The sequence below is a fragment of the Camellia sinensis genome, chromosome 2, assembly GCF_055761805.1.
Source record: "Camellia sinensis isolate YWXY chromosome 2, ASM5576180v1, whole genome shotgun sequence".
In the NCBI taxonomy this organism is placed as follows: domain Eukaryota; kingdom Viridiplantae; phylum Streptophyta; class Magnoliopsida; order Ericales; family Theaceae; genus Camellia; species Camellia sinensis.
Window position 1 is genome coordinate 119917750 of NC_138962.1, and position 60948 is coordinate 119978697.

A 60948-nucleotide genomic window follows, 5' to 3' on the forward strand; every position below is an offset into this window, starting at 1 on the left:
ACATGACAGATACACTGGTGCGATTGATGCATGCCAGAGGGTAATATCAATGTTCATCCCGTTATATTAAAACGAAAATATGTACGCCATTACATGTTTACATGGCCTCTAAACAAGGTCTGCCCTTGTGTTTACATGTAGATTTACATGCCTTTCAATTACAGAGGAGTGCATTGGTTGTGCGTTAAAATTGATATGGTGGATCGTGTAGCCTACCTATTTGACTCGGTCCCATCCAACCGACCGAACAAAAGGAAGCTAAATGCGGCTAAAATTTTGGTATGTCCTTCTGGTGCATTTCTGAACACTACAACAAACTTGAACATCCTTTACATAAACCAACTTCAACCTTGTGGAACAGGTTCAAAATTTGCACGACTTGCTGCAACTACACTTTCGAAATGATTATGTTACAGACGTGTGCAGCTTCCGCCTCTGCATGTTAGATGAGTGGCCAGTACAACAACTGGACGAGTAATCCATAATCCCTCCCTCACATTAATGTGTATGCTGTATGATTGATTTAATGAACCTACAGACATTGACGACAACTTTAATGTGAAATTATTTTTGTAACACGTTTGACTGTGGGATGTTCGTTATCAAATTCATGCAGCAACCTGATTTAAGCCTCGGTCCACACAAGGTACATTCTACCGCTTCATTTCCATTTGTCAATCAAATCCTTCCTTGTATGTCCTGCAATTTTAACTGATTTGTCTTATGATCTTTCTATACAAAGTTTGCTCCCTCTGTGCGTCATAAGTTGTTAGTTGACATCGTTATGGATGTCAATAATGCAAAGATCGCAGAGTACCGGGAGTGCCTTCATATGAGCAATGCTGCAAGCTAGGCCAGTGATGGGAATGGGCTGCCAGTACGGCAGTAATTTGGGTGCCAACAGGACTTCACTAATTTTTTATTCTTTGATTTCAATATGGATGTTAATTATGCCTCCCCAGTATTGTTTTTGGTGGACGATGTAAAGATGGACTAACTGCAAAGTGCAAGTCAAATGTAAACATGGATCGAACATGTCGATGTGGTTGCTGTCTTAGTTCGGATTTTGTTTATGCATGTTTCTTGTTCGGATGAATGCGACTGAAACAAATATAATTTACGGCTGCTTGTTTTACTCATATTTGGAATGTACTTACTGCCCAATTTGTCAGCATTACTTCGATGTCGCAACTGTAATAAAAAAGCAATTTGAACTTTTTAAAAATAAATAAAAACTAATATAATTACAAAATGAATTTATAATGAAATTGTTTTTATTGGCTGCTGTCGTAGTTGTATTTTTTGTTTGTTACCGAAATGAATTTATAATTTAATTACAAAAAAGGGAAAATTAATTTTCAGAAATGAAACCAACCACATTCTGAATGAAAACTCAATACTCTTTGTAGGTAAGTTATATATCAGCCCATTAGCACATATGACTCCAGCCAAAACAAAACTTTCATGGCTTACAGGAAAGGTTAAAAAAAAATAAATAAATCTACATATCTGTTGCATTATCAGCAACGTCTTTTGAGGAGTTGTCCGTACGGTCTGATTGATTGTCCTCATCCATTGTCTTATCAGACTTCGCTTCATCCGCCGCCAATTTGTCATCGGTCAGCCAATCAACGTTCTGCTTCATAGCGCCGACTTGCCGCTCCAAACTTGACAACCGTGTGTCCACTTCATTCAGCCTTTCGTAGATATCTTGCAACTGCTGCAATACAGGAGCAACATGAGCTTCAACAATAGCTTCAATCTTGTTCGAATCAGACATTTTGTAGGAATATGTGTATGGTTTATTTTACTGACTACTTTTTAAAAGGAATGTACAGATTCATAATATTACACAACACTATGCTATAAGTATTTGTAAGATATGGTACATGACTTGTATATTTTCAGAAGACCTCATGCATTGTGACATACATTGTATTAATATCTCAATCTGGCCGAATTCATCTTGCAAAAATTTGTTCCTTCTTGCATGCACCAAGTCATCCATTAAGTACCCCTGATCGTCCATTATTCGGCATTTCCAACACACATGCATTGTACCTTCCATGAGTACTATCCCACTGTCATTGATTTCCACACCCACAGTTTAGCATACATTCACATTCGTCATTTGTATTTGTGCCCCAACACAATTACATGTCTACTCATCCATAAAGTTTAGCAAAATTCCTCTTGTCAGATACATATGCCTTTCCAACTGCACCGAACCTATTAAATAAAATACCCGTAGTCATTAATTTGCTTTTACTCAGTTTGGGTAGATGTTGCCACCAAACAACAATGAGTGTGTTCACATCTTTAAACCTACCACCAACGTATTAATGACTTCGGGTTTAAGGTAATTTAACATTTACAACCAACCACAAAAAGTTTGCAACCAGTGTTGTTTCCTTTGCATTTGGGTTTGTTTTTGCGTCCATATATTGTTCGTGAACCTGCGAAAACAAAGTTGGGCTCAATAGAGAACCTTCACACCTATGGATGCACACCACGGTAATCGCGGTCGTGGACAATCAGTTGCAAGGGATGACAGCTCCCGACCGAAGTCACCAGAATTGGATTATGCAGGTGGGTATATCGATTCCTTCGGTGATCGACGTTTCTTTGAAACAGGGTTCCCACTGTGGAGTTTTCAACCTCTATGGGATTACAATTGCACCCTAATACAAGATGCAAGCCTGGAGAAGTATTTTGGAATTCCAGTTTCACTGTTTGCCAAACAAGTTCAGTGTGAACACCACTGTCGATGTGTTTTTGTCAAGGTTACTAAAGCCCGATCGGTTGAAATGCAGCGGCAATTCCCTCATGTTAGCGAGTCCCAAGTTAGGCGTCGTTTGCAAAGTGAGATTGATCAAATGACTCGTCGACTCATTAGGCACTCACGCATAGAGGACGCAAAGGCAGAGTCGAAGATACATGGATCGAACCCGGCATCTGCGATCAAGGCTATAATGGAGGATCCTGCACTGGTGTCGGACCCTGACCTTTCAGATTACTCAGACTCCGAGGTTGTTGATTTGAGCGAGGATTAGGAGACCTGGGCATGTGTATGACATAGTAAGCGTAGTGTTGTAAGATGCCATCGTGGTGCGAAAAAATACGACGTAGAAACTAACAAACCGTCATACTCTGCTAACCATTTCAACGGTGCATGCGTTAATGTCTTCATCATTTCGACTTTGTTGAAGGTATTTTTTTGGGTCACCGTCATCGATTGAAAGCTGTCTTATGATTTAGAATCAAAGTACGATGACAAGATCATTTTTCTGTCATGTCAATGACCGATATCAGAAACTATCATTAACCTATGTTTTGTTGATTACTTCATGTTTTGTGAATCGTTGAATATGGACAATAAGGTTTAAGTGTCAGAATCATTCAATGGAATCACAAGCTGTAATTGTAAAAAAAAAAAATTGTGCACAACCGGCCAACGGTCTCATACACTCTAACATCAATATGGGCACAAATGTTTTGTTTTTTCAAACACAACAGTTGTGTGAAAGCATACGCCATGGGGTCAACCTGTGCACTAGCAATTTGTCTCTCATTGCGCATTGTTATGAACTAATCAACTCCCCTTGAAACAACAAAATATGCAATAGACCATTCAGAAACAGAGTATTGATATTCATTAATGAAGAAGTCAGCACGATGGTGAAGAAATGTACCACACATTCTATATCTTCTTTCAACTTGCTAACAGATAATAGTTGAGGCGACAGATAAGTGACAAACAGATACTAGTTGACAGATAACAGATCTGCCAAATCTGTTCATTATAACCAAACCTGTAACAGATAACAGAAGTTGTTCATTACAACCAAAATTCATGCACCCAGATAACAGAACCTGCAACAGATAACAGGTCACAGATAAGTGACAAAGCACTCACAAAATTCAGTCATCCACAAAGCATCCACAAAATTCATCCACATAGCATCCACAAAAATGAATCGACATAGCATCCACAAAATTCATCCACAGATCTGCCAAATAGCATCCACAAAGCTCTTACAATGACACCAACATTTCCCAAAATTCATTACATAATAAAATTACAAGTTACATCATAATAACTTATAAAATTCATTCCGTACATTCATTCCATACTAAAATTCATTCCACAAAGCTATTAAGTAAGTTATATAAGTTACATCATAATAAAATTCATTCTATAAACATTAGTTACATCATGAAGTACAATACAACCAAAGCTGTTCCATTCAATTTCCCAAAATACAATAAAGTACACAAGTTACATGATCAAGTACAAAAGGATTGAAAATATAATGAAATACACCATCGCTTTGATAATATTTTCTATCCTTTCAAGCCTTCGACCATGGACATTTTCCAAGTCATCAAGCCTCGTCCTTACATCGTTCAAGTGTTCTACTGTGAAAGCATCACAAGCTCTAGTGTTGGAAGGGATTCTGGACGTAACGTCTTCATCATCGTTATCTACGAACTTGAAGTAATTGCAATGGGGAGTAGGAGTGGTACTCTACAATGCATGACAATCAGTTAGTTGAATACGACAAATATTAATGTGACTACTAAAGGATTAAAATTTGCAATACATACTTATATATTTTGATGGGCAAACAAAGAACAAACGCCCTTCATTTCCATTTTCATTGGTTCTTACAATACGTATGGCAGCTGTTCTTCCACAATTGCACAGCCTCGTTTGTAATCTTATGTTGCTAATGTTAGAAGAAGAAGCCATTTTTTAATTATGCAAACATGAGAAATTTGTAGTGCTCTGCTATGCTTCTGTTTGATGGGGCTAATAGCAGTTTTATTTGAATTTGAGGGAGAGAGTGTGTCTTTACTGAAAACATCTATTTGTTCAAACTGCCATGTTTAATAGCATTTGAGCAGAGGTTACACAGAGTAAACTGTTAATAGCATTTGAACAAACATCGCAGCTCAATATACACACATATCATTTTCAAACTGAACAAATACAGCAGTTTCAAACATAGCATTTGTGATTAATTACACACATGTTACACACATAGCATTTTCAATCTGAACAAACATGGCAGTTTTACAAACATATGAGTTCAATGTCAATTCAATTATCAATCACACATGTTAAACAATTATTATCAACAAATCATACTGAAGTGAAATGATTATGGCCAGATTGTTGGAGAGTGTGATTTAGTAGTTATCAAACTGAAATAGTTATCAACAAATCACACATGTGAATTTCAACAAAGCACACTGAAATACTTATGACCAAATCAGTAATAGTTATGAACATTTAAGTTCAGTTTGATAATAGTTATCAATGTTCATAATAGTTATTTCAATTCACGCAGCTAACATATTAGTTGATAGCAGTTCATTATAACAAATCATGCGTGATTGACAACAAATACACCAAAACCACATTATCAATCACACATTGAAAATTACATAACTATATGCATTTGTTCAACTAATTATCAATCTGCATAATCATACTATGTTCTGCAAAGATGTGATCCTTTCATTTATGTTCGATCACTTTCTGCATAATCATACTACGTTCTGCAAAAATTTATACTTTAACTCTACAAGGTAAATGCATATATGTTCCGGACAATATGTGCCACATTTTTCAATCATATCATTTATCGATCTGCATAACAGTAATTTTCAAAGCCCTAATTTTCAAAGCCCTAACTTCCAAATTTCAAATCTACTTTGTCAAGCACAACCCTAACTTTTTTGATTTCAGTGTTTGGAGGACGAACCTGGTTCATCTATGGCCTGAAAGCCCACGTTCTCGTCAACAAATTCCTTCGCTACAGCCGATGGTGGTCGCTGTGGAGCTATGGTTCACGAAACAGAGAAAATGAGGGCTACAACGGTGGGTTGGGTTTACGAGTGGGTCGCCGTCGGGAGTGGTCGCCGGTCAGGCTGGGTTCGGTGGAGGAGGAGTGAGTGTGAGAGTGAGGGGGAGTGACAGTGAGATTGAGGTGTATATACTCTGTATGACCTGTATAGCAGAGCGGGAAAATGAAAATTTTTATTTCTTTATTTTAATTTTTAGTGAAAAAGCCAAAAATTTACTGAAAAAATGAAAAAGGCAACAACACATCGAAAAATTAAAAAAATTTATTTTGTCTCTACTTTTTGCACATCTTTTTGTAAAAAACTATAAATTCGTCTCAAACATACTGGGTATGTTTGGTTTGAATTTTACAGATGAGTTTTAGGGGAAAAAAATCCACAAATTGTTTAGTTTGACATTTTTCTCAAAAAATTTCGAAAATCAATTTCTCTGTTACACATCAATCAAGCACTTTTTCTCTCTCCTCTGTCCTTCTCAATCACTTTTTCTCTCACACACATCTACTCAATTCTCCCAAAATATCAAATCATCTCAAACTCCCAAAAAAAATTTGTCACTCAAAATATACAACCAAACTAACCAAAAACATTTGTAAACTCTGTCCCCAAATTTTTTTTCAAAAAGAACTCTCCCAAAAACAAACCAAACAAACCACTAGTTTTTTCTAGCTCATATGTTACCCAAATAGCCAAAAATTGCAAGAATCAGGCTGTTCCCAAACGAGGCCAGTCTCCACTTTAGTCATGACGCAGGCAGCGAGAGAACATTGAACCGACAACAAATGTAGTTGTGAGATGGCAATAATAGTACTGGTAACTATAAGGGGTGGGATTGTTACTGAGGGAATTAGTAGTCAGGGGACTGACATGATGGGACTACAAGTAATATTGTCATGGTTTAGTGCTGGTTTGGCATGTCTTCAAGAAGACAAAAAGTAAAAAAACTTACTGAACAAGTTAAAAAGTTACCGCTACACACAAATTAAAAAATTTAAAAACATAAATTGCTTGATGCAAATTACAAGTAATAATGGAAGACACAGTGATTGGTCTGTCCCGGTACAAATTACACATGGGTGCACAACAAAATTACACAGGATAGTGTTGTTCGGTTTGTGGGAGCTTATCACAGGTCCCGTTTTCACAATCTAAACCGTTCAATGTATACAACTCATCCAGTACTATATGTTTATTAAAAATCATGCTCATCGGATATCGCTAACTATATGATCAAATAAGTTTTGTATAAAAATAAGGGATGGTGTTATAGTTAACGGTTGAAAGAAAACTACTCCGATCAGATACCTATCGATATTCGATCAACGTGATTTTCCATAGGCATGTAGTACTTGACGAACTGTACACATATAATGATTCAGATTATCAAAATGGGTCCCCTGATGGCCTCCACGGGCTGAACAGCACTGTCCAATGCAATGCCAAATATTTGTGTATTCAGAATACGTTGGGATTATGATACCCTCGATATATACGTAGATTTACTAGTTTGGCCCCTGTTATCCTATGTAATGTACTTACTGTGCTTCCTTAGAGCATCTCCAACGGTGAATTTCTTTTTTCATCAAATCTGATGAAAAAAAGATGTTTTCCTCAATTTGATACCACTGGCTCCAACGCTTCACCTTTTATCAAATTTGCTCCGGGGACAACCGGTTGGTCGATCGGTAAGAAGATTTTTTTTTTTTTTTTTGAAATGTTTGAACCAATTTTTTTGAACAGTTTGAACCTTTTAGTGGTCGACCGGTTGGTTGACCGGCCGACCGGTAAGTTAAATTTTTTTTTTTTAACTGTTTGAACCCTTTTTTGGGAACTGTTTGAACCATTTGGTGGTTGACCAGCCGGTCAATCGGCTGGTCGACCAGTTGGTCTCCCCCAACGGTTATGCACAGTGTTTTGGTTAAATGCGGAGCCTGTCCTCGATTTGGTGAAACGTTTGGTGAATTCTCGATTTGATATCAATTTGCTGAAACCGTTGGAGCTCCAAACAGTGCTTTTTTCACCAAATTTCAAATTTGATGCTAGGTTTGGTGAAGCGTTGAAGATGGTCTTAGTAATTAAGTTGCTGTCTCAGTTTGTTTGTACTTATGCATTCGATATGTCCAGTCCTGAACGAAAATAATTTATGCCTCATTTTGCATGTAACAGTTTTACCTTTAGAAGCCAACAAGCACTACCAAACAGCAACAACCCTAATTGTAACTCCTATCTGTGAAAACAAAATTAACTATTAGTAATCCACTACTTATTACTGTGAATAAGTAGTTTGTTATAATTCTATCGCTAACATTCCAGTTACATCCACAATGGATGTGTTACTTTATTTGTTACTGTCAGCTGTTAAATTTTTCCCAACAAAGTTTCTTGTTTGTTGATTCTGTGCAGCGGTAAGGGCAACGTTACTGATCATAATTACTGTGCAATGGTAGATTGCCTGTTAACAGTAGCTATCGTTTTTACCGTGGGAGAGGAGGCAGGGAAATGCTGGGAGAAAGCCCTTCCGAACATCCGACCGAGAGTCACACCGGACGTCTACTACGACAATATCTGTACCTGTCGCTGAACTTTATGTTTTTATAATGTTGGGGTTTTTTGTACTTGTTTGCAAATTTTTGCCGCCTCCAATTTTTTTGAAACTGAAATTAATTATACACATTTGTTTATTACATATATATGTATACATATACATATATATATATATATATATATTAAAAAGTCATATTTCACAACCCAAACGGAACCCATATTTCACAAAAAGTCAAAAAGTACATTTATTTATATTAAAAAATTGAGGAAAAACAATTGGACTAAAAAAGTGCAATTTTTTTCTTTTTGGACTAAAAAATTTAGTAAAAATATATGGATGATTGAGTTAACTTTTTGACTGTTTATGGAAAAATATGTACTAAAAAGTTGTATTAAAAAGTTTGTGTAAGGGAAAATTAGAATTCGGAATTGTGTAGCCATAATTTTTGACTTTTGGTGAATAGTGATAACTTTTTAAGTTTCTGAGTAACTTTTTGACGTTTTAATTTTTTTCCAACTTCCCAAACTTGGCTTTAATGTGTAGTGTCACGTACGTTTCCGTTTCCCTCCCAAATTTGGAACAAAAACCAAAGTCAGCAGACAACGCCCATGAAATCCCACAGATACAGTACTTTTCATGATGACCCACATGGCGTAGCCTTTCTAATCTCACCAACTTATTTCCATTTCCTACATATAATTTTGACAACTTTGTTGTCCCTCCTTCTCTCTCCATTTTGGTTTTGCTGTCCACCTCCAGTAACACACTCTCTCTCTGTCTCTCCATTTCGACTGCGCAAGCTCGCCGACGGTAACACTGGTCATTTTATCGGGCATGTGTGAGTCTATCTATTTTTTCTTGATTAAGCACATTATTATTATGACCTACTGTGTTCCCCTCGCACGACATTACCATTTCTCAACTATTAAACTGTTCCTCCTTATGTCATTGAAACCATATGTACGATTAGGTATACAAAGTACACGGGTGACAAACTGATATTGCCATTGAGGAGTTCCACAGTGACAATCGGTCTTGGTTGAGCAGTGTACCCGATTTTTTATTTCTCTGCATGATTGTTAGTTGCGTATGTGTGCTCCTGGGTTGAATGTCCGATGTGACCCTGTTTGAAGTGTGCGTATTGGTTGTTGTTTCTAGCTTGAAGTCATGAATACTATAAAACGAGCACAAAATATGGGCAATTAATTTTCGTAAAATAGTGGCATGCCATACGTGTATAAATTAACGACAACATATCGTACTTGAACAATAAACGAAAAGTACCACTCGTATAATGTACGTACGACTGAATGGTCCGTTCATTGCAAGTTATTAACAGTCAATTTCGTTTTGTTACAATTTGGGAGTAACGTTGTTTCTGCATCCTTATCAATCTTGCATGAAATTCTTTGCAGGAATTATCGTAATTGGATATGGGCGACATGTCAGACGATGCGAAGCAACAGTGAGTTTATGTCGTTCACTATTTGATACAGTTAGTTTTGCAAGGATATGTTTTGTGTACGTACTGAATTCCACGGTCTGTTCGTGTATGATATATTGTGGTGGTATGTACTGTCATCAGGAGGTTGTGCGATTTGTGTTTCACACATTTGCGATAGCCTCAAATTGCACCATGAATTTCGTGTAATGGATTAAAACTGTCCATTTCTTAGCAGAATATGTGCACATACGGCACATGTCGCGTATTCTGTGGAGAGAATTTGTGAAATCCCTAATTGATTGAGTAATACTAAACCACTTCAGTTAATAATTTTTGGTGACAACGGAAAACGACATTACCAATTTCACGAAAATGGCACAACTTTGGAAATGACAAGGCAAGATTGACTGCCTTTAAAGTTAACCGACGAAGATGATAGAATGCACAAAACGTACATACCTTCGATGTAATTTGGCCTTCAATAAAATTTCATTTACGCTGACATTTGTTACAAGCAAAGTAAAACATTGAACCCAAGTGGCAAAGGTTCACGAATCAAAACGGTTGACATTACCGAGCCCCCTCGTCGAAAGCAGCCAGTTGGACCATTTATTTTTTACAAGATCGATCTGTGTCCTTCAAAGCGGCTCACAGTACGAACACTCTCGTCATAAACGTCTGACAGTATTTTTGCACAATTGTGCATTACATATCTTCAACTCATAGTTTGCCCCTGTGCAAATTTCACTTTGTACTCGCAAGAAATTAGGAATTTAGAGACCAAAAGTAAGGGCCAAAATAATTTGGACCATTTATAATTGTTGTTGCAGAAATCATGTGGTTATTATATTTTTAGCAACGAAAATTGGACATTACAGATGCATTATTATGTAGTTGGGACCAAATTTGTTTGTGTCACAAATTGGTCCGTAAATGTCAATGGTTGCGATTTGTGTACATAAATATATATATATCCATCCATATCTAACATATACTTACGCCGAAATTGACAATGGTTGCAGCCAGCAACAATTCAAGGAAAGAGGAGAAGCAGACAACCCCGGACCGAATATGGTTAGTGTGCAGACATGTAGTAAGTAGAGTACAGTGATGGAAACATGTGACTGCTGTCATAGCAAAGTATGGATTTTTATTCCATACGCACACCAGTCATGTGCTTCTATTGTGTCGCATTCAGCGATTTCCAGCAGTCATAGACGCCATATTGCATGTTCTTATAAACTCTGATTATTTGTAAAATTCCATGTCCGTTTTTTATTTCAAATGTGTGTGAAATAGTAATTTGTATGTGCAATCATACGTAAATACCACAAAATGTGCACACATTGCGAGTGATACAACTTGTGGTGACAATTATTTTGGACTTACAGTTCTTATTTGTCCTGTATGTGCGTCACGTTGGTGTAACACTTACAGAGCTGAAAGGATATTGGGGAAAGGTGGAAGGAACTCCCCTGTGATAAGAAGAAGAGGTTTCAGGACATGGCTAAGGCAAGTGCCAAGGAACTGGACGAAGAAGTTGCAAAGAAAGCTGCAAAGGTACTTATGCGCTTAATGTTTTCGTAATTGCATTTGGGGAAGACCTGCTATCGACACAATGCTGGTTAAATTTTTGTATTAATGTTCACGTTAATAACATTGCAGAGTAAAATGCAAGTTCACATATCGTTGAAGGCAATTATTGATATCATGAACCGGTGTAACGAAGCACAGAAGTAGGCAGTCATTGATATTGGGTTTGGTGGCCTCCTCGGGTTAAAGTGTACCCATATAGATCACAACTTGTGCCAATGGTTGGTACAGAACTTCAATCCTGACACGTGTTCGTTGAGTGTTCATGGCCGTCACGTGAGGCTCACCTGTGAGGAAGTGCATGTCTTATTGGGTATACAGTCAGAAGGCAATGACGTGCAGTTCACCGGTTCAATAGACGCATATCCCAATATCTACGAAGAGGTTGGAGCTGTTAAGGGAATCATTCATTTGAACCAGTTGAGAGTTTATCTGACTGAGAGTGATGCTGCGGATGACGAGTTTCGGCGAAAGTTTGCGCTGTACGTGTTGGGGGCCATGTTGTGTCCTACCACAATGACCGCCTTGAGCCTGCCGTTCGTTCATGCCGTGAAGGACGTGACCGGTATGCGGGCATGTAATTGGGCAAAGTTGACACTGCAATTCCTTGTCAAAGGTGTTCAGAAGTATAAGATGAAAGGTCAGCGCGAGGCAACTGGATGTGTTTTCCTTTTAATGGTAACGTGATCGACCGTTGTTTGTTTGTACCATGCCGATTACATATTTCATCCATTGCTGTGCATATGGTTCAATAAAATGGCAGTCGTTGCGAAATACAAACTTACCTGTTATTGAACAGCATGACAAATATATTTGTACGGGCCACATTTTCTGTAACCGTAAAGAGCTTATCTGTTTAACCGGAAAGCTGCATGGGGATTCTGCCATCGAGACACATAAACACATAGATATGATTGTGTTGTAAGTTGTATGCATTGTTAACAAATACGGATTATTTTGCTCGAAACTGTATACTAAATATCTTTTCTCTCTTATAATGCAGCTATTTTACTTGGATCGTTTTGCCCCTCCCTGTAAGAATACGTCGGCTACTACACGCTTCATCCCTCGGCTAAATGATTGGGGTGATGTCGAAATACGGGAGACGCGGCGACGTATGGGAAGGAAGTAAATGTTAGAGCAACATGAGGTAATCAACCCATTCGTGCACATTCGACAGCATTGCCCCACCTGTGCTATGGAAATAGTGACAGACTGAATTTGTGTTCCTATGACTAGGTGACAAGCAGTGACAAACAGTGACCCATTCCTTAGCGTATGTAATATTTTCAATTTGTCCCTCCCTATTTACTCTCAAATACTCGAACTTTTGGGGGGAAAACATGAAGTTTCCATGTGGACAATATTGTAGCCCTACAAATTCAATTTTATGTAGTACTTCCGTTACGAAATGAATTTTGGTTAAGCCCTGAAGTCAGATTTTTGGAAAAGCTTGAAGATTTTGGTTTTTTAACCTTGTACAAATGTCAAAACATTGTCGTTCAGTTATTGTTAGTTAGTTTGTAATTGAAAGTTTCTCTTTGTTTATGTAAATGGAAAAAGGTAAAGTGGTAAACATGGGATTGACTGTGAAGTTTTTATCTACATCAGATGAGCATCATTTACAACAAATTTTTTGTTCATTTCAGACAAATAGAGTGATTAATTTTTATTAGATATATTTAATATGTAAAGTGTGTACACATACGTTGTGTGCAACTTAAGAAAGCAGATCGAAACTTTATGATTTACAGTTGAGATCGATTAACGATTTAGTACATTACCATTTGCATTCATGATTTGAATCCTGATTTGACAACTATTTTAGGTGGAGTTTCATCCAACAATAGCGGAAAGCAACGACATTGATGACGCAATCGACACACACCATGTCAATAACAAACAGAAACCACGGATTGATGAAGTTCATTTGAGCAAGGTTGAGTCCGACATTGGTGAACTGAAGGAAACCATGAAGCAAGTGCTTCACAGCAATGCGGAAATAAGGGACATGTTGGTCAATTTTCGAGGGAAGGAAGCTGTTGACAATGCAAAGGTAAGCAAAAGCAATCAGTACACATGCTTCACACAGTTCACAGAGGTTACTTGAAGATGAAATATCGTAGTAAGTTAATGTATGTGTTTGTGTGATTAGGTGGAGTCGACTCAAAGAAATTGTAACATTAACATATCCTCCAGCATTGGTGAACTCAAAGGAATGCTGAACGAACTGGTTGCAACTATATTGTCTGGGAAACAACCGTTTAATGAATAGACACATATTGCTGAAATGAAGCAAATGATGCAACAAGTGCTGGAAGGTTTATCGGAAACAGCACAATTGCCTCGCGCAGAGGAAAAGGGTGTTGACCCTATCATGGGAGCCGAGTTGCATGATGGCGGCGTGGTCTTTCCAACTTACTATGGTAGCCCAAATGAGGGTAATGTTCAAGATTTACAGGGGGTGGATTGGGAGGACAATAATGTGAATGGAATGTTGTCCAATGAGATAATTGATATGCACGTTGGACAGTTGTGTACCGTCCAAGAAGTTGGGGACACGCACAACAACCTTAGCCTTACCTTGGAGGAAACATACGCAAGCGAAGAAATCAAATCTCTTTCGGTTCAGTTTCTGGCCATGAAGAACGTTGCAAAAGAGAGTTTATCTTCCTTTGATGATTTGCAAACCCTGCCACCAATGCGAGGAGAAGCAGCCAATGTGCATCTTTCTGCCGGTAAGCTTGCCCAAACATTGGGAGCGAGACAAATTGTAACAGGTACACGAAAGGGAAGAGGAAGAGGAAGAGGAAGAGGAAGAGGACGAGGACGAGGAAGAGGAAGAGGTGTTGGAGCGACAGACGTAGGGGATAGGCATTCATGCAACGATAGCAAAATAAGTACTCGACTTACTGCAGAAAAATTCCCAAGTCGCCACATCACTTCACCTTTCGTATGTTTCATTACCAATTGATGCCGACATCATTACTGATCATAATTGAACCATTATTTGTGTTGTATTTTAATAGTTGTCATTTTAGTGCAAGTTTGCAGTAACAAATGTTGTACAATTGTCTTACAGATTTCGGACAAAGTCCTGTCCAAACTGCACAGGTTGGAGAAGCGATTCCGTTCAGAGGTTAGACATCGCTTCACCAATTTTAGATGCATAAGGATGTGTTATGTATGTTGTAAATTACTTTTCTGAACAATGTTCAGTTAGTTAACTGTTTATATTAATAGAAGGAGTTGATATTACTTGATTGTTTATATTGATAGAAGGACTTGATGACACTGGAGAGCAGAGAGGTTTCATCAGCGGCCGAACAGAAAGTTGTTGACTTTGTACTTGACGACAGAAAAAATGAAAGGTACGGATGAGTTTAGTACTCGCAATTAACCTGTTCCATAGTATTTGTGAAATAAGTTTGAATTCCACAATATTCATTTGTCATGCTATGTTTATTTGATTTTTGTAGCTGTCAGTGCTTTAATTTTTCATTCTACATGATTTTGATGGGTTTATCCATGTCGTATGTAGGATTTTCTTTGAATTTAATGCAGTGGCTTAGGGAAAGATCACTGGCTAAATTTCCTGTCTGAAGTTTTCTTCTGTTGGTTTTATCCTGCACACATGTAGCTATTGGAAAAATTGCAAATCACTGATATTTTCACAAAATATTTACAAATTCTTGGAAAACTTTATAATTTTAATTATGAAACTTAATAAAATTTACCAATGATTTGCAAAATTTTTTGAAAACTTATAATGAAGTGCAATTTTCCGTAGCTATTTTCTTCTAGTCTGCTTACATTTTCCATTTTGATCATTTTGGGATATTGTTGGCTCCAGTTTGTAAAAAACATGTATTTTTTTTTTTAACTTGCTCACCTGTAAATGAGCATTTCAATTTTCACATATTATTTTAGCAAATACTATTGGACATGTCATAAGTTATAATATGTAAAACTTTTTCCTTTTACTTTTGTTTTTTCAAAACTTAAAACTAATCTTAATTGGATTGGAGCCTAGTAGAATCAGGAATATCTGGCGTAGTTGTACAACAGAAAAAACTAATCTTATGTTGTCGAGTTAAGCCAGATACGTTTAAGTTGTACTAGGCTGTAGGTTGCTTCTTACTGGTTCATGTATACATTTAATATAAGGACATTGTTGTGGCTTTGAATCTTCATGAAATGCCTTGCGAATGTGCTACGCGACGTGACATGCGCACGCTTAAACCAGGGGCATGGCTATCCGACACGGTAAGTCCTGGCATCTGACAATGTTATTTCCACTATATTTGCATGATGGACATTTCCATGTACGGACATTGTTATTTCATATTACATTTAAACAAATTGCAAACCTTATTTCGCAAGTTGCCTCGTGTGTTACAATGTTCCAGTCAATCAACTTGGTCGCGATTCAATTGACTAACAAACAGCGGCAAGTATGCAAAGACGGGAGGCATACTGCGTGGTTCTTTCCAGTATATCTGTCGATAAGTAAGTGTTTTAGGTCGGTTGTGTATTATAGAAGACATATTTTCAAAAAACTTTGGCTGACTGAACTTTACACACCAAACATGCAGACTTTGATACTAAATAAAAAAACTCAACCTCTGAACCATGAAAATATTGTCCAATCATATTTTGGACATGACAGATATACTGGGGTGCTTGATGCATATCAGAAGGTAATATGAATGTCCATCCCATTGAAGCGAGTAGATTTAATATGAACGTCGATAACATGAATGTCGATCCCATTTACATGAATGTCAATGTAAATATGAAAGTGCGTACATGTTCGCATGCCCTCTAAATAATGTCTTCACTTGTGTTTGTGTGTAGATTTATATGCCTTTCAATTATAGAGGAGTACATTGGTTGTGCCTAAAAATAGATATGGTAGACCGTGTGGCGTACCTATTTGACTCATTGGCATCCGCCACACTGGACACCAACAAGCTGAACACGGCAAAAATGTTGGTATGTCGTGCTGAATTTCACAAATCTACTTCCACACTGTCACATCCTGCACATAAACTAACCGTCTCATTCTGCAACAGGTTCAAACAATGCAAGACTTACTGCAACTACAGTTTGCAAATGAATATGTTGTACACGTGCGTACCTTTGATGTCCGTATGTTAGTACAAAGGCCATTACAATAGCTAGACGAGTAATCCACAAACCTTACGTCACATTGACTTGACTCCTGAATCACTCATTTAATGAACCTGCTAATATTTTACGAGAAACTGAATGTTACATTTCATTTGTAGCACTTTCGACTGTGGGATGTTTGTGATCAAGTACATGCAGCGGCCTGATATACCCAACGGTCCACACAAGGTACATTCTACGGCTTAATTTCCAATTGCGAAATAAATCCATTTATTTCCTACAGCTATAACTGTACCTGATTTGTGTTATTCGCTTTCTGTACATAGTTTCATCTTTCTGTGCGTCGGAAGTTGGTGCTTGACTTCGTTATGGATGTGAACAATACAAAGATCGGCGAGTATCCTTCGTGCATGTGATTGATTGCAATTACAACAAATATGGCAGCGATTTTATCATGACCTGTCAGTACGAGAGTAGTTTCGATGCCCAACCACAACTGGATTACTGCATCAGCTTGTCGTGACAACTCTTTAGGTCGCAGTTGTGATAATACTAATTTCCCACGCGTATTGATTGTACACATAATTGCAATGTTTGGGACTGGAACAAACAAGGGAAAATAGTAATGTTTGTTTGCTTTTATCGTGGCCTATACGTAATGTGATACACATAATTCCAATGTTATGGGTACAGAACAAATAATGCAATGTGATATTTTCCCAAATGAATATAGTAATGTTTGTCCAATGCAATGTGATATTTGTCCAACAAACAATGCAACTTGAAAGTACTAATGTTTGTTCGCTTTTACCACATGAATTATGTTTGTTCGATTTTTTTGAATGCCATGATTTTGTCCAAAACAAAGCAAAAAAAATCCCACGGAACAAACAAATAGCAGTGACTATAATGCACCAACAGGGGTCCACCTGTCCACAGGGGTCCACCTATCTTCAGGTTAACCACTGTAGTCTGCTAATGACCGTTTCTGTAATCCACCCAGTTAGTCCATGCAATATCCTCCTAACTACTGCACCATGTGGGCCCTCACGTGCAGTTAAACTAAACCCCTTTCATATGTGTAACTAATGGACTCTGACGTTGACTTTCACACACGTCATGTTGTGGTTGATCCACGTGTGAACAGGCACAAGCAAGTACAAATTTTAAACAGAAAACATGCCACAAATGTTAAACTGCAATCAATGTCATGTTGCATACTGCCTAGTTGTTTCCAGTGTATCGGTCGGTAAGTAAGTGTTTTACGACAGTTGTGTATTGTAGATGACATATTTTCAGAAATATTTGGCTGACTGACTTTACACACTAAACATGCAGAGTTTGATACTAAATAAAAACTACTAAACATCTATACATGACAGATATACTGGTGTGAAGAAGTATAACATCCTTTACATAAACGAATCCTTGGAAGGGCAACCAACCACATAGGAGATATATAAACAGAAGATATGTGAAGAAGAATTATCCAACCATGTGGGAAACTTTGAAGGGGAGTTGATTACTTCATAACAATGCACAAACGGAGAAAAATTGCACAAAAAATAAAAAAACCATACAACATACCATTAAAAAATAGAGTAATGACATTCATTTTTTATTTTATCGGCAAAAGAAAAAACTTTATTGATGAAAAAGAACATACAAGGTGTGAATGATACATTAATAAAGAGGAGCTTGGAGCTAAAAAAGCTCTAACCTCCTAGTTGGTGAGAGACCAACGAAGAGAAACAAAACCAGAAGGAAAACAATAAGAATGTAACTCGAAGTCCATCCTCACAAAAACACATAACAGGACAACCAAATGAAACTCCAAAGCAGCATGAACAAACTTGAGACCATACAGCCAGGCTTCAGACGAAGAGCACAATGCAGCCACAAACACCATGGCCAACTTCAGACCATGAACAAGATACCAACAGCCACATAACCGAAACAAGCCCACAGAGGTGAAACGACAGACCAAATATGCTACTTAGCAGCAACCACCAAAAGACATACAGCAGCAGTTTGGATTTAAATTTGCAGTTAACATCACAAATCTGCAGTTTACAGCAGCAGTTTGAACCATAGACAGCAGCTCCAGATCAGTGAACTGTTGTTTGACCTCCAGACAGTAGCCCACCAATACCAGAGCTGCAGCAGAGAAGAACCATGACATGCACTGCAGCCCTACAACTCAAGTTACATAACCCAGATCCTGCACTTCTGCACTGAATGGATATAACCAAACCAGGAAATCACCTAAAGACATACTACTGCATCACACTACCAAGTAGGACCCCATTTCAGTCTGAATTCACACAGATCACAGCAGACACCAGCTACGAGCCTGATCCATTAGACCTGATCCAAACCTCACAGCAGCAACCACCATTGAGACTTGAGCCTGATCCTTCAACCTCCAAAACTAAAAAATAACTACAGCAGCAGACCAACAATTAGAAGAAGGCAAGCAGCAGACCTCCAATAACTTTCCCCAATCCAGCAACAGACTTCCAATATAGCACACCAAAACATCATTCCAACAATTGCAAAAAGGCCAATATGCAGTAGCAGACTTAAGCCTATTCCTTGATCCCATATAGCAGTAGCAGAGTACATATATAGCAGAGTAGAGTTGAAGCACAGCAAAGCAGCAACCAGAAATAAGCATGCTTGATCCCATAAACTAAGGCAGAGCAACAACCCAAAAATAAGGCAAAGCATAGCAAAATTGAAGCACAGCAGAGCAAAATTAGCCACCAAGAAAATCTGTTAATACCAGGTATACACCCACTTCCTCTTGCTTCCATCAGCATAGCACAGATTGACCAAAATACTGCACCCTATTTGCAAAAAACACCAAACACCACCCCCTCAATCAAACTTTGATCCTATCCAGATTATTGACAATGTCCTCCATTGAATACTGTAGGCCTCTATAACTTTGCTTACACCAAAGTGCAACCCTCACTTTCACCATCTCAGCCAATTCAGGGCCATCAGCAATCTTCTCATTAAAAAGGGAATCATTCCTAGCTTTCCAAATCATTCCTAGCTGTGCAATACAAAAGAATACATATATAAAGTAGCCTAGGATTTGGGGAACAGAATGGCTAGAACACCCCATTCTGATTGAGCATCTGCCAGCATGGCTTAGGCTTGGTCTAACTCAACTTTAGTTGTCTGAATTGATGCAGAACAATGTGTAATTTGGGAGAGCATCATCCTTGCTTCTTGATTAAGCTGGTCATGTTGCTGCTGCAGATGAGCCTTTCTTTGCCGAACAGAGGCAAGTTCTGCCATGAGTTTGGTTTCCTCAAGTTCAAGTGTTGAGTGTTGCTCAATAATGGCTGCAGAGGTTTGCTGGCTGAGTTTCAGTGAAGTAGATATGGTGTGGGCTTCGTTTAGGAAATCTTTTTTGGTTTGAATATCCTTCGAGCAAGTCCGAACCATCTCTGAAAGGGTTGGCCATTCCGTGATGATCTTGGCCAATTGCTTCAGTTGAATGGGGTTGAAAGGATTAGGGGAGAGGTTTAGAACAGCAGTAAGACAGGCCAAGGTTTCATCAAGTTTGTGGAGAATGATTTCTTCAACAGGGGTGTTAATGAGGTTCATGAAGGTGGTTAAGGTTTGTTGAGTTTCAGCATGAAAAAGATGTAGCCTTTGAGGCAATGGGGATATTTCATGTAGATGTTGTTGAAGAATAGAAAGTTTGCCCCAAATATCCTGACATGGACCGATGGCCTGTGAACATAAATAGTTTGGTGAGAATATATGCTTGCAAGTAATAAAGAGTAAATAAGATGAGGTTGGAAATGGTAGTACCTGTCCTGATAACGTCCGCGCAGATGGTTGGCCTTGTTCGGCTGCGGTTGTGGCAGCAAGAGGGGTTGTTTCTGGTACTGATGAAATGGCAGCATCAGCGCCTTCAGGCTCTTTTTCTGGTTTTGCTAACAAGGAAAAGTGATGAGGACCTTCAAGTTCTGTCTCAGACATTGGATGTAGAGATGAGTCGTGTATTATGTCCATCCCTATAATTAGAGAACAATACCAGTTACTTAAAGAGAAGTTTTTTTTTTTTTTTCAAATGAATAGTCACATTTGTATTTCTATTTACCTTGGTTGTTGTGAACTTCTGGTTCAGGGGATTTTGTATTGTCATCTGTTAGAGAGGATTGGCTATTGATTGAAATGTCAAATTCAATCCTCTCTAATTCTTTGTTTGAAGTTTGGGAATTGGAGGGGTTGAATGGTGATGGTTGGGGGCTAAAGATAGAAGGGACAATGTGTTGAGGAGAAGTGGAAGGATGTTGTGATGCAGATTGTGTAGATTGCTGTGGCGAAGACTGTGAAGTAGGTTGTAAGGAAGTTTGTTGCGATGCTTCAGGTGGTGGTGGAGTTGGTTGTACAGTGGGTTCTCTGGGTACATTGCTGATGGGACTGGGAATTGGATGAATGTGTTGAGGAGAAGTGGAAGAATCCTTATCATCAGCAGCAGTAAGGAGTAATCTCCTTCTTTTTCTCTGCACAAAAGTAAGTGATCAGTCGGGCGTGAATAGAAATTGAGATGATGTAAATATGTAAAGTAAAGGCATACTTGGTAGAGCTGCCCTGAAGGATTTGATGTTGTTTGGCCAACCATTTGGCTGAGAGGGATATCCCAATCACTTAGGTCTGTAGTTAGAGCAGGAGTAGTGGAAGGCTCTTCTCTCTTCTTTGCCGTGACCTCTGTCTCGGCAGGGGTATGGGTAGTAGTTCCTCTCTGTGCTTCTGTTTGCGCGGCTGTGAAAGAGTATGCCATTAATTTCGGAATTGAGGGGGTGTTTGTCTGAGTAGTTGTATCCATTGGAGCCTTGCCTTTATGTTGGTCCCTAACTAAAGGTTCAGCAGCAGGCCTAATTTTGGCTGTCAAAGGCTAAACAAGTTAGTGTTGTAGAGAAAAAAAATAAAATTTGCATGACATAGTCAGGGATATGAAGTATATGAATGAAGAATACCTGCAGTCTTAAGCTTGGAAGGCGAGGATATGGGGCCCTGATTATGAATACAAGTGTCGTGAAGGCAGGTTTCAAGTGGCTTGCAGAAAATAATGGCAGACATAAGTCCTCACCAATGGTCAAAAGCAGTTGAGCAGTCCGCAGTAGGTTTGAAGAAGAAGGGGCCAAAATCTTGGAAAAGTTTGGTGTTCTCTGTCAAAATGGATTCAACTTGCGTAGGATCTTTGAAGAAGATTCTGGAGCCAATCTCCTTATGGATGGTTGGGTGGAAATAAGGATAAAGGATACATTGGGAAAGACCTAATTGCCTGGACCATTGATTGGGACAGTATGTCTCAAAACTGCAGTTGGACATCTTGGCGGAGGATATGGAACAGCCAACCAACACATGTCTAGAGGTGAGAATGTGTCTCCAAGTCTCATTTTGTTCTTGGACTTGCTCATTGTGTAAATCAGAAGGGTCTATGAAGAGGAAGCGAAGTCTGCTGGAGGAGAATTCAAAGTTTTGAAATGGCATGTATAGGTTGGAAGGTCTCTTCGAAGGAAGGTTGTAAAACATGGTAAGCTAATTTCTAAAAGTGAGGATGGGTTGGCTGTTATAAGTGAGCAGTTGCTCAGCATAGAAGTAGAAAACAAGTTTCAAGGTGTTAGCTGGTGGGGGTCGTGCCTCAGGGAAATAGGCATACAACCAGGCCTGGAAGAGCCCAGAAGGGGCCACCACAGTTGCCAGAAATCTTCTTGTGGACAAAGGAAAATAGGGCCTTGTAAAGGGTGGCAAGAAGATAAGGGGCTAAAGCCATAAGTTGGCCATCTTGCATACACAAGGCAAGGGGGGGTACTCTTTCGTGACCTTGTACCCAGGGACACAAAAAAGAAACTCACAAAGCCAAAGTAAGTGAAAAGCGGTTCTTTCTTTGTCGTGGACAGGGGAACTAGGCTTGCCTTTGTATTTTTTGGCGAAATCTGTATAGCACATGTCAGTGTTTAAAGTAAAGCTCACTTTTGGAGGCTCAAGGAGAGCATGAATTGGATTGCCCAAGATTGGGAGACCAGTCAAGTGAGCTACATCTAAGATGGTAGGGGAAATCATACCAAAATTGAGGAGTAGGGAGTTACAAGATTGCGACCAAAAGCATGCAGCAGCAGCAATCAGCCCTTTGTCCATGTCATAATTTTTAGTCGACAGTCTAATTGCTTCACTAATGCCCTGGTGCTTCCATACTTCACCGTCGTGACCTTCAATTCTCCTGGCCCAGCTTCGCCAAACAGAGTTTGGTAACCTCCACGATCTGAGTGGGTTTTTTGCTGACATTCCAGTTAGTCCACTTAAGTCCAGGTTGGTTGAGAAGAAGGTTCTCACAATTACCAAGGGGATAGTATGGAGCTAGCTCGTCTGGGAAGTAAGACACGAAGGTAGGGCCTAGAGTAGCCTTAGCGACAGAGCTTGTGCTGGGCAATAGGGTTGCACCAGATTTTAGAGGATCCATACGTGCTCTGATAGGGTCTGAGAAGCAGAGTAGGTCTTCATTGTTCTCCTCAGATGGTGATGATTGAGATTTTTTCGGCGCCATGGCTTAGGGTTTTGTGGTGCTCGGGTTTTGAACGACAATGCTTGAGAAGAAGGAGTACAGTCTGGGGAGTTCAAATAAGAGGGAAATGAAGTGGTTTGAAGTTGAAAGGGTGGGTCTTTTATAGCTTATAATGGGGCCCGTACTAATAAATTTGCTATTGAGCCCAAACAATGGCCCACTTGTTGAAGTTAAATATCATATGACTTGGACCCCCCCAAGGGGGCACCTCCATGACCCCTCTCTCTCTGATTGGCCAGTTTTTTTAAAAAAAAAAATTCTTTTTTTTTTCTCCTCCAATCACCAGCCCCTACATGTGTGTGTGTGTGGGGAGGGGGGGTGTAGGTGGTGATTGGAGGGGGTCCCAATCACTTCCGCAAGGTTAATTCATATGATATTTAACTTGAACAAGGGGGCCATGCTTTGCACCAAGTTTTGCTAGTCTCTATCGACAGATGGTCCACTTAATCGAGGACACGTGGCCAAGTCTGAAGGAATGTACACCACTTCAAAGTGGGCTTTCTGCATGTGGGTCACCTAGAAGTGATGGGGGAAGTTTTTAGCACCAGTCATGGAGTTAGTGGGCACACTTTCAGGAGGAAGCATGAGACAAAGCAGGAGCCTTGCTCTGTCGACAGAAGTTTAAAACAGCTTCTGGCCATGAAATAAACACAAGAAAAGGGAGATCGACAGATAGAAGTGGAGGTTTAGTATACTTGGAAAGCTTAGAAGGGAGATCGTTGGTTTCGATATCCGTATACTGTTTTTGTGGCCCATCATTGCATGATCCCACACGTCTACACCATAACTACCACTGTAACTGCCCCTGACTTCGAATCTTCAAGTCCCCTCTGCCAAATATTGACTCTTCCCCGTCGACCTTCCTTTTCACCATTGTGGGGGCATGTCCCTCATCATTATGAGTTAGTGGGCACACTTTCAGGAGGAAGCATGAGACAAAGTAGGAGCCTTGCTCTATCGACAGAAGTTTCAAACAGTTGGTGGCCATGAAATAAACACAAGAAAAGGGGGATCGACAGATAGAAGTGGAGGTTTAGTATACTTGGAAAGCCTAGAAGGGAGATCATTCGTTTCGATATCTGTATACTATTTTTGTGGCCCATCATTGCATGATCCCACACGTTTACACCATAACTGCCACTGTAACTGCTCCCTGACTTCGAATTTCAAGTCCACTCTGCCAAATATTGACTCTTCCCTGTCGACCTTCCTTTTCACCATTGTGGGGCATGTCCCTCATCATTATAAGACAAAAATCGATAGAATATTGTCCACTAAACACAACCACAATCCTTGCAAACTGGGCCACTGAACCATAACACTTGGCCACTCACTGTTACTACCCTGACTTTGAATCATCAGACTCTGCCAAATATTAATTTCCCCTGTAATTTAATCAAAATATATTCAATGTCGGTAAACTTGAAATTATGTTTGAAATAACCTTTTTTCTGTATTGTAATGACTTAAATACAATTGTTGTCCTACATTTTACGTAACGAAAATACACAACTTATTTACATCAAAAACAAAATATACATCTCGGGTTTGTAATCAAAAAAACCGAAACTACTTTTTTTTTAAAAAAATTTCACTCATATTTTCAGCTAAATTATTATTGGATATTAGATTAAAAATTCCTCTTTGCACCTATTTTTCCCACATCCTCCCAACAACTGCTCCATTCAACTAACATTGAATCTTGCATGCCACCTGACTTACACGCTGGAGCAGTTACTGGCAGTGCTCATGGATTTAGTGGCCAGCCTCCAAGAGGAAACATGAACGAATTGGGAGTCTATATCTGTCGAGGAAAGGCTAAAAGGACTTGGGCACAGGTGGCAACTTCAATTATATGCACTTCAACAGGTACAAGTGAAGGTTTTATGTGGTTTGAAGACACGGAAATGACCATGCAGTTACAGAAGTTGCACAGAAGCAGTTACAGAATCGGCAGATCATGGGGTCGTGGGAAATAATAGCTATAAAGGGTAGAATATTTGCAGAGAGAGAGGACATGAACAACAACACAACTTACTTTCTACATTGCAACTTCTGAGTAGTTTTTTCCCTTCTACTTTCTACTTTGTTACAAACAACACAACAACACAACAACTTACTTTGTACTTTCTACTTTGTTACCATCAGTTCATCGAAAGAAGTCTTCATCCTTTTCAGGCATTCGAACCAATACCACAATTGCTTGATTTTCTTCTTCAACTTGTCAACTTTAAATTACTGCTTCGTTGCTGTCGATATAGGCCTACCATAATTTTACTAACAATAAACCCATACTTTCATAGTTAACATGAAATAATTTCACAACTCCTGTTCGTAACTCGTAATTCATATAGCAATCGGCATGGAGATAAAGTAACGAGTTCGTTGGGTTACTTTCTCCAAATAACAGTCAAAATTAACTGCCACTTGGATTATATACAAAATGCATGTGCTGGTATGTAATTTTGCAAACCCACATGGACAAAATTCATATTTTACTCGAAATATAATACTAATTTACCGAAACAAGTCATACCAAATCAATACGAAGCCAAGCACATCGTTAGTTGATAAACCACACCGCAAAAAATCCTTCAGTTAGATCCAACCAAATATGGAACACAAACAAGTAACCCGCAATAGGAATCTTGGAATACAGACATAAGCCAATTTCCCACCCAAAACAATACAGACAACCCATATATATCTCACCTTCAATTAGTTTTCAAAATGACAAGTCACTGCAAACACAAATGACAACATCATTCTAAACAATATGGGATATTTACAACTCGTGGCCTTGTACATAGGTAACGTTGTGCCATTTCCTGGCATTGTACGTAACCAATGATTTACACGTTACGTACAGCAATCCGTGCAAAATGAAAACTACATACATTATTTCCATGTGTTTTCAATAGCTAGTACTGTCTACCTAATAAATTAAGGGAACAAGTAAATCATACAAATTATACAATTACCTGATTCACCTCATCAATTGTGGTCGAATCATTTTTTCACACTGCTGCTTCAACACTACCGTATTGGCCCGCAAGCTGCTTGGAATCAGGAGAAGCATCGAAAAATAGTCGCCGCTGCTTAATGTGCGGTGTACTTGGATCCACCAACCTAGTTTTGCAACGAACGGGCAATGACTCTGCATTGTACTCATGGTTAGTTATGTGGAGTGTATCTGCATCTGAGTTAGTACCCACTGTTCGGCTAAACCGAACCTTAGGACATGTTTGCTTTGTGTGCCCAATGCATTTGCAATTCCCACATTTTTTTGGTCTTCGATAGTTGGACGAGGCCCATCCTGGGTTCCCTTTTGTCTTCACAACATCAGGATCTTCTACTCCAAATTGTCGAGGGAATGAATGTTTCCCTTTGTCTCCATTCCCATCGTTCAGATTCCTCTCATATAACTCCTTCATCCGGCTCTTCATCGGAAGACATGCATCCCTAGCCTCTTTGAAACCTTCTGTTGATTGTGAGGCATAGAAACGCATTTCGTTATAGGAAGAACTCAATATCCCATACCGGGCCGTCTGTGTTGTAGTGCTATCAATTGAGGGTTGAGGCCATTGCTGGCCATCCTTGCTTGTAGCCCTTGTCCATCTATGCAGCACACAAGTTGGGGGAATTTGCGTTAAATTTTCGGCTTTCATAACACATATCATGTGACAGCAAGGTAGCCCCAACGACTCAAACTTCATGCAAGAACATCTCATTGCAGCATCCACTGGACTGTGTGTTACTATCCATGATCTGTCCTTCACTTTGTACTTATGAATATAGTAGCATTTCTGACCATCCGGCAAAGGGAACACGTCCTTGACATTCAATTTCCCCTCTTCTAAGATTTCATCACGGAACACTCTAAATATATTTCGGGTGAATAGCTCAGCTCCATGTCTCTCTATATCTTGTAATGGAGTAATCAATACCGGAAAAGTGTTATTTGTTTCAGCATCATCTCCAGCCTCGTTATACCTTATCCTTGCAAGAGCCCGATCATAGTGCCTACCAAATTCATATAGCTTCAATTTGTGTTGGAGGAAGGGATTGAAATAAGCATTCATACACTCCGAGCGCTGAGTGCTCTTCATCCCAGTAAAGAAATGTCCACGCATATATGCCTCAGCCCACATATGACGCTTCTCATATGTCTCTAACACCCAACTGTTGGTTTGAAGTCCAAATTTTTCGACCATTGTCGTCCAACCATGCTCAAACTTTGTCTCATCCGTTTCCATGTCCATGCACTGCTTGAAAGCATGTGCAAAGCCACTTATGTGAACATTTGAAACAGCATTTTTCCCAAGATGCCAATTATATAATCGATGTCTTGCGTCTGGAAATACTCTTCTGATTGCCTCTCGTATCGCCTTATCCCCATCTGTCAGTACGGACACAGGTGCTTTATTGCCCATCGCCTCCACAAATGTTTCCAAAACCCATGTGTATGTCTCAATTGTCTCATTAGCTAGCAAAACACATGCAAATATCGTGGTCCTAAAGTGGCTAATCACACCAGCCAACATGACAAAAGGCTTCTTGTATGCATTGGTTCTGTAAGTTGAGTCAAATATCAATATATCACCAAACTTTGTGTAGTCGGCCCACGATTTCGAATCTGCCCAGAATAGATTTTGTAACTTGTTATCGTTACACACATCATACTTGTAAAAAAAACGTGCATCAACATCAAGTTTTGCACATAGGAACACCAATGCACCCTGCGCATCACCATCCTCAACTTCTGCTCTACGTTCGGCTTGAATATGGTTGTGCAGATCCGTACGGACGAAACCAACATTCTCATAAGACCCAGATTGATTTACCATATAGTCCATGATTTGGCTAGTCTTCACACCGACGTTGCGCATAGTCATTGCTTGAGCTTTGTTAACGCTGTTTAAACTGCGATGTGACCTCAGATACATCACACAGTGTTGTTCCGCCAATTGATGGTTGTGGTCTGCGACGAAGTGAGTCACAACATACTTTCCCCCTTCACCAGCATCTGCATCGTACCGTATGCGAAATTAGGCTTTGCAACCTACTCTTGTTAGTGCCTTGGGAGCTCTACTCTTCTTAGCAACACGGTCCAAGTATATTGGTAATCTCTGACCTTCCCTTGAACACAACCACAGCCTACTAACGACCTTTCCCTCTTTATTTGTGTTAAATCTGGATTTTCGTATACTAAATCCCTTGGCTTTAGCATACGCATTGTAGAAAGCTTCTCCATCTTCGACCGAATCAAATTTCTGTTCCAGAATAGCACGTTCAACATCACCAACCATGTCATTGCCATGAGCATCGTCAACCATTTCTTTTTTCACATCGGCTCCGCCATCTTCAACGTTCATGTTGGTTGCTTCTTCATTGCTCAGACCAGCTTCACAACCATGATAAGGTTTCGCCCGACTTTCATTCATCAAACAAATGTCATCTGCTTCATTTGGAATGTCATAATCATCACCTTCCCTTTTAACTTCCGCTCGGGCCATACTGCACATGACATTAGTACAAACAATTACTTGATAACCGAAAAATGTTAACACAAACACAAACATGACATTTTCACATGGTTTAGTTGTTTGTGCAAACACAAACACTTGCTTGAGAAGGAGAAAGGTTAGTTGCCAATGGAGGGGTTTCCGTTTGAGCGAAGCGTAGAGCGGTTGAAGTTAGGATGGGGGTTTAGTTGACGGAAAATAGCTGAAGTGAAGAGGCCAGAGAGACAGAGAGGGAGACAGCTCCATACCTCATATCTAGTTGGAGAGAAGGGCTTCACTTCAGCAATGGAACCAACACAGGCTTGTAGTTACGTTGTTGTTGGAAATCGCCCGTTATACTGTTCCTTACAGAGCTTCGTCAATGGAACGAACCCGGCAGGGGCTTCTCGCTGTTAATGGAAATCAACAGTTACACTGACCCAACCTTACACAGAGAGGAGAACAGAGAGAGATGGGGACGAAATACAGAGAGTGAGTGGGATGCAATCATGCAAATACAAGCATTAACCGGTTGCCCCGGTTTCAACTTTTTCACAATTAAACAATTCAATGGTCTTGATCAATTATTGTAATCTAACGGCTAACAATTGGGTTGCATATGGTGTGCAACCTTAAGGGGGTTGCACACTTAAACAGAACCCTACTTTAATATAGTATAATTTGTTAATATATATATACACGATGATGGTATTCCATGGGACAACTTTGTTATCTGAAAAATGAAGGTATTTTTGTCCATATATAAAAAGATTAGTTTTTGAAAAACATTAAATTTATATTCACTTGTGTTTTACATTCCCCATACAAGTGGAGATAGTTAAATTCATTAACTATTTTATTAACATGTTCCATAAGAGTGTATGTTAACAAAAAACATATAAACTAGTGTTTTTTTTTTTTAAATTGTGATGATATATACCCAAAAAAAAAAAAGAAGGTGTGAGCTACATTTTGACAGATTGAATTGAAAATCTGATGATGTTGCGAATCTGGGGCTATTCTTCATTTTCTATCTTAATTTTTGAGGTAGAGATTTTCTTAACATTGTATATGTATTTTAGTTTCATTTTGTGTTATTTTGATAGTTAAATACATTTGAGAAATTAGGGCTTCGATTATATGTATATAAATGCTCAAATTAGGGGAAACTCTCAATTTTTTTTATTTTTTTTATATCAAATTTCAAATTGATCCTCTTGCGAGTAACCTATGATTTTGAATTTGTGAAAATTGTGTTTTGAGAGAGAGATCCCCATTTTTTTTTCCTTAAACCCTAGAAAGTGCAAATGTTGAAATTGGGATTTTGTTGATGAAATTCATGAAATTTGTAGAGAGTTTTGAATATTGGACACATGTATTGAAAATGATGAGATTTTGAGAAACATTGAGTTATTGAGAAATGTTGGGGGATGATATCCTATTTGAGATTGTTGGGAATTATTGAATTATCTTCTACATATATATATATATATATATATATATATATATATTGTCTATTTTAAAATATTGAATTAGAGAGAATTAATTTGGCAACCGGTGGAGGGTTGTACTGACATGTTGTAGAAATATGCATATGAATTAGGAAAAATTGAAACAATTGCAAATGCATGCATATCATTGAACATTTCATGTATACATGTTTTGAATTCCGTGCCACATTTGAGAAATGCATTGAGATTACTTTTGTTGAGAACAAAATGATTGTTCTGGAAATGTGATAAATATCCTGGTGAATCCGGTTAGGGAATATAGTTTGTTGAGAATTAATTAACATTACCCCATCCCATATTAGTGCTATAATTGATCAATAATCTTATAACTTCTATTAGTTATATCTTTGATCATTACAAAAGATAACATATGTAATATATATTCCCCAATCCTAGATTTTGAATTTACAGCATATAGCATAGATACAAGAGTAAAAGAGAAATAAAACCAAGTAATGAAACGCCTTATTGGCTACAACTTTCCAAAACGATACTTGGTTACAACAAAATGATTTTAAACTCAATATGAGTGAAGCCCTGGGCTTAAATAAAATAATTACATCAAGAAACCAAAAATGAAGCTTTAAGCTCCAAGTCCTCCCAAGCTATGTCCTTGGTGAAGGCATATTGTAGACACCCCATTTTTGACCGCCCTTAAGACTTGAACACTACTGATTGTTTACTTGGTGATGAAAGTTGTGCAGTACAAAGGTTCGATTTCTTTGGCAAGGAGAGCGTCAAATCCCAACCTTACACCCCATTTTCGAACTAAAACTATTTTTACTAAAGATTTTAGACCTTAAAACCCTCTCTTTCAAAACATTTTTGAAACAAAGTTCCTACGATGTTCTGAGGTTTGCATTTCGTTAAATGTTGCGCTTTTCGGTAAATCGAGCAAGGACAAAGTGGAAATGAATAAAAGAGAGGTGAACTCTTTGAAAAAAATCTTTAAAACATCTTGTTTAGGGGTTTGGAGTTGAAGAAAAGAAGATGAGAGGGAAGAAACCAAGTTGGGGAAGAAGATGAGAATGAATCGTTAAGAGAGAGTCGAGCAACCCTCGCTAAATCAGACCTATCGATTTGTACACTTGTATTTCAGCTATGAGGCCACCATCGTTGGAAAGAAGACTTCCAGGGCTTCATTTTACACTCAAGAATCTCCTAAAGCCGAGGCTAGATGAGGGAGATATGGCTGGTTGAAGTTAGGCATCAATCCGATTGGATTGAAACTGAGCAGTCTTCACTAAAAGAATCTTTAAAACATCCTGTTTAGGGGTTTGGAGTTCAAGAAAAGAAGAAGAGAGGGAAGAAACCAAGTTGGGGAAGAAGATGAGAATGAATCGTTAAGAGAGAATCGAGCAACCCTCGCTAAATCAGGCCTATCCATTTGTACACTTGTATTTCAACTATGAGGCCACCACCGTTGGAAAGAAGACTTTCGAGGCTTCATTTTGCACTCAAGAATCTCCTAAAGTCGAGGCCAGATGAGGGAGATATGGTTGGTTGAAGTTAAGCATCAATCCGGTTGGACTGAAACTGAGCAGTCTTCACTAAAAGAGAGATATCTCTTAGCACACTTAGAATTTTGATGTGCCACCATTGGAAAGCTTACTTCTGGGGCTTCAATTTAGACACAAGAATGACCTGCAAAGGAGTTCAGATGAAGGAGATATGCCTAATTGAAGTCAGGGCTAGAAACTAGTCTTTGCTTTCCAGCCACTATTGAAGCTTGTCGGCCATGTGTCAGCCACAACTAGCCTTTGTCGGCCATATGTCGGCCAGAAAGGTTTCTTGTCGTCCACAAAAGTAGCCGGTCAGCCACCCACGTCTAAAAAGCTCAGAATTTGCAGATTTTTTGCTCTAGCTATCTTCCAAATGCTCTAGCTGCCTCTAAATCAGATATTTCGTCCTTGAGCTTTTGTATTACTATATAGAGAAGGCCTTCTCTATTGTTTGGGAGGTTAGAAGGTTTGGGAGCCTCTCTCTCTCTCTCTCTATAGTCCTCTCTCTCTAGACTTCTCTCTCTCTTGCCTTTTGTGCATTCAAGTAGAGAAACCCCCCTCCTTTGCCTAGACATCCCTGATGAAAGTGGTTCATCTTTGGGTTGAGGTTGCTTGAAGCTTATTTGGAGCCTTGTTTAAGCTCTAGAAGGAGGATTAAGCTTGGTTTGTTGCCCCTTTTGTGCCTAAGTGTGCATTGTTTCAATTGTATAAGACTTACCCTATTTAAGCTTGTTTTGTATGCTTGTTTTGCCACCTTTTCAAACTATTTTTGGCCTGGTTTTCAACTACAAAAACCTCTGTTTTTCAGTCTTAAAAATGGTGGTTTAAGGTTATTTTGTGCTAAGGGGTTGTCTTCCCTTCTTATTGCTTATTTGCATGAGCCTTTGCATCATCTTCTAGCATGCTAAAGTCAAACTTTTTGGGCCTTAAACCACTGAAATTCAGAGGTATTTCAGTGGTGGAAAGTATGTTTTGAAGTATAAAAATGGAGGGGTTGGCCTCCCCTCCTTATGTCTTGTTTCCATGCTTAGTTAGCATCACATGGTAGCATGTTTTTGTGGCTTAATCTAGTTTCTTTCCAGCATATTTTTGCCTCTGATTTGGCATATCTTAGGACTGTTTTGGGCTGGTTTGGTCCTTTGAGTCTTGCTTTGTATGCTTGTTGTACAATTGTGCTTAAAGGTCTAGTTTGTGCTATGTGTTAGCCTTTCATTCTAGCTCTTTCTAGCCTACTTCAAGCATGTTTTAGAATTTCATTTAAGTTGTTTTAGGACTATTTTGGGTTGTTTGTCCCTTATGAGCCTTGTATTGTATAGCTATAGTGCAAATGCCTTCATTAGCTCATTGTTTTGAGGCCTCTAATGTGTTTTGCATGAGATGATTGCATGTTGTAGCATCATTTAACATGTGATTTCAGTGCATATATCACTGTCACACTCTCACATATGTCTCTCTTTCATTACTTTTGAGAGTTGTGCTTTATGCCTTACTTGTGAGCCAACATGCGTGCATGATTTTCTTGCCTTTTGTGCCTGAGTTTCAACATGTTTAGGCCACTGATTTGGCATGTGTTAAGCTCTGTTTTGAGCTGGTTTGGTTGTTTGAGCTTGATATTGCATGCTTCTAGTTTAATACTCTTCACTAGTTTTAAGGGTGAGCATGGTCAGGATTGGACCGGATTGGAGTAAAACCAGAACCAATCTGTTATCTACGATTTTTGAAAAATCGAAACCAATCCAATCTGTTTAAATCGTGAAACCAATCTAAACCAATCCATTTAAACACGGATTGGATCGGTTTAGAACCACGGATTTACATAATTAAATAACAAAAAAATATATATAAACTTTAATTTCATAAAAATATAAATATAGCAATATATTAGTTTCACAATAGCAACATGTCTTTTTATAATAGCGACAAACTGTTTTAGAATTTAAACAATCATAAGAAAACTAGTTCCACCATAAGTATTTTGACCATTACAAATTAACACTAAAAACTAGCAAACAAAAGTAATAAAAGAAGATACTATGCGAGTTTAGGTTTAGATTTAAGTTTTATATAAAATAAGAGAAGATACTATGTAGGAGGGTGTATAATAAAAATATAGACTATTTGTATACGATCCGGATCAGTTCTAATCCGAAACCATAGGGTTCAATCTGGAACCAATCCGTAAACTACGGATTTTTAATTTTTCAATCCGAAACCGAACCACGGATTCAAAAAACCAATCCAAACCTACTGGATTGGACTGGACTAGACTGGATCGGATTACGGATTTCACGGATTCTTTGCTCAGCCCTAACTAGTTTAATGCTTTTGGCTATTAACATGTTGTACATATGTTGATCACATGATTTAGTGTCTTGAGCATGCCATTTCAGCACTGAATATCTGCCACCTCCCTCCATTCCTTACTTTTTAATTTGCTTTTGAAAGTGGTCTTGAGCCCCTTATTGGCTTGAGCATGAAATTGAGGCATTCATGCCTAATGGTTTTAATCCTCCCTTGAGGGTTTCTACTAACCAACAACATGAGACCTCTTTCATGCTCAAGGCACTTGTGGTTTAGACCATCTCTCTAATTAGAGGACTTTTCACATTGGACTTAATCGGTTAAAGGATTAATCGGTAATGTAAAATGTCTAAACAAAATGAGCAAAGTAAAACATGAACAAGATAAGTATTTGTGTTGCATTGCATGTATTTGGATCGGACGTTAATCCAAGCACAAGAAATGTGGGACGTTTCATACTCAAAGTGATGAAACGTGTCACATTTCTTAGTCATCGTCCCCCTTGATTGTGCATGATAGGGTGGAGGCTCTTCGAGTCTTGTTTGTGCATTCACTGAGCTTGTACAAGCTTGGTTTTTGGGCCATCATGCATTGAGATGATTGGCTGGTGGCTTGAGATCCGAGTGCCACTCTCCTTTGAGCTTGAGACATGATGAGGAGAGTGGCAGTACACACATTTCCTTGCAAATACATTGTCTTGGCTCTGTTGTTCTCTGTTGCAGCAAAAACAGCATTTTGGGAAAGGAGGTAGCCGACCGGCCACTTGCAGTAGCCGACCGGCCACAGCCTCTTTTGGTGGCCGACCAGCCACCAATCCATTTCTGGTGCAAAAATGTTCCTGTTTTGAGGCAAAGGCAGCCTGAAGTTGGCACAATGTTCAGACAACAGAGGCGAGTGCAAACAAAGACAGCCGGCAGCAAGACGATGGATTTCCGAGATGACACCAACCGAGCATACATATCTCCCTCGCCCGCGAGGCCATTTCATTGCTTATGATTAGTTCGTGTAATTAATCATTCGATTTGTTTTGTAATATCCTAATTAGCTTAGCAAAGTTAGTTAGTTTATTCAATTCGGTTTGTGATTAAGTAATTAGCTTAGAATAGTTAATTAGTTGGTTTGTAATAATTAGCTTAGATTAGTGTAGCTAGTTAGCTTATTTATTCGGACCCTCCTTCGCGAGGGCGCAATGTTGTAATAAGTGTGCGTGTGTGTGTGCATGTCTTCCAACCCCACATCTTTCTCCCTTTTATTTAACCACTTTCGATGGTTAGTTTAGGACACATTTTGATTAGCATACCTTATGCTTGCATGTTTGCATCATTCATTTGTCTTTCATGCACCGAGGCTTGGTGCATCATTCAAACTGCATTGTATTTCAATACTTATTTGAATACGTGTTTCAAAGCATGTTATTAGCTGTTGCATTCATATGCCATCTTAGATAGCCGAGCCTATTTAATTGTATTTTGCATGTGTTGCATTAGGCACTTTGTATAGTTAGGATTATGCATGATTTGTAACTAGCTTTTGTTTTGGCTTGGAGTACACTGTAAGCCTTTATGCTTTAGCATCCTTACATGAGTGTGAGTGTTGCCATGATAGTATGCTTACCATGAGGCTATGTGCTTAAATGCTAAACTGCATGAATGCCTATGAATGAAGGCTTTATTACTTGAATTGGAACAATTCATCAAATGTGAGTTTTAAACCCACTTTGCGAAGTGGCAAAATCATTATGTTTCAAGCCCATCATGTTTGGTGGCAAATCCGCGCTTTAGCCCACTTGAGGGTAGCACTTTCAAACCATTTTCGAAAACAAACATGAATTGTTTTGTTCCAATTCTTGCGATTTAGTCCATACTTGTATACTGTGCGCATCACATAATAAGTTAGCTAATAACCGGAACAAGAACACATGTGTTTATAAAACAACATATCATGCTTAGTAGAGACCGATCTTTGATCGGGCGAGCGGGGGTGCTTATTTCAGGACTTTTCCCTCTCGTACCCAAGTTCTCGAGCGGAGGCAATTTTGGTGATGACAGACACGTGGCCTTTGGCACGAATCAGGGTTTCCTAAATTTTTCAAAAAAAAATATTTAGGTGGCGACTCTGTAATCTAGCAAAGCAATCCAATTTTGGCAATATTTGATTTAAAATCTGATTTTCCAAAATGATTTGCCGGATTGGACTCTTTGGTGTTTATCAGTCTCACATTGCACTTTGTGATATTAGATTCAGAATCATGATAGGAGTCTGAACTGTAGTAAGACCAATTCGCGCCTCTCCGAAAAGGGGGCGCGCGAAGAAAGTCGAGTCTACAGTTTCTCATCAACACCTAAAAGTTGTTTTCCACGTAGGGTGAACCACAACCCAGTAGAGATACTCCAACACAGCATGTGAATCTTAGCAAAGTTATAAGGTGAATGCATATGTATGCCATTTGTCAAACAATTCCTCATTTTCCATCTCAAAACAATGTAATGCCAGATTATAAATTAATTCATTAAAATAATCCTTTTATACAGAAAACAGGGCAGTGGATACAAAACACTGGGAATCTCTAGGCACGTGTTTGCCAGTAGGCTATACAAGCACTACCAAAGCCATTTTTCCAATACTAACTTGAATAATCGGCACCTAGCCACGCAGGTTTCTGCACTTTCACCAAGGACACATCAGCCAACATAATAAAGCCATAACTATACCCCCTAACTAGATTCACCACGGTATTTACTATTTACCCATTTTTCTCAAAATTAATACATTTACAATGTTCAATATGAAATGATACTCAATACACAATGTATGAGAAATTAGTTTCAATTTAACCTAATCCTCATGCAATATCTACAATAATCAAGACTATCCTTCACTGATAGCCCAAAACAAATATTTCTATTCAATAGATAATTCCGATCAAAAGATACAATTTCATCAATTACAATGGGAGTAATATCCAACTCACCATCATCATCAATATAAGCATTGTTCCAAATTCATAATACCCAACATCATTTTCCATTTCCTTTCGCAATTCCAAATATCCAAAAATCTAAGGCAAACCCCCTTCGTTTTACAAAATCAATTTCAAGAAGAAATATCCACTGTTTTAACATATCTCACTCATAAATACATCCCCACAACTATTTTCAAGAATCCATTTGGAAAACCCCTCTTTTGATTTCAAATCCAAACCCTAGGTTTTTCCCAAAATTTTCCAAATCAATACCCCTTTCCAAGAACAAATAACTAAGGTCAAAATCATATAAAATAGTCAAAGAAATCCCTACCTCAAAGTAGAAGACATGAAGAAATAATGGCTAGAACTTGACGGAGTCGAAAACACTAACTTCTTCGATTAAAATGAAGCCCTCGACGTGATCAATGTTTTACTCGAAAGGATTAGATTGAGAAAACCCACAGATTGAGAGCATTTGGAGCTAGAGTTCAAGAACTAGAGAGACAGTGAAGATCTAGGGTTTTGAAATGTTTAGAGAGAGAGAGAGAGGTGAAAAAGTGACTGAGAATAGCTTCCTCTTGGATTGATATATGCACAGACCGGTTGAGCGCAAGAATGGTTGTACCATCCCCGGAAGTGCCAGACTTGGACTCACCAAACTGACTTGAATCTAATTCCGACTTAACAGAGTCGAAAGAATCACTCTCAGACTTGTTATCTGAATCAGAACCTTCAATGGAACCCTTTTTGAAATGCCAAACCAAATGTGAAGCCTTTATTGCATCCAAAAAGAGATCGGTGCAATCCACTGCTGGTCCACCCCGATCACAGAAATAGTCACATTATCCCCCATGTTAGTAGGCTCAGCTCCGATGCTGGAACCTGCCAAGAGGTCAGCCAATATTATCCCCGGAAGTTTCTCTTCACTGCTCTCTAAATTGGCACTTGTTTCCTGCCCCACATCAATGCTCGAATCGACCCATTCTCCCTCGCTATCTGACAGCTAATGATTGCAAAAAATCTCGAATCCCAGGTACCTCTTCCTTGTCTCTTGTTTAATCTACAGCTCTGGGAACCCATAAAAGGGAAATTCTTCTCCTTAATGAACAAAACGTCCATTCAGGGCCCCCCTAATTGGTTTGTGAATCAACTCAGACTGCCTTCTAGTTTTTTTTGCCTTGATTATTTCCCTCACTTCATCTCCTTTCATCTTCCAATCCTCTTTAGTTAGTTCATATCCCAACCCGAAAGCATGGGGGTTATGACTCACTTCCTTGGTAACAGTGATTCCTTACCTCCCCGCTTTTACCCAATCCTGATCCAAAGAGATGCCCCTGTTTGTTCATCATGTATATGGACTATGCTCTTACGTAATTTCCCCCATCTTCTGCAATAATGGTCTACACCAATCGTGCCTCTACCAAGGTGAACCCCGAGAGGAACACATCCTGTTCTCTACGTAATATCTCCAACAGGGGTGTGGTGGTTCCCGAGGGAAGATGGATTCAAGAATTTCCATAGACCGTCGCAATCTTTTCCTTGAATGGGTATTTTACTAATTGGTGCACTGTCGGAGAAACTGCTTTTATTTAGTGTAACTAAGGCCTGCCCAATAGCAAATTGAAGGTCGTTGGTACATCTATAACATCAAACTCAACCTTATGTTCAGACGAACCGATCAATATCTGGCTGTTGAAGGTTCCTATAACATCATGGCTGGTATTGTCATAGGCTCGGATAAATTGAGTTGTAGGCACAAAGTTAGCTGGTTTCAAGCCTATAGCATAAGCAGTCCTCATTGGACATACATTGATTGCTAATCCAGTGTCTACCAACATCACGAGGATCCATTTCTTACAGCTTTCCAAAGTCACAGATAGAGGTTTATTATGATTGGTCCCTTCAGGTGTCAATTCCTTGTCTGTGAAGGACAACATTGGGGTAATGTCCCTAGATATGACCGAGGACACCAGCTGATTAGGTGTAGTATCTATAGAAAACTTGGCATTATTCAATGCCTCCAACACCGATTGTCTATGTCCTCGAGAAGCCATTAGTAACCGCCAGATTAAGATATCCTCCTGAATCTTCTTGAGTTGTCTCAATACCAGATCTTCCTCTACTTCCTTCTCCTTCATCTTCTTAATGTCCTTACCAGAGGGCTCTCCTTAGTCCAGGGGTAGGGGTTTGAAATAGCAGCTGCTTCTAGTCAAGTGGTTAATCTCTATTGTATACCATCTATCATCAAGGACATTAGTTCCCCACCCCTCATCAGTATAAGCGGAGTTCAAATCATTATCTTCCCACCACTTTTTTTTCAGTCATATTCTGGTAATTATCCAGTTCTGCTTGAATCATGCTGATGCTGTAATAACCATTCCTCGGCTGAAAAGGTGAGATGAGCCAAATATCAGAAGAAATTCCCTCTCCCTTTACGTACTCCTAGACCAGTCTTGATCTCTGTAGTTCTTTCTCTCTTTGTTGTTGAAAATGTTCCAGTGCTTACTCTCTTTCGGCAATTGTCTCTTCCTCAGACTTGCCGTCTCCATCACCATTTCTCTCTTCCATCAATCACTTTCCTTTGGTGTTCTTTTCTCCACTCTTACCTATCTTTTCCTTCATCTGTTTCTTTATTTTAGACACATCCTCACTACTAGACCTCCCATGATCAGTTTCAGGCTTGCTTGGATCCCACCGTCCAATCTGTACGTTCCCCAAATCTTGTTCCTCAACGAAATGGAGGTTCTCTAAGTCTTCTTCTATTTCTGCCAGGTCGTCTAGACCTTATTTTGGCCCATTCTTTCTAACAACATTGATACTAAGTTAGGTAATTCAATCGTTGGCTTTGCTTGATTGAAGGCCACGATGTATCGGCTGGGATCATGCCCTTCCATGGGAGATGGTCTTTTTTTCCATAACCTAGACATCAAACATCTCTTCTTTCAATAATTCTCCATTCTCCTTGACTACCGTCACCACAAGTTTTGGTTGGGGTTCGGGTGTTGCATTTATCATGCCCAAGTCCGTGCTTTCTAGAATAACCTGTGACGCCCTATTCAAATTTTCGTGCTTTGTCTTCATCATTTGCTACTTATCGAGTCGCATAACGCACCAACTCCTCGAAGTTTGCCACATATTGGGTCATTATCATCGTGCCTTGTTCTAGGTTCTGAAATTCACGGATTCTTTCTTGTTTGACTGTGTTTGGGAAGTACTTCCTCAAAAATAACTCTTTATACTGCGTCCATGTCATTGTGGTGATGTCCTTGGATTCCCAAATCAGGGCCCATTCATGATCTACTTCCCCTTCAAGTTAGTAAACTGCAAGAGCAATCCTATCAATGTGTTCAATTATTTCCATCATATTGAACATCTTTTTAATTTTTCGGATCTAGTTTTCAACAATGTTAGGATTGGGTTCGCCAGTGAAGATCGGCGGTCTCTGTTTGTGAAACTCGGAGAATAGATGTGTCCTCTCATTCTAACGTGTTCTCCTCAGCCTTCCTAATTTTTTCAAAATTTGATTTCTGACATTCCCGTGTAAGTCAATAGTGGGTGTAGGGGCGTGATTGTGATTGTTGACCCCAGGTGCCCCATTTATGTTTATCTTGGCGTCATCGTTACGGTTGGTGGCGTTATTGTTGCCTACGTATTTGTTTTCTCTTATACAGTTCACCATCTACCAAACGCGCAATTAAGTGCAGGTTAGGGTTTTGCTAATGTGGTTAGTCAAGGAAATTACTAAGGTGAAATACTTTACTCAAAACACAATCCAAGTAACACCTAATAAGCACCTAAGGTAGTCTTACTCAACCATCGACTCCATCACCACTCGCGGTTGCTCTGGGGCAACTGGATGTTTCAATTCGTTGATTGAACCTAACCTTTCTTTATTATGAAATTCTAGTTTCACTGCTCTTATCTAAAAGGCTTTCTTCAGCACTTGGTTCCAATACTAGAATCGTCGATGCCCGACTATATACTTTCATGAATCGACATTGTCATGCCCGAAATTCGAAGAAACACCCTAGGGTTGGTTAAGAAAATTTTAATTTTTGACATTTTCTAGTTTCTAGACTAAGTAGTGTTATTATAATGTCATATAGTCGGTGGCAAGGTTGTTTCTAATCGCAAGTTAAAACGCGTGGGTAAGGGTTGAACATAAGCTTTGATACCAAGTTGTGACGCTCTAAATTTTGGGAACATCGATAATATAATACAACAATACACTAGGGTTTAACTAGTGGATACACAACATTTTTAAGCACAAAATACAAATAATTGCACTAAAAGAAAATATTAACAATAGTTACAAATAAAATTCTTCAAGTCTTTAAATATAGATTAGTTTCTTGATACAAAAAGATTATCCAAAACACATGAAATATAAAATCTAATCTTTAAGGTAGCCATGGTTCCTCAAAGCTTTTAGGGATTCCATTCTCGGTGTAAAACTTGCATTCACTTGGCATAAAATGCCATGAGCTTGGAATGCCCAGTAAAGAATGCCCAGTAAACACACACACCCCGTCTGTTTTTCCATTCCAAATACACAAGTAAGCTAACGGCATGATCATAACACACAACAAAAAAAAATAATTAAGCAAAGTTTATAATAAATTTCAATTCTCATGAATAATAGTCAATTTCAGTTCTCATGAATAACAGTTAATTAAGTTAGTTCTAGGCAACTCCCAGCGGAATGTCATTCCTACCTAACCACTAACACTGGCCACTGGTAATTTTGACTCCCCTTTGGTTAATACAATACGAATGCATCGTTTACTGCATAACCACCAATGCATCACTTACTGCACAATTACCAATGATGCCCACACACCTAGGTTACATACCCGAGTGGTGACATCATGGTTTGTCCCAAGGGAACGGGCTTCTGGGGATATTCTCCTTGTGTGAAACCCTCACTGCTACCCTTATACCTCCCCATTCCGTTAAGCAACCAGAATACCTCCCGTGCCATATAAGGGTTTGAAAACACACTTGCGCAAGACTTCACCAAAGTGGAATACATTCCACTATATTGTACTTTTGAATCCATCATTCATTATCCTATAAAATTTAGTACAATGATCGCAACCCATTACCACCAAATTCGATTTCCCATTTATTAAGTGCATTATGTTCTCGATTATAGCAAAGCATAGCATGGTCAAGATAATTACGAAGCCAAACTAAACATAAAGTAATTTATGCATGGTAAAACAAATTCACAATTTATCATAGTTTACATATCAAGACTTAAATATTTAAGAAACATAGCACATAAGAGTTGCAAGCCACAAGCACATTAACACAAATTTTTAGATTTGAACTAGCTGGGAAACTATTATGGAAAAATACCTTTATTGGCCCTAAGTATCTGGCCTCATGTGAGTTTGTAGATAAATGAGTCTAGTTTCAAACTCAATTTACAAAAGTAGGCTAGGTATTTTAGATTTTAAGATAATACAGAATTAAAAAGATCTATCCAAATTCTTTGTCTGTTACACAAATCGATTTATCTCTCAAACCTCTCACTCTCTTGAGTTCAAACAAATTTTAATTGGAATATAACACCAAGATTAAGCTTTTGACATAAAAGTGGACTCAAGATTATTTTTTTGGAATTTTCTAAAAATAGAAAAAGTTGACTGTTTTTCTGGTTCTATGAGTAACAAACTTAGAAAAATTGTTTAGGTTATAAAAATAAATCCTTAGGTCCAACCAAAATTATCACATACTCTAGACATACAAAATATTACTCCAAAAAAACTGATTTTGAGTTTATAGAGTTTTGATGGGAAAATAAATTCAAGAGAGGGAAAAGAATTGCTACTAGAAATTTAAGAAAGAAAGAGAAACACACCATTTCTTGATTAATACACATTTATACAAGAGTGTAGGCCTAGACTACAACATATATATACAAATAGCATGTATTAAGAGGGGAAAAACAAGTGGTAAAAAAACTTGAGAGAAGAGGTGATGTACGTTTACCTTTGTTGTATAAGACTCAACACAATTCTTCTTTTTCTTCTTCTTTTCTCTTTTCTTCTCTTCTCTCTCTCTCTCTCTCTCTCTCTCTCTCTCACTCCTCTAGTGCATGGCTGAAAATATGTAAAATGAGGGGGAGAAGTGTGCATGTATATAGAGAAAGGATTGAAAAGTTTCTTAAGAACTAAGTTCCATAAGTGTAATTTGTCAAAGTTATCCATCAATGCCATGAAGCCTTTTTCATCCATCACATGGCCAACTAGTTGGGCTCCAAGAAATATGTATACATATATATATATATATAGAAGATATTTGTATTTATAAACATAAAATAATAGGCACAAGTACTTTAATTAATAAAATATTACAATTAAGGTTTGAAATGAAATAAAATATAAGTATATAGGGACCAAGTCTAAATTTATGAAACCTTGATATTTATTATTAATATACTAACATTAGAAAATAGTTAAAATAATAAATTTGGGTTCCGTTAAATTAAAGCGCAAAGAAAGGCGAGAAACCGAACTAAAACGACATTATCGGGAATTAAGATTTTAAAGTAATTAATCTATAATTATAGGGTCTAATAATTAATATCAAGGTTTTAAAGGTGATTATTAATCTACCGAGATCAATTAGGGTTTACTCGAATTAATCTATGATGCTTCATGATTCTAGGGTTTAAAATGTAATTAAGCAAAAATTCAAGGGCTTTATTGAAATAAGCTCAAGGTTAGGGATTTAATGCAAAAATTAGGGTCTCTAAAAAACCACCTAGGCTTAGGAAAATGGGATGGGGTGATATACATGTTGGGATTGAAGGTGGGTGGTAGTGTGTAGATAAGGTTGACATTTTGGGTGGGGGGACCTGGTTATGGATAGGGAGTGGATTGGTGGTCACATTTGGTTGGAGTTATGACTTTATTGTTAATGAGATCCTAGATCTCATGACGGAGATGGAAGCAACAATCAGTATGATGGTCGTGTTGCTGATAGAAAGCACAATATTTGGTATGGTCATGCCTGGCCAGGAGTGGGTCGGGGACAGGTCGAAGGTCAAAGGGCTTGAGGTGCCCTTTTTTTATCAAGACCTTTAGAGCACGGGTTAGAGTCGTGTGAAGAGGGGTAAAGGTTCTGAGTTGAGTTTGAGCCGAGCTGGTGATTTGTGAGTTTACACTAGAAAATGGATCAGCTGTCTTGGTTGTGGTGGTGACAACATTGACTTCAGTGGGCCTAGGAACAGTGCTACTGCTAGCATTGGTACCCTTGGTAAATGGTTTTTTTATAGGTTCGCTTGTCCTCTAAATGATCCCCTTTTTGAATGCACTCTCGATCTGAACCCCTAATTCATGTAAAGCGGTAAAAGTGGACAGTGGAGCGACTTCACCAACTGGACTTGCTCATTCTCTGAAGGCCTGTTTGCCATTCAAATGACTTTTGCCCTCCATTTGGCAACAAAGTCAATAAAGGGTTCTTTAGGATTATGAAAAGTTGCCTCTAGCTCATTAATTGTCACCTCTATCTAAGTGTTGTAGGAATATTGATCAACAAATCCCTTAGCTAATTCTTCCCAATTCTACTTGGTCGAATCCTCTAGTTTGGCATACCAGGTGGCTGTCGCTTCTGATAGAGTCCTCTTGAACAAAGATAATTTCTGAGCCCATGTCAGGCCTATTGGTCTTAAGACATCTGAGAAAAGACGGATGTGGTCGCTCGGATCTCCACTTCTGTCGAATCTGTCAATATGCAGCATCTTAAGTTTCTCTGGCAACCTTACAAAAGCCTCAGTGTAACCATCATCGATGTCCGAGATAGAGCTAAAGCCTTATGCCTTTTTAAGCTAGTGGAATGAGACGGGATTTGGCTGGTGGCCCGAGATGGAATGAACAGTAGATGGTCCAGATGAGTGACACAATTCAGTGATGGTTTCATCTTGAGCATCGATCTATTGTTTAACATATCCATGGCCTTTTGAAAGGTCGTCATCATGGCCATAACTTCTTCTGGACTCTGTGCCATTATAGATACAAGAGAGTCAACTATTGGAGAGCTGAGTGGATGGGAACGGACAGGTGACTGGTGAATGCTCTGTACTGCCAACAACTGCATGAATCTCTTTTTTCAAAGAGCCAACGAGAGAGAAACTAACACTGACTAGCCTTCAACCAGACCTCTAATCTTGCAAAGCCTATCGGTGCGAGTCCACAAAACTTGGGAAATATCAGGCCTTTCTGAAGCTATGATTACAGGACTACCTAGCAAAAGAAATAAAAGAAAAAGCAAAAGTCAAAAATTAGACAACACCTCAGCCTAATTTCACTAGAATAGATATTATCACAGCTGAATGACTGTACTCTCCATTGAATTCTTCCCCACAAACAAATATAACTGAACCACTGATATGAATTTAGGAACCCCTATATAGATCCACTGCATAGCACATAGCAGGTAAAGAGAGCAAAAACACTTCTATGAGGCGGTAGGGTTACCCTGTCCTAGCTTTGAAATGATCTAGAGTTTCACTACTTCAAACAAGCGGTATCACAACATCCTAAATATGGGAGAGCATCCTGTCCTATTTTTGAAAAGTCACTAGAGCTTACTACATGCACTAGGCCAAGTGGTCAACAGGGTACCTCAGTAAGATTACCTAATATACTTCTCACACCTAACACCGAAAAGTGAAAGGAAGATCAAATGGTACAGCGGTAACCCAGATCCAAGAGTTATGTTCCCACTGTGACATTGCCTGCGTTCGTCCAGCCTTTTGGCAAGCCGTCTGGGATATCAGATGGTAAACACAGTGACGTAAGAGCACCATGTAAATGGAATGCAAAGAAAACATATATGTAGATAAAAGTTCACATCATGAAGTTCAAGTTAAGTTCTCTAACAATCCCAGCAAAATCGCCAGAAACTGTAGCTAGTTTTTCGTGCTCCTCGGAGGAGTTTAGTCTCCTTGGATGTGATTTCCTACAGTTCAGACTCCCATGATTTTGAGTCTGGCTTCACAAGTGCAATGTGAAACAGAAAAATGAATGAGAGTCTAAATCCGACAAATCTTTAAAAAATCCATTAATCACAAGAGATGCCAAAAATGGACTGCATTACTAGATTTCAAAGTCACCACCTAATATTTTTGAGAGAATTAAGAAACTCGTGACTCGTGCCAAAGGCCACTTGTCTGTCATAACCAAAGTTGTCTCGACTTGGGAACTTAGATATGAGAGAGAAAGGTCATGAATTGAGAACCCCACTCACCCGATCAAAGATCAGCCTCTACTAAATCATGAAGTGCATCTATGCTCATATTCTGATTATTAATATGTTAACATTACGATGTGAGGCAAACGAGTATATACCACGTCACTTATTTTTGGAATGCTTTGATTTCATATTTTTTTGAAAGAGTTTTGAATATATACAACTCAAAGGAAAAATGAGCTCATATATACGACAACCAAAGTCATTCCAATTTAAGCAAAATAGTCTTCATCCACAGGCATTTAGAGAGTTATTTCAAATAAGCATGTATCCTCATGGTAGTATACGCATCATGAAAAAAAAACACCCATATAAGATGCTAAAACAAAAATGCTTACCTAGTACTCAATCGTGGCAAGCCAAAGAAAAGAATATAGTTAGAAAATAATACACGATCCTAATATACAAAATGGCTAATGCAACGCATACAAAAATACAACTACTAGATTCGGCTACTAATATGACATGTGAAAGCATGAGGTAGTACACATAATCAAGTAGGAAATGATAACAACCTCAAGTATGATGAGCCGAACCTTATTGCATGCAGAAATGGATATGATGCATGGAAATGATAAAGGAAAACATGACGCTTTATACAACCACGATAAGTATGTAAATAAAAAAAAGAGAAAGAAATGGAGGTTGGAAGACGTACATCAAGTGTTACAAATTTGCCCTCTTTACAAGAGGATCCGAATGGCCTAATTAACTAATTATTACAAACCTAGATGAATCAACTAATCTATGGGAGTTAAATGAAAGGATGGAAATTGCGTGCGCGCAAACAAGAACATCCTCCAGAAACCTTTCTGTTTGTCGCTAGAAATTGCTCTGTTTGTAGTCAGAAAACATTTCTGTTTTGACCTCATAATCTGCTCTGCTTAGCTGAATAACCACCATTGTCGTACAAAAGAGTTGGTCGGCCAGCTTGATGAACTGGTCGGCCGTATACTTGCATGGCCGATCGGCCACTGATTTTGGAAAATCTATTGCAACAGAACTGCCACAGTGCAAAAACAGAGGATTTTTAAAGGATGTTCATCCTTCATGCTCATTTCTATCATAAAGATATTCAAAGAGGAAATAGGTTTACTTCACAAATCATCAAACATCCCAAGAGTATTTATATGATGATTAATGAAGCAAATGGATGAAAGATTTAATGAATACAAAGCTAAAGCTAATTAAAAAAAGAAAATCACTCAAAGAAATGGTAGGAACCTACTATATCTCATAGTGAATAAGAGTAAATGAGTACTCAAATTTGGAGAGAATAGGTTAATGAGAACAATTTTTGAAAGGGAAGCTTGTAAATAAGAGATTACATCACTGAAGAAAGAAATTGGAGACTCTTCTCCCTATACATGGAACATGGATTGACATCCATTTCTACGCTTCAAAATGGAACTAGGAGAGAGTTTCTAATACTTTTGATGAAAGAGCTCTCTCATTTAGCTTCAAAGCAAAATAAAAGCAAAACTAAGCAAATGAATGAAAACTATAAAAAGTTGTTGCATGCTCATCTTCCTACTCATGAAATAAGGATGAGACATCCATTTCTATGTTTCAAAAATGGAACTAGAAGAGAGCTTACAACACTTTAAAGAAGATAAGAGAGAAAATAAAAAATTAAGCTAACTATTTAAAGCTTTAAATGCACAACTCGTCAAAAATTGTTGATTACACCTTTTTTATTCATGGAACAAGGATGAGAAATATATTTCCATGTTTCGAAAATGATTGAGAAAAGAGTTTTTCAACACTTCTAACACGGAAGCTACTACCTAGCTTCAAAGTGAACAACAATAGTATGAAAGCAAGATTTACAACTAGTTAATCAAACTTGTGGTGAGGTGGCTAAGCTCTAAAGCCCCTCATGATCACAAGGTTCTAATTGTCACGACCCGAACCCGTCCCTCTGGGTTAAGGCCATAACCGGCCAGTAATCACGAGATTACCTACGGCCTCAAACCAAATAAGACAAAACTCATCAGAGTAAAAAGGGCCAAACGGAAGCAATTTTAAAACTTTGTCCATAGAGCCGTGCTTATATGCACATCATAACATTTCAGACATACATATGTTAATAACTCACAACAAAAAGTATAGTAGCATAAGTACTGTACAGACAGGATCCTTCAAATCTAAGTCAGCCAAGCAAAACTACATATAGATGTATTCAAAACTTCGCCAACCTGACAAAATGTAAATACATAACAAAAGGGCGAAAACGGGTCTCGTGCGTGAGACACAAGGGCAAACTCTCTCAAAACCTTAGTTGTTCCATACAAACTTCACTGAGATTGGGTCTGGACTTCTCTTGGCTCACCTACAAACACATGAATGAGCGTGAGCGAAAGCCTAGTGAATAATATCAAATCAAATACAGAAGTTACATAACAATGTAGAACAACATGTTCCAAACGGCCTTGGGCCCAATTCATATTTCTATTTAACAGATATATATAACTATACGAAATTCAAATCAAGTGACTGTAGTTCCAAACATTCTGGCCTTTGGCCCATTCAGATTTCCATTCATGTCAAATCGGCCTTCGGCCCATTCATTTACGTCAAAACGGCCTTCGGCCCATTCATTTCTGTCAAAATGGCCTTCGACCCATTCGTTTACGTCAAAACGGCCTTCGGCCTATACATTCGTGTCAAAACGGCCTTTGGCCCACTCATTCGTGTCAAAACGGCCTTCGGCCCACTCATTCATGTCAAAACGACCTTAGGTCCATTCTTACATGTCCAAACGACCTTCGGTCCACTCATTTCTATCAAAAGGACCTTCGGTCCATTCATTTCTATCAAAACGACCTTCGGTCCATTCATTTATGCCAAAACGGCCTTCGGCCTACTCATTTATGTCAAAACGACCTTAGGTCCATTTATTTCTATCAAAACAACCTCCGGTCCATTTGTTTACGTCAAAACGGCCTTCGGCCCATATATTCGTGTCAAAACGGCCTTCGGCCCACTCATGTATATCAAAACGACCTTAGGTCTATTTATTTCCATCAAAATGACCTTCGGTCCATTTATTCATATCGAAACAACCTTCGGTCCATTCATTTGTTCATGTCAGGCTTTTGTCCACAATCCCAATTAGCAACTCATAAAGCTTATAAGGGAATAAACAGTTGGACATTGCTAAGCTTTCAAATATCGATATTACTCACAGTGATCAGCTTGTGGATTTGTCCTGGAGCTTGACCCTACACATTTCATGAACACAAAAGGGTCACTAACAGTTCAATCCGTTCTTTAATTCACATATTCCTCTTTAGGCTTTATTCTCATCTCGTTAACTCATTTACAATGCTCAATGCATGCCTAAGAGTGCTTCCAAGTGAAAGAGAACGGAAAACAGAACACAGAATGCAATTTCAGAATTTCAGAAAATAAGGTCCCCGCTCGAGCGGACACTTAAGGCCTGCAAAAATACTGGTTACATCAAAATCACGCTCGGGCGTTAACTCTGCCGCTTGAGCGGATGGCCTGTCTACATGGCTCCCCGCTCGAGCGTCAACTTCCCCACTCGAGCGAGAACCATGTATGCAAAAAGTGCTGGGAGCACGAGTTTCCCGCTCGAGCGACACTTAACCCGCTCGAGCGGACATCAAAAATATGGGTTTTCCAGATTGAGTTCTTGAGCTCCAATTCGATTTTCAACCAACAAATCATGCATGTTATGGCTTAATTCTCAAATATAATTATACTAACATGATGTAAACCTTAAATCACAACCCAATGAAGCTCAATTCACAAATAATTCACATGTATGCCCCAAAATATGCCAAACTCATTACCAACATGCTCAAATTCAAGCATTCAAGACTTACTCTCCCATAATTTGTACATGCATGTGGGAGATGCTCACCATTCTCAACTCATTTGGTGAAGAGGTGGTCAAAACATGAGTTTCCTTTAACATTTCACATGGATTATACATATTTGTGCTCAAACATGCAATTTCAAGGTAATTTCCTATATGCATGCACATATTAAGCTTCAATCCAACAAAATTAACCCAACTCATGCTCTTTCTCCTTGTTCAACTCTGAATTTACAAATAGCAAACAAGAATCCATGATTCAAGGGATAATTACTCACCTAGGAGCCTTAAACACCCAAGTTCTAGCCAAATCTTGAGCTTAATCTTCAAATTCCCAAGTCTTGAGCCCAAATTACACAAGTCTTTTCCTTTTTCTCTCTATAACCGACCCTTCCTCTGGTTTTGAGTCCAAGGTCAGTCAAAATACAAGAAAGGAGGGAATTGGGATGTAATGCTCCTATCCAACAAATCCCACTAAGTCCCAATTTAAGAATATTAAACAATTTGAGCACAATACCATTAAATGAATCAATTTAATCTGACCAGAATCAATTTCTAATTAAATTTCACCATAGGCTCTAAAAATTATGCCAATCACAATGGCGTAATCAATTTCGGGTTCTGTGACCGATAAAGCCTTCAATTTAATTTTCAAAGCAGATTATTCAAACAGATATTCCTACGGTGAACAGATAGAACTTCGAAATCACATATATTCACAAAATGGCACATAAAATCATATTAGACACATCATCATACTCATATTAAGGACCAATTAACGTATTACAGAACAGGGGTATCACACTAATATACTACGGAAAGCTATAAGAACAAAAGGAAAGTGATCAACTCAAACGGATTGGCGACTATATCCTAAACACATCAAATCTGTGAGTACTATTACATTATTATAAGCCCATATTTAGTTCATATCACATAAAAATAACCTAAAATAGTGTTGCAAAGTAACTAAAAAGAGCAAATATGAAAGAGTATAAAAGGATTACAACTACCCTATGGAAGGGTGGCTAGCCCTTCCACTTTTAACAAAGCTCAATCAAAATTTTAAGCCTAAAATAATTTTGAAAATCAGTGTATTTTGACAACAAATGAAGAGCAAAAGAGTAAAAGAAAAAGTGATGAAAGGAGTTCAAAGGTTAACCTCTTGGAAAGAGGAAGAGCTTCTTAGTTGGCAAATTTCAATCCAAACACCCTCAAGTATCTGAAAATAAGGTTCAAAATTTTAGTAAAAAGCTTCAAGTTTGAGCTTCAATAGTGTATCTATAGTGTATCTATTTTGCATGTCAAGAGAAAGAGCTTTGAAGAAACTCTTAGGCTTCTGAAACAATTCTCTAACCTTAAATTCTGAAGAGAGATGGTCAATTTATAGATTTTCAACCACTTCCCAGCGGAAATATCTTTAAAAGTGGACAAGTGGCCAAATCCCGTGCATGGGAGCAACTTGTGCTGCAAATGCAAAATCTGACACTAAACATGGCCAGCCGGCCACTCAATTGTATGGTCGGCCCAAAGAAAATGGTCTTCTGGCCAATCAATTGGCCTGCTGTTTTCTGAGTGGTCAGGCTACAGAGAGAGAAAAAAAGGTTTTGGTCAAAAAGGAGCACAAGGTTTGGGTTTGAAGCTCGAAACCAAATTCCTTCGTTGAATATTCGAAAGATGCACAGCGTAACATTTTGTCATCGGGTGTTTGGAATGAAACGCTTAAGTCTTAAGGGCGGTCAAAATCGGGTGCCTACACATGGGTATTTCTTTTGTGTCACAGTATGGATTTTTTTGCTATTTATTTTATTTTTATTTTTTGTATTTTTTTTAATTCACCTGCACAAGACAATCTGCACACAAGAAAAAAAAAATTAGTAACACTTGCACAAGAAAACTATATATATTAAAATAAAAAAATAAATTACAATAAAAATTACCTCTGAATCAGACAACTTATTTTTAGTTCTTGACAACGACGTCAAAAATTGATATGGTCGTTTACACATTAAAATATTTTATTTAAAATCAAGTAAAAACAACTACTCTATAGAATAGTGGTTAAAATCAGGTGTGATCCACATGGACTAATGATGAATAATTTAATTTAGAATTAGATTTGGTTACAAATATTTGGAGTGAAAATTAAATTAGTTAATTAAACAATTAATTACACAAAATGAAACAAATATCTTAAAATTTCGAATCCACCACTAGCCTCATAATTGAGAGTAATTGTATTCGGTCTTTAGAATACCATTGATGTGAATACTGTGATGTAAGTTGATTAGAAATAGATCATCAAGAGGATTTATATATCAAATCAAAAAATCATGAATCATTTTCGCTTAACATGAACCGTTACCACTAAACTATGGTTTGATATACAACCCATCCTACTATGTATGACTCGTCTAACAATTCTAATATACAACACTGAAAATTATTATGTAACATGATTTGAATAAAATATTTATTACACAAAAATATCTAAAAGTTAAACAACTATATCCAAATCAAATTAAAATTAAAAATACTAAATACAACTTATCCTAATTATTTGGTTAAAATTTTATCTTGATCCTAAGCAGAAAAATAATTTCAGACACTAATATTTACAAGCTAAATACTCACTTTTTTTTTCCTTAGGCCTCGTTTGGGAACAGGCTAATATAGTAATTTTTTGGCTATTTGGTTAAAATATGAGTTAAAAAAAACTAATATGTTTGGGAAGACTTTTTGATTTTTTATGAAAAGATGTATAAAAAATAGAGAGAAAAAAAAATATTTAACTTTATGATATGAATTATTGACTTTTTAACTAATTTAATAACTTTTTAACTAAAAGGGAGGTTTCCAAACGAGGCCTTACCCCCGCACCTCGTTTGTTTGTTTTTAACTTTCTTTTATGTATTTGCTTTTGTTTCTTTTTCTTTTCTTTTGTTCTTTCTTACCACTTTTGAATGCAAATTTCGAAAAGTGTATAGTGATTTATCGTACATTTTATAATATATTAATGTATAAAATATTTAAAAGATATTATTTACTGTAACTTATATACAAACACGTACAAACATATCACATCATATAAAATTACAAAATAATATATTAATAGATTAAATGTGTAATATTTAAGTTTTAATCAAGAATGAAATTCAAAATTTAAAGGGATTGTTTGGAATATTCTAAATAAGTATATTTTTTAATTTTTTATGAAATATAAATTAGATATGAGTTGAGTTTGAAGTGATAGGGTAGAGAGGTGATGTGACTTAAATAAGATGATGTGACTTAAATAAGATAATGACTTTTTGACTTTTTAAATTTTTTAAGAGATAACAAACAAGGCCTAAATGTATCACAATTAAAAAGTCAAAAATCAAAATGAAATCATTGCAAGTGACCATTATAATAATACAAAAATATTTAACAATCTTTTTATTATCTTTAGAATAATATTATATGTACTAATTGATATATTAATTAGTGTACTAATTAATGATGTGTCATAATTTTTAAAGTTTTAAATTTCGTAATAAATAATATTAGGAATTATAAAAAAATATCAGAAAATTTTTTCATATTTTTATTAATATGTAATATTTTCTTATATGTATAATTTAATAATAAATTTTTTTTTTCATAATACGTAACATTACTCTTTTTTTTTTTTTTTTTTTTTTTTTTTTTTTTTTTTTTTTTTTTTTTTTTTTTTTAAGGTAAGGAATGGAGTCATAATTTTAAAAATAGTAATGTCATAATTATAATGATATATTAATTAGTATAGTGCGTGTAGCATTATAATATTCATCTCCAAACTTCTTTACACTTTACGTACAAATTTCTCGGATTCCTTTTCTTTTCAATTCTTCCCCCTCTCTCTCTCTCTCTGTCTGTCTCTCTCTCTCAATCAAACCCATCAATGGCAGCAGTAGTCACAAATATCGGCATTGTCGACCACCAGTTACCGGAAGACACCCACAACCTCTACGACGTAACCCTGTTCACCGATCGAATCAAAACACTCGTCACTCGGTCTCCCTTCTTCGTTGATTCCTGGATCTCCGAAATCACAGCCATTCATCGACGCCGACTCCACCGCCTCATCGTCGGCCTCGACATCGAGTGGCGACCCAACGACCGTTACAGTGATAACCCCGCCGCCACTCTCCAACTCTGCGTGGGCCGCCGATGCCTCATCTTCCAACTCCTCTACTCCCCTGAAATCCCCCAATCCCTCATCGACTTCCTCAACAACCCTATCTACACTTTTGTGGGTGTGGGTATTAACAGCGATGTCGAGAAATTGATCGAGGATTATGGGTTGTCTGTGGCGACTACTGTTGATCTTCGCACCTTGGCGGCAGACTGCGGCATGACGGAGCTTCGCAATGCGGGGTTGAAGACCATGGCGAGAGAGGTGCTGGGGAAGGTGATTGAGAAGCCGCAGAGGATTACGAGGAGTAGGTGGGACAATGAGTGGCTCTACCCTGAACAGGTACAGTATGCTTGCATTGATGCTTTTCTTTCTTTTGAGATTGGAAGGTGTTTTAATGCATCTGAGTATTAGATATTGGAAGAGTATTGTGGTTTTTTTTTAGATTTGTAATCTGAATGGGGTTGGGGTTTGATGGAGATTTACTATGGTTTTGTTTATATTGGGATCTCTGTTTGATGGATTTGGATGGTGGGTTTTGTTTACTATATGATTTGCAATTTCGATATGTTTGATGATTACGTGATATGTTCTGTGCTTCTATCTTGTTGAGCTGAGCAAGAACAGGATTGTTGATGCCTGTGTTGCATTGTACTAACATACAAATGGTCTCTTATTTCTGTCTTTAATTAGGGAAGTTTTTGTTTTTCTTAGTTACTAAATTATTTGTATAGCAACTCATCATGCCATGCCACGCCATACAATATATATTGATGGTAGTGTGGATCCCAAATTTGGAGCGCGAGTATTTTGACTATTTTTGCACTTGTTGCCCCATTTTTGTCTAACCTTTTCTGATCATATTGGAACTGAAGTGACTGTGGATGCAACTTTAATTTTGGGGTAAACGACGTAAATCTCATGTTCATATATATGCATGTGATTTACAATTCTTATATATTTGTTTTTCTTTGTTTTTTGTGTCTAACTTATCCTTGTTAGGTGTTTGTTTTAAATTCCCAACAATGATTCATCCCACTAAAAACATCACCATTAATAGCACTAATGCATTAAAAAAGTAAAAAAAAAAAAAAAAAAAACACAACTCCAAGACCAAAACATCACATCATTAATGGCGGGACCCACTGCCACCTAATTAGTGGGAGCACTAATTAGTGCTCCCAAGCATTTTTCTTAAATTCCTAACATATGATGTGTATGAAACATTATGGTGGTCATCCAGGAGTCAAGATAGGGACTAGCAGAGGGAGGGGATGTGAAGATGGTATAGTTTTTAGTTTTTTTTTTTGTTATTGTTTTTGTTTTCCAAGTTCGGACAATAGGTAAACGAATCATAACAATTAAATAATTTTTTCATAAATAATCTACTTCTCCAACTTCTCAATATTCTCAATATTTATAGAAATCGAGTAGATCCTCCCACCTCCTATTTATTAAGAAAAAATTAAAAATTTTTTTTTCGTTCGGCTGCTAAATAATTTTAGTAGCTAAAGCTAGCTACACGGCTATTAAAAAAATTTTTAGTCGCCAAGTGTAATATTTTTAGTGACTAAATTTTTTTTTTTAGTCGCCAATAATTAATATTCTTCCGACTAAAAAAATTTAGTAACTAAATATTTGACTTTTGCTGACCAATATTATTTTTGATTGTCAATTCCACAACTTTTAGCGACTAAATATTTTTAGTTGCCAAAAATGGTCGCCAATAGTGCATTTTGTTGTAGTGTATTCATTTTTATTTTTTTGTATTTTTTTAGTTCACCTGCACAAGACAATCTGCACACAAGGAAAAAAAAAAAAAAAAAAAAAAAAGTAACACTTGCACAAGAAAATATATATATTAAAATAAAAAGAATAAATTACAATAAAAATTACCTATGAATCAGACAACTTATTTTTAGCTCCCGACAACGATGCCAAAAATTGATATAGTCGCTTGCATATCAAAATATTTATTTAAAACCAAATAAAAACAACTCCTCTATAGAATAGCGGTTAAAACCAAGTGTCGATTCACATAGGCTAATAATGAATAATTTAATTTAGAAATTTAGATTTGGTTACGAATATTTTGAGTGAAAATTAAACTAGCTAATTAAACGATTAATTAAACAAAATGAAACAAATATCTGAGAATTTTGAATCCACCACTAATTTTATAATTGAGAGTAATTGTATTCAGTCCTTAGAACACCATTGATGTAAGTTAATCAGAAAACTATGAATCAAGAGGATATGTATATCAAATCAGAAAACTATGAATCATCTTTACTACTAAACTATGGTTTGATGTACTACCCATCATACTACTATGTATGACTCATATAAAAATTCTAATATATAACACTGAAAACCATTATGTACTATGATTTGAATAAAGGGCAATGATTGGTGGCCATAAATTCTGTGGCTCAAATGACACGAAAATATCAAAACGACGTCGTTTTGGGTACAAAACAATTCTGAAAATGCCAAAATGACGTCGTTTTGATATTTTCGGAGCATTTGAGCCATAGAATTTGTGGCCACCAAACATTTTTCTTTGAATAAAATATTTATTACACAAAAATATCTAAAAGTTAATTAATTATATCCAAATCAAATTAAAATTAAAAATACTAAATACAACTTATCCTAATTATTTGATCAGATTTCATCTCTATCCTAAAACAGAAAAATAATTTCAATCACTAATATTTACAAACTAAACGCTCCGACTTTTCCCTTCTTTTTATTGTTTTTTCTCCTCTTCTTCCTCCCATAGACCGAACTCCACTGCTCCGTTGAGCTCCCCACTCTCATTTTCTTTCTTTGACCCTTCACCTCTCCTTTTATAAAAGAAAAATCATGTAAATAAAACAAACTTAATAATATAAATAATATATATATATATATATATATAATTGAGAGGTGAGGTGATTAGCCGCCACCGGCTCATTTGTTTGTTTTTATTTTTTTATTTTATTTGTTTATTTTTGTTTGTTTTTCTTTTCTTTTCTTTTCTTTTCTTTTTTCTTACTAGATAAGGATGCAAATTTAGAAACCTGTATAGTAATTTATTGTACATTTTATAATATATTAATGTATAAAATATTTAAAAGATATTATTTATTGTAATTTAAGGGTTGATTTGGGATGTCCTAAAAAAGTGTATTTTTTGACTTATTGGTGGGTTTGGGTTGGGTTTGATGTGATGTGTTAGAGAGGTGATGTGATTTAAATAAGATGATGCGACTTAAATAAGATAGTGAATTTTTGACTTATTTAGGGGTTGTTTGGGGTGTTGAGGTTGAAAATATGAATGTTTGGGTTAACTTTTTGACTTTTTATAGAAAAATGTGTATTAAAAAATTGTATAAATTAATGTGTAGGGAAAAATTAGTATTGGGAGTTCTGCAGTCGTAATTGTTGACTTTTGGTGAATAGTAATAACTTTTTAACTTTTTGAGTAACTTTTTAACTTTTTGACTTTTTGGAGACTCCCCAAACTTGGCCTTAGTACATGCCAAACTAGCTCTTATATACAAACATTTGCTTGTTTTTCTTTTCTTTTCTTTTCTTTTTTCTTACTACATAAGGATGCAAATTTAGAAACTTGTATAGTGATTTATTGTACATTTTATAATATATTAATGTATAAAATATTAAAAAGATGTTATTTATTGTAATTTATATACAAACACGGACAAATATTAGGGCTGAGCAAGTGATCCGTGAAATCCATAATCCGATCTAGTTCACTCTAATCCGATAGGTTTGGATTGGTTTTTTGAATCCGCAGTTCGGTTCCGGATTGAAAAATTAAAAATCCGTAGTCTACGGATTGGTTCCGAATTGAACCCCACGGTTCTGGATTAAAACAGATTCGAACCGTATACAAATAGTCTATATTTTTATTATATATCATCCCCCATAGTATCTTCTCTTAATTTTATATAAAATCTAAACTCAAACTTAAAACCGTATAATATCTTCTTTTATTACTCTTGTTTGTTGGTTTTTAGTTTTAATTTGTAATGGTTTAAATACTTATAGTGAAACCAATTTTCTTATGGTTGTTTAAATTTTAGAACAGTATGCCGCTATTATAGAAAAATATGTTGCTATTGTGGAACTAATATAGCGCTATGTTTATATTTTTATAAAATTAAAGTGTTATAAATATATTTTTGTTATTTAATTATGTGAATCCGTGGTCTTAAACCGATCCAATCCGTATTGAAATGGATTGGTTCGGATTGGTTCCATGATTTAAACGGATTGGGTTGATTCCAATTTTTTAGGAACCGTAGATAACGGATTGGTCCTGATTTTATCCCAATTCGGTCCAATCCGGACCATGCTCACCCCTAACAAATATATCAAATCGCATGAAATTATAAAATAATATAAGGCCTAGTTTGGGAAGACTAAATAAGTGTATTTTTTGACTTTTTATGAAATATGGGTTAGGTTTGGGTTGGGTTTGAAGTAATGTGTTAGAGAGGTGATGCGACTTAAATAAGATGATGTGACTTAAATAAGATAGTGACTTTTTGACTTTTTATCTTTTTTCAATCATGCCAAACTTGACCTAACAAAATGTATATTAGCTATTAATCAAGAATAAAATTTAAAATTAAATATATCATAATTAAAAAGTTAAATCATTGCAAGTGACCGTTATAATAATATAAAAAATCTTTTTATTATCTTTAAAATAATACTATATGTATTAATTGGTATATTAATTAATGTATTAACTAATAATGTGTCATAATTTTTGAGGTTTTGAATTTTATAATGGATGAAATCATAATTTTAAAATACAAATGTCATAACTATGTTGTTATATTTTAGGAGTAATGGTAGGGACCATAAAAAAAATATTATGAAATGTATCATGAATATTTTTCATCTTTTGATTAGTATGTGGTGTTTTATTATATGTAAAAAAAATTTCATAATCATTTTTATGACATTTTTTTTTTCATGATCCTTAATATTACTCATATCTTTAATATAAAAATATTTAACATAATATCCATTGCCAAACTTCTTTACACTTCACGTACAAATTTCTCGGATATCTCACTCTGTTTAGTTTGAATTTTTTGGTTTAAATTTTTTAAAAATTGATTTTTTTAATTTTTGTATTTTTTTATTTTTAGTGAATATTTTTTAAATTTTAAATATTTTTTTTTACTTTTTTAGATGCACTTTACTTACATGTATCTAAAAAATAAAAAATTTGTGAAAAAATATTTTAAAAAATTAATAAATACATAAAAATATAAAAAATGTACTGAGTTCTTGTATTTTTAGTATTAGTGAATTTTTATAAGATTTTTTTATAATTTTTTTACTTTTTAAGTATATTTATATTAAGTGTGTCTAAAAAGTAAAAAAATTACGTAAGATATTAAAAAAAATTCAGTAAAAATAAAAAAATACAAAAAATAAAAAAAAGTAAAATTTTCTAAAAAATATTTTGAAAAACTGGAAAGCTGTTTTCTTTTCAATTCTTCCCCCTCTCTCTCTCTCAATCAAACCCATCAATGGCAGCAGCAGTCACAAATCTCGGCATCGTCGACCACGAGTTGCCGGACGACACCCACAACCTCTACGACGTAACCTTTTTCACCGATCTAATCCACACACTCGTCACTCGGTCTCCCTTCTTCGTTGACTCCTGGATCTCCGAAATCACAGCCATCCATCGACGCCGACTCCACCGCCTCATCGTCGGCCTCGACATCGAGTGGCGACCCAACGACCGTTACAGTGATAACCCCGCCGCCACTCTCCAACTCTGCGTGGGCCGCCGATGCCTCATCTTCCAACTCCTCTACTCCCCTGAAATCCCCCAATCCCTCATCGACTTCCTCAACAACCCTATCTACACTTTTGTGGGTGTGGGTATTAACAGCGATGTCGAGAAATTGATTGAGGATTATGGGTTATCTGTGGGGACTACTGTTGATCTTCGCACCTTGGCGGCAGACTGCGGCATGACGGAGCTTCGCAATGCGGGGTTGAAGACCATGGCGAGAGAGGTGCTGGGGAAGGTGATTGATAAGCCGCAGAGGATTACGAGGAGTAGGTGGGACAATGAGTGGCTCTACCCTGAACAGATACAGTATGCTTGCATTGATGCTTTTCTTTCTTTTGAGATTGGAAGGTGTTTTAATGCATCTGAGTATTAGATATTGGAAGAGTATTGTGGTTTTTTTTAGATTTGTAATCTGAATGGGGTTGGGGTTTGATGGAGATTTACTACGGTTTTGTTTATATTGGGATCTCTGTTTGATGGATTTGGATGGTGGGTTTTGTTTGCTATATGATTTGCAATTTCGATATGTTTGATCATTGCGTGATATGTTCTGTGCTTCTATCTTGTTGCGCAAGAACAGGATTGTTGATGCCTGTGTTGCATTGTACTAACATACAAATGGTCTCTTTTTTCTGTCTTTAATTAGGGAAGTTTTTGTTTTTCTTAGTTACTAAATTATTTGTATAGCAACTCATCATGCCATGCCATACAATATATATTGATGGTAGTGTGGATCCCAAATTTGGCGCGAGTATTTTGACTATTTTTTGCACTGGTTGCCCCATTTCTATGTACATGGAGTTCAGAGCGGTTGGGGTTATCTCTGTATCTTTTGTCTAACCTTTTCCGATCATATTGGAACTGCAGTGACTGTGGATGCAACTTTAGTTTTG

The 60948-nt window shown here is 37.4% G+C and overlaps 2 protein-coding genes across 2 annotated transcripts; both read left to right on the plus strand.

Moving 5' to 3' along the window:
• The first annotated feature begins 53863 nt into the window (after window positions 1-53863).
• Window positions 53864-54803, plus strand: LOC114302876 (3'-5' exonuclease). The gene has a single exon (XM_028247950.2). The coding sequence runs from the start codon at window positions 53989-53991 to the stop codon at window positions 54634-54636; it is 648 nt and encodes a 215-aa protein (XP_028103751.2). The 5' UTR covers window positions 53864-53988; the 3' UTR covers window positions 54637-54803.
• Window positions 54804-59709: 4906 nt separating this feature from the next.
• Window positions 59710-60593, plus strand: LOC114302875 (3'-5' exonuclease). The gene has a single exon (XM_028247949.2). The coding sequence runs from the start codon at window positions 59781-59783 to the stop codon at window positions 60426-60428; it is 648 nt and encodes a 215-aa protein (XP_028103750.2). The 5' UTR covers window positions 59710-59780; the 3' UTR covers window positions 60429-60593.
• Window positions 60594-60948: the final 355 nt, after the last annotated feature.

Coding starts and splice junctions, on each gene's coding strand:
- LOC114302876 (XM_028247950.2), top strand. CDS start 53,989: ATGGCAGCAGTAGTCACAAATATCGGCATTGTCGACCACCAGTTACCG.
- LOC114302875 (XM_028247949.2), top strand. CDS start 59,781: ATGGCAGCAGCAGTCACAAATCTCGGCATCGTCGACCACGAGTTGCCG.